We start from the raw sequence: 72,089 nt of genomic DNA, 5'->3' as shown, positions 1-72,089 counted from the left end.
ATTTATCAAAACTCTCCCTCCACTCGCCTCCTTGAATTTTAGATAATGTAAGTAGCTGGGGGTGGGGGGGAGTGAGGGAGGTGGGGAGAGGGAAGGAGTAAGGGGGAGTGAGGGAAGTGGGGAGAGGGAGAATTGAGGGAGGTGGTGTTGGAAAGAGAGAGAGGGAATTGAGAGAGGTGAGGATGGGGAGGAGTAGGAGGGAGTGAGGGAGGTAGATGGGGAGGAGTTGTAGGGAGTGAGGGAGGTGGGGATTGGGAAGGAGTAAGGGAGAGTGAGGGAGGTGGGGAGAGAAGGAGAGCGATGGGGGAGTTGTGTTGTTCCTCCATACACAGCGGAAGGAAAAGATGGAGGGAGAGAGGGAAGGAGAGAAAGAGGGGCGGAGAGGGGGAAGGAGAAGTTAGGAAGCGTGTGTTTATAAGAAGAGAGAGGAAAATAATGAAAGGCAAAGAGGAGCAGTGTGTGTGTGTGTGTGCGAGAGAGAGAGAGAGAGAGAGAGAGAGAGAGAGAATGGTGGTATCAATGAAACAGGAAGGAATTTAAAGTTTATGTATGAGAGTCAAGAGAAGAGAGAGTTCTGTATGGGATGAAAGGATGTAGGGTAATGGGGAGGAAAGAAAGGGGAAAGTATGGTGTATGAGAGGGAGGGAAAGAGGAAGTTGATGTATGGTAGGGAGAAAAAGAGGAAAGTATGGTGTAATGGAGGGAAGGGAGGGGTGTATGGAAGGGAGGGAAGGAGGAAAGTATGGTGAAATGGAGGGGAGGGAGGGAGGAAAGTATGGTGAAATGGAGGGGAGGGAGGGAGGAAAGTATGGTGAAATGGAAAAAAGGAAGGGAAGGAGGAAAGTATGGTGTAATGGAGGGGAGGGAGGGAGGAAAGTATGGTGTAATGGAAAAAAGGAAGGGGAGGAGGAAAGTATGGTGTAATGGAGGGAAGGAGGAAAGTATGGTGTAGTGTAGTGGAGGGGAGGGAGGGAAGGAGGAAAGTATGGAGTAGTGGAGGGAAGGAGGAAAGTATGGTGTAGTGAAGGGAAGGAGGAAAGTATGGTGTAGTGGAGGGAAGGAGGAAAGTATGGTGTAGTGGAGGGAAGGAGGAAAGTATGGTGTAGTGGAGGGAAGGAGGAAAGTATTGTGTAGTGGATGGAAGGAGGAAAGTATGGTGTAGTGGAGGGAAGGAGGAAAGTATGGTGTAGTGGAGGGAAGGAGGAAAGTATGGTGTAGTGAAGGGAAGGAGGAAAGTATGGTGTAGTGAAGGGAAGGAGGAAAGTATGGTGTAGTGGAGGGAAGGAGGAAAGTATGGTGTAGTGGAGGGAAGGAGGAAAGTATGGTGTAGTGGAGGGAAGGAGGAAAGTATGGTGTAGTGGAGGGAAGGAGGAAAGTATGGTGTAGTGGAGGGAAGGAGGAAAGTATGGTGTAGTGGAGGGAAGGAGGAAAGTATGGTGTAATAATGGAGGAAGGGAAAGAGGAATTTGGGGAACAGTATTGGGGTCCTGTGAGAAGACCGTGGGAGGGAAGGGGTCTGTAGGGAGGAGGGGACGGGAGGGGGGGAGAGGAAGGAAGGGGAGGAGGGAGTAGAGGGCAAGAAGAAGAGGGAGGGGAGGTAGGAGAAAGAAAATGGTAAGAGAGAAGGAGGGGGCACGCTAAGAATCCGAGGTTAGGGAAAGCCACGCTCACAGGATATTAAGTCTCTTCAGTGCGATGATCGACACTTTATTTAATCTTGCTATCTCCAGGCGTCTTTAATCAGCTTTGGACTGGCTTTTCAAACTGAAGGGGGGTTAGATGCAGCCTTCATTAACCCTTCCAGTCCCTTGGCACTCCCCTAATCTCAATGAAATCGTCTGGGAAGAGAAAGAGTAAAGATAGAGAAATAAGGAGTTAATCTGAATACATCTTTAACTTCACAGCTTCAACGGAGGCCTTTGTTAAACTGAATATAATCGTTTGACGGAAGAAGAATTCATTTTAAAACGTATTGAGGGGGAGGATGGAGATTAGGTTTAGGCTTTTTCTTTTTTTCACTTTTTTTACTAAGCCTTTTTTTTTTTTACGAAGCTGTATTAAATCGTGTGAAAATAAGGAGACGAGCAAATAAGTCGTCATCGTAGAGAGAGAGAGAGAGCTATATAACTAGGTAGAAAGAGAAACAAACAGTCTCCGGTGGCATATCAAAGAAGAATGGGACTAATAATAAGTAAATGAGATATATGGCAGAGTCAGACTAATAGGGGAAGTAAAGAGTGGAGGGTATGAGAGAGGGAGAGAGAGAGAGAGAGAGAGAGCGGATGAATGGAAATGAGAGAAATCAGTGGAATGCAAGAGAATACGAAAAGGAGTTGAGAAAAGGAACTGGAGAGAGAGAGAGAGAGAGGAGAGGGGGGGGGGCTACGTGTTGCCAGGGGGCCTAAGCCGTGACTGGTAGGCCTAAGTTAGTCTAAAATAATGTTGCTCCTTCACTGTCGATGGCAATGGCAGGTTACTAGGGGGGAGTGGGGGCTTGTGGGGGGAGTGGGGACTTGTAGGGGGAATCAGGGCTTGTGGGGGAAGTGGGGGCCTGTAGGGGGAGTGGAGGCTTGTAGGGGGAGTGGGAGCTTATAGGAGCGTGGGGACTTGTAGGAAGAATTAAAGGATTTTGAGCAAAGTGTATGGGGTTAGAAGGAGAGGGGAATTAGGGGAATGGGTTAGTGTGGAGGGAAGTGGGGATAGGAGGGGGATGGGAGGGGGTACTGGTGGATTAGATGGGTTTGGGGGGAAGGGGAGAGGGGTGGTATTGGAGAGGGGATTGGGGGAGGGTTGGGGAAGGGGGCGTGGAGGGCCAGTGAGTACAGTGTGGGACAAAGGAAAGCAAACAGCAACACATACGGTATTGATCCTTGCCAGCCTGTGTGTGTGTGTGTGTGTGTGTGTGTGTGTGTGTGTGTGTGTGTGTGTGTGTGTGTGTGTGTGTGTGTGTAATAGCTCTGTTATTTGTTCTACCAGTTGATGTGTTTTGAGTGAGGTACCGTGTTCCAATATTCCTCTGTCTGAAGCCGACAGAAAAAAAAAAAAAAAAAAAAAAAAAACGAGAGAGAGCCTCGTAATGTCAGTATTTTAATACTACAGTGCTCGTATATTTTGATAATTTACTATATGCTTCTACACATGCATTTATTATAAAGTAGTTGTTCCATGTATTAAAGGCAGCAAATATACTCTAATTGGAAGTGGAATAATTAACACGTCAGTAGTAGTAATTATAGTAGCAGTAGTATTCATCTGGAACGTGAACTCAGTGGTCTGCAGGCCTAAATTGATCTACTGTTCACCATCCACTTTTTGGAGGATAAGGGAGTATTGAGGGACGCTGGTATAGGCAGTTGAGCGAAATGGTTATAGCGGAGCCACCACGTGAAGGCGTCCCAGTCCAGCATGCTAGTAATTGAAGGAGACGTGTACGAAAACTGAGTGGAGTACAGTACGGGCCACGTTAATAACATCACTGTCCCGTGCAGTGAATGTTTTGGAACCTGTCCCCTACATGGTATCATTTTAGCAGGAACGTATTGGTAGTCTACATGTGGGCACTTGAACCGGTCATGGTTTTGGCTTGTACGTATTGGAAGTGTATGTTTTGGAACCTGACCCGCACAGTACATGGTATCATTTTGACAGGAACGTATGGGAACTGGTATCGTTTTGGCAGGAAGGTATTGGTTGTGTATATACGTGCGGGAACTTTTACCATAAATGGTTGGAACTTACCGGAGTTGCGGCACGCAGGAAGTGATTGTGTTGAAGGTTATTATTAATCTCCGAGACACTGCCGGATTCTTCAGTGGATCTATATCTATCTATATACCTAGGCTGCTTCCCCCAAGGAAAGGGAGGTAGCCGAGACAGGACGACTCACTCTCCATTTACTCATCCATTCAAACACATTTATTCGCATCTTAGCCCCAACGGGGAGAACGGACAGATCCTCACTGCATCACAACGCACAAGGGTCAACTGCGCAATGCAATCAGTGACATCCACAGCAGGGCCCGACAGCAGAACTGGTTTACCCCTGCCACATCATAACAGACCCATCCCCTTACCCGCACCTGACCTGACTAGCTGATCAGACCAAAAGCGGGAGAATATCCCCTCAGGGCTGCGTCATCACTTATTCATTCACAATTTCTCTCCATTTATTTCTGTCACGCACAGCCACTCTTCCTTGCTCAACAGACATCCCTCTCGCATCCAGCGCTCTCTTCACACTGTCCATCCATCCTATTCGTGGTCTTCCTCTCAGTCTTACCTCTCACATCAGATCTAGTTATCTTTTTCACCAATCGCTCATTATCCATTCTCTCCATATGCCCAAACCATTGCAACACCCTCTGCTCAACTCTACCAGCCATCTCCCGAACAACTCCAGTTCTCCTTCGCACTTCATCATTTCGCACTCGATCCATACGCGTCACTCCACACACATACTCCTCAGACATCTCATCTCCATTACATTCAAACTTTTCCTCTCTGCTACACCCATATTCCATGTTTCAGCCCCATATAATGCAGTCGGTATTTTCCACAACACCCTCATACAGCCTTCTCTTTACATCCATTCTAAGCGAACGACATTTAAACACTTTTTCATTCCTCCCAGCACCTTTCCTACTTCATTTATTCTAAACTTCACTTCTGCATCTATTCTTCCATCCACAGCAACATGTGACCCTAGATATTTAAAACAATCTACCTCCTCAAGCAACTCACCATTCAAAACTATATTCATCCCCCTACCATCTATCAACCTCGTACACTTCATCACTTTACTCTTATTCTCATTTACTTTCAATTTCCTCCTTTCACACACCCTTCCAAACTCCTCTACCAACTGTCTCAATCTCTCCTCTGAATCAGTCACCAGTGCAGTATCATCTGCAAACAGCAGCTGCTTCAGATTCCACTCTCCTCCATCAACATTTACCAGACTCAGACCTCCACCTAAAACTCTTGCATTCACCTCCCTTACAACACCATCCATGTAAATATTAAACAACCAAGGCGACATCACACATCCCTGTCGCAGCCCCACTCTCACGGGAAACCAATCACTCACAGCATTTCCCACTCTTACACACGCTCTACTATTTACATAAAACTTTTCACCCTTTTTAGTAACCTACCATCAAGTCCATACAATCTTAAAACAGTCCACAAAGCCTCCCTATCAATTCTGTCATACGCTTTCTCTCTAAATCCATAAATGCCCAAAACACATCCTTGCCTTTCGCTAAATACTTTTCACACACTTGTCTCACAGCAAACACCTGATCAACGCATCCCCTCCCTCTCCTAAAGCCACACTGCTCATCACTAATCACTCCCTCTGTACCCTCTCTAACTCTCATAATTAACACTCTACCATACACTTTACCTACAACACTCAACAGACTTATACCCCTAAAGCTAGTACATTCATACTTATCACCCTTGCCTTTATACAACGGGACCACACAAGCACTTGCCCAGTCAACTGGCACCATACCTTTCTCAAAGCACACATTCAATAATCTTACTAACCAGTCAACAATATTCACTCCACCACCCTTCAGGCATTCCACAGCACACCCATCCATACCTGCAGCTTTCCCTGTTTTCATCTCCTTTACTGCCTTCTCCACTTCCTCCTTCGTGATCAAAGAATCATTCAACTCTCCCAACACATTTATTCCTTGCACCCTTCTATCTGCCACAATCTCAGCCACCCTTTCCTCCTCTACATTTAACAATCTTTCAAAATACTCTGCCCATCTCTTCCTTACTGCATCCATCTCAATTAACATCCTTCCATCCTCTGCTTTTACTCGTTCTTCCTTCCCAGACTCTCCCTTTCGCACCCTTTTCACCTCCTTCCAAAACATTTTCTTATTCTGTTGAAAATTCTCTGTCAGCCGCCTACCCCACCTCTCATCTGCTGCCACTTTAGCATCACGCACAGCCCTTCTCGCTCTATTCCTCTTTCTCCTTATACCTTTCACATGACATCTCATCCTTCCTCTGCAGCCACACTTCATATGCACGTCTCTTCTCAGCCACAGCCATACTTACTTCCTCGCACCACCATTCACTTCCTTTTCTTACACCACCACCCACATGTCTCACACCACACACCTCTTCTGCATGCCCCACCACAGCACTCTTAAACAACTGCCATTCCTCCTCCACGCTGCCATTTTCCCGATCTTTCACTGCGTTCCACTCATCTCTCAATTTCTCCTGATACTCTATCTTTTTTCTCTCTTTTATCCAACTCACTCACTTTCAAAACCTCCCTGCCACACCTAACCCTCCTAGCTCTCACCCATCTCTTACCTACTCTTAACTTTCCCTCCACCAGGTAGTGGTCAGACATACCTCCACCCTCCCCTCTCAGAACTCTCACATCCAACAATCTTCCTATTACATTCCTAGACACAACCACATAGTCCATCAAGGCTCTATCAACAACCCTTCCACCCTCCTGTCTCACCCATGTATACTTATAAATATCTTTCTTCTCAAACAGCGTATTCCCAATCACCATCTCTCGCTCAACACACATCGCTATCATTCGTTCCCCATTTTCATTTCTTCCAGGCACACCATGCATACCAACTACGCCTTCAACTGCTACATTTCCCACTCTAGCATTCAGATCTCCCATCATTACCACATTCACATTCGCTCCAAAACTCTGCAGACACTCATCAACATCATTCCAGAAAGACTCCCTCTCTTGTTCATCCCTTTCACTACCAGGCCCATATGCACTCACAAACACCCACAACTCACGTTCAAATTTCGCTTTCACCCACATCAGTCTCGATGACACCTCCTTCTATTCAATCACACACTGCTGTACTTCCGGACTCACTAACAAGGCCACACCTTCTCTTGCCCTTCCTCTATCAACACCTGACAATCTTCCATTCACACTTCCAAACATAGATTCCCCCTTCCCTTTCATCTTCGTTTCACTCAAAGCTAACACATCCAACTTTCTTCTCACAAACATTCTCCCAATCTCCTCCCTTTTAGCCTCAATTGTACTACATCCACGCACATTCATAGACCCAATCTTCAGGGTACGGGGATAACACCAATTTATTAGCTACAGAAGAGGATGGGGGAAACTATACTCCTTTTCCTTTAACTTTTCCTAAAATTAATATCACCCTGTTGTGAATGCAGAGTAATAGCAATCGATGAGCACTTAAGTATGGTCGTCCTCCTGAAGAAGTTCCATAGAGAGGACGTAGAGCCTTAGCATTGTCTTTTTCTGCCACTGAACAGGGTGAAATAAGCTGCAACAGGACGAAAACCTAGACCAAGATAAGGCGAAAGGAGTATAGCGATAACATTGGTGAGACAATGGTTAGCGCTTGAGTGGTAGATTACGAGTCATCAGGAAGAGGAGGAGGGGAAAATTTGGCCGCTGGAGAGGAGACGAGTTAGGGTTAGGCAGAAGGGAGAAGAATGGGGCAATTAGTGAATGGGGGAGTGATCAGATGAATTGTGGTGCAGGAGAAGAGAAGAGGAATGAGTGAGAGTAAGTGCATGAGTGGAGTGGGTGAGTAAATGAGGAGAGAGAAAGAGAGAGAGTGTGTGTGTGTGTGAGAGAGAGAGAGAGAGAGAGAGAGAGAGAGAGGAGGGGGGGATTTGAAAAGAAATAATTAGGATGTTGTGGAGCTCTTGTGAGAATGGGAGGAAAAGGAAATGTCAGAGTGCGACTGGAGGACGAGGAGACTGGGAGGACTGAGAATAAGGGCAAGAGAGGTGGCGGAAGAGGAGAGGAGGAGGAGGAGGAGGAGGAGGAGGACTGAGAACAAGTGGGCAAGAGAGAGAGAAGGAGGTTGGATCTAAGCTAATGGTAAGGGGAGCCGTTTTCGAGAGAGAGAGAGAGAGAGAGAGAGAGAGAGAGAGAGAGAGATGACGGGAGGGGAAAATGTAGGAGCACGAGGAGAAGGAAAGGAAAGCTGTAAGTCGGAGACAAAGAGTGGGATGGAACAAAGAAGAGCAGGTAAAGGGGAAAGAGGATGGAAACGGGAAAAGAGGAGAGGAAGAAGGGAGACAAGGAGGAGACGGAAGGGGAGAATGTGGTTGGTAGAGAAATTGAGGGAGGAAAGAGAGAATCACATGGAGTTACAAACAAGGGTAAGTAGCACCATAAAAAATCTTAAGATCCATACCAAGGAGGTACCATGAAAGAACTTGCTAGGTACAGTCAGGGCTGGATTTAGGCATAAGCTAAACAAGTTCCAGTTTTGGCCCTCAGTCTGAAGGGGCCTCTTTTTTTTTTTTTTTTAAATTATAATTTACACATAAACAATGATTTAACCTAATTAACGCACTCAGCAAAGATTTGTTGCTCATCTTGGCGCCATTCTGGTCAAGTTCAATTGTTGCACAGCCTTATCGTTAGCAATAAAACGGCCTCTACAGCTTCCCATAGCTTTGGGCTTCATCATGTTTACATCCGGCCCTGGGTACAGTCGATCAAAAAACTGTCTTGCAAGAGGGATCTGGTGACATCAGAAATGACCAGTGTAGTTTTTTTTTTTTTTTTTTTTTCCTCCCAGATCCATGAAGGGGTTTTACATTTTATATTCTTTTTTATGTCGTCCGCAAAGTAAGCAGTTAAGCTGAATATTCCCACATCTGTAACATTTATGTAGATGATGAATAATGATGGACTAACTAAACCCTGGGGCACTCCACCTCTACGTGATATCCAGTCAGGCTTTCCCATGGACAAGCACTCCGGTACTCGTCAGGCAGCCATTTCTGTACCGTATACATCCAGTTGTTCTCCACACACTTCCCACTCCACGAGTTTTGCCATCGAGAGAGAGAGAAGAGGGAGAATAAGGGGATATAGGGAGAGAGAAGGAAGGGAAAAGTTGAAAGTGGGAAGGAATAGGGAAAGGGATAAAGAGTGGAAATTGACTGGTAGCAGGAGGAAGGAAGAGAGAGAGAGAGAGAAGTAGGGGAAGAGGATGTCAAGTGGAGAGCAAGAGAGGAGCAAAGAAGGGAGAGGGGTAGAGGTGGAGGAGAAAGAGGATAGCTGTGAGAGAGAAAGAGGAAAGGGAAGGAGAGGGAGGAGAGATGGAGGAGGAGGGAGAGGGAGGAGAGATGGAGGGGGGCAATAGGGAGGATCAGCTGGGGCCTTTAAGCTCCGTGGCACGCTTCCTTCCCCCACCCCCCTCCCTACCTCCCTCCCCATTCCCTACCTCTCCCTCCCCCTTCTCCATTTCCCTCTCTCTCTCTCTCTCTCTCTCTCTCTCTCTCTCTCTCTCTCTCTCCCTCCCTCCCTCCCTCCCTCCCTCCCTCCCTCCCTCCCTCCCTCCCTCTCTCTCTCTCTCTCTCTCTCCCTCCCTCCCTCCCTCCCTCCTATTCCCCCCCCCCCTTCCCCCTGCCATTTCCCTCCCCGGCACTCTTTTTGGTGTCCTTTATCTGCACTATCTACAGCTCCATCACTGCCAGCCCCCGCATTCCGCCCTTGCCACTGTTCTTTACTAGTTTAACCTGTTTTCTCCTTTCTTTCAGCCATCTTTACTCACTTTCTATTTCCTCTTTTTTTTTCATCCCTCTTTTACTCACTTTCCTATTTCCTCTTTTCTCTCATCCCTTTTTTACTAACTGTTTATTTTCTCTTTTCTTTTATCCAACTTTTCAGCTAATTTGCCTTCTTCCCCAGTTTCTTTCATCCCTCTTTTACGCCATTTGATCTCAGTTCTCCTACCCTCTTTCTCCTCTCCTTTTCACCTCCTAATTCATTTTATTTAAGTTCATTTTCTCTCCTTCCTCTTGTCTTTCATCCTCTTTGTACACCTGTCGATATCAGTTCCTCTGCACTCTTTCCCCCATTCCCTCATTCACCTTTTATTTTATCTCAGTTCTTTTATAGTCTTCCGCCCACTTTCTTTTTCTCTTATTCCTTTTTTACTCATTTTTAAAACTCACTCCATTTTTTCTTTCCATTCTTTCTAACCCTTGCACTCTTTTTCCCTTTCGTATGTTTTCTCTCCCCCTTCCTGCTGTTTTCACGATTGTTTCTTCTTCATTGTCTCCTTTTTCACTATTTTCCACTCCTTTATCCTTCTTCAACGTTTCCTGCATTCACCACGTTCCATTTTCTTCATTCATCCAATCCATTTTCTCTTCCTTTTCTCTTCCACGCTCCATTTATCGTACACACTTTTTTATTCTTTTTATAGCCTCATTCTCTCCCTTAGCCATTGTTCTGCCATTCTTCACCTTTTTTCGCTTTCCACTTTTATTTCTTATCATCCTGACCATTTCTTTTTTTTATCTCTCAGTTCACCGCCGTTTATTAGTTTTATTTTTATTTTCTTGTCTACATTCAGTTCTAAGATTATTTTATTCTCATGGATCTGTCAGTTCAGTGTGATTTCTGTTTTGTTTTTTTTCATTTTCTCTTTTTTTGTCATTTATAGGACTCATTTGTAGGACTCATTCACTTGTAATATTTATCCTATTCTGATGTTTGTTTTCTACCTTCCCTTGTCTCATCCTCCTTTCTGTCGTCTTCCAGTGTCATCGTCTATTCTATCGTCCTCCTTTCTATCGTCGTCCAACCTATCGTCTACCTTTCTATCGTCTTCCAGTCTATCGTCTTCCTTTCTATCGTCTTCCAATCTATCGTCTTCCTTTCTATCGTCTTCCAATCTTTTGTCTTCCTTTCTGTCGTCTTCCTTTCTATCGTCTTTCTATCGTCTTCCAATCTGTCGTCTTCCTTTCTGTCTTCCTTTCTATGGTTTTCCATTCTGTCTTCTTCCTTTCTATTTCCTTCCATTCTGTCGTCTTCCTTTCTATCGTCTTCCTTCCTGTCGTCTTCCTTTCTATCATCTCCCTTCCTATCGTCTGCTCATTTCTCTAATCCTTCGCTCACCGCATCCCTTCCTCCTCTAATGATTTCCTTCCGCGGAATAAAAACTGTCTTCCGTCAGCCTTAATAAAATACCCAAACACAGCCATAACACTAAGGGGGACACCCACATACAGTTTTTAGCCCTGGAAGTGCCAAGGATTTACCCCTAAGCTGAATAAACGTGCCTGTCGTTAGAGCCAATAAAATAGTTAACTGTCTCCATAACAATAAAGGGATTTTGTTCACCCACACAAGTCCCTCTCATGTTTTTGTTCATCTCACCCCATACAAGTTTTTCTCGTGTTTTTTTTTCTTTGCTTAATTCTCAGTGGATTTGTTCTCCCTCACCTTTTTCTTCTGCCCCCTCCCTCTCCGTTTATCTTTTATTTTTTTGCTTAATTCTCTGTACTGGTCTTATTTGTTTTTTATCGACCTCACATTTACTTAACCCGCTGCGTATTTCTTATTTCGAGTTGCATTCTTCTCCTCTCCATTTTTCTGTCTCTGTCGTTCCTCCCTTCTTTCCCCTCTTTCCTTCCTTTTTGCCTCGATTTCCTCCCTTCCTTTCTCCCTCATTCCTGCCTCTGTTTCCCTGTCTTCCCTCCCACACTTTCCCTTTCGTTCCTGTCTTTCTGCCCCCTCTTTCCTCCCTCTTCCCCCCCTCTTTTCTCCCTTTCTTTCCATGGTTCCCCCTTATCATTTCCTCTCCTAAGTTCGTTTCTCCTCTGCCCTCCCATTCTTTCTTGTCTGTCATCTTCCCCATCTTTGTTCCCTTTAACTCGCTCTCATCTTTTGTTCGGTGATCTTCCATCCTCTCTTTCTCCCCAATTCCTTCTCTGTCAACCGCAAACCCTTCCTCCCCTCCCCTCCCCTCCCCTCCATCGCTCTGTGTCCTTACCCTGACCCCCTCCCTTCCCTTCCCTTCCCCTCCCTTCCCTTAGTTCAGTAGCATCTCCCCTCCTCCCCACGTATCCTCGTTCTGTATCCATGCCCATCCATTCCTCTCTCCTCTTGTCATTCTTCCGTCCCCTTTCCCTGTGCTCTCTCTCTCTCTCTCTCTCTCTCTCTCTCTCTCTCTCTTCCGCTTCGTTTCATTTCCCATCCTCTCTCGCATTCCCTTCGTCACGTCAATGGCTCCCTCTCCCCTCCTTCTCTCTCCCTTCCCTCCTTCTCTCCCCATTTCCTCCCCCTTCCCCCCCTCCTTCCTCTTCCTCAGTCTCTGCTTCCTTCCCTCCCCTTTCTTTCTTTCTTTCTTTCTATTTTTTTTTTTTTTCATTCCCATTCCGCTCCCACACTCCTGTTAGTGCCAACCTCTCCTCCCTTCCCCGTCCTCCTCCTTTCTTCTTCTCTAATTCTCCCTTTTCTTTCTGTCTTTCTCTTCCAGTCCCCTTCCTTCCTTCCTCCCTCTTCCTCCTGTTCTGCCCTTTCACCTTTCTCCCTTCCTTTTTCCCTTCCATTCTTCCTCCACTCCTCTCCCATTCGCTCGTCTGTTCCTCCTTTTCCGTTCCCTTCCCCTCCCCCCTTGCTCCCTCTTCTTTTCTTTTCTCCTCCCTTCCCCATCCTCCCTCCTCTCCCCTTTCCTCCCTCCTCCTACTCTTCCCCTTCCTCCCTCCTCCTCCCCCTAGCCCCCCGTCCCCCGCATATCACTTACTCTTGTCCCCTCTGGCCGCCTTCCCTCCCACGCTGTAACCTCTTTGTTTAAATCCCAGTTATTTGATCAGAACTTTAGCAGCCAGGGTCACTTCGCCCACTTTGTATGCACACCCCTACTACTCTGGGGGGACTCAAATGTGAGAGCTTTCCTTTTTTTTAATTTATTATTTTTTTAGGTATACAACTCTTAAAGCTTGTATGTGTATGTTTTTCCCCCTTTTTGTAATAGCTGTAGCACTTAAAAGCTTCTGTGTTTGTTTTCCCTTTTGTAATGTTGTTCTGTGTTTGGATGAGATTTACGTGGATCTGAATATTAACTTTATTTTTTTTAGTGTTTTTTGAAGTATGCAGCATTTAAAGTTCGCGTGTTTCTAATGTTGTCTGTGTTTGGATGAGATTTACGTGAATTAAAATGTTGACTTTATTTATTTATTTTTTTAAGTATACAGCATATAATATCTGTGTTTTTCCCATCTAATATTGTCTGTGTTTGGATGAGATTTACGTGAATTTAAATGTTAACTTTATTTTTAAGTATACGGCATTTAAAGCCTGTGTGTTTTTCCCTTCTAATATTGCTGTGTCGTTGGATTAGGTTTACGTCAGTTTAATTACTCATTTTTAATTACGGACGAGGTGGAATATTTACGTAGATGATTACATGTAGGTATGGAATGTGTGTTATTTTTACCCTACAGTTTATCCCGGTGTACGTTTGTCTGTGGAGGCCATATGTATTCATTTATGCATGTATGTATGTATGTATGCCTCTCTCTCTCTTTTTTTTTTCTAGGAATGTAGATGTAGGGAACAGAATAGATGAATGTAGGAGTGTGTGTGATGGATGTCTATACATATGCATGAGGGATTATGTCGGACAGGATGTGTGTGTGTGTGTGTGTGTGTGTGTGTGTGTGTGTGTGTGTGTGTGTGTGTGTGTGTGAATAGAGGGAGTGTGATTTGGCATTAGAATGACTTTTATGACAAATATATGGGAGGGCGATGGCGTGGATGCATGTCTTGGTGTATGTATATAATTATGTATGTATCTTTGTATGTGTACTTATATATGTATATATATGTATGTACGTATGTTTGAGACTAAAGATTTCGTTATTATACGCATATATATATTTTAACTGCATGTCTGTCTAAATGAAAGTAGGAAATTACGTATAAACTGTACAGTAGGTCGGAGGCAGTCACAGTAACAAATTGGGACCGGGGTAACAAAACTTATCATGAGTGTATGCAAATGCAGGAAATGGACAGTGCAAGGGTAGAGTGTGAAAAATTAACTCCATTACTGCGATGATGGATTTTTGTAGCTTATTATTGTTACCGGACGATTGTATTCAGAGTAGGAAGGATCTCTGACTGTGGATGCGTTTTCAATATAATTAAGACTATGTTACACCTCAAGTAGCAATATTAAGGGAAGAAACGTTAGGCTCTTTACGTAATACATCTTAAACCTAAGGACTTCCGTCCGATGACTTATTCTTTATTTTGTTCTTGCTGTCTTCAAAGAATTTTATTTAGCTTAGTATTTATTTGCTTTGGGCCGTGTAAATCAGTTTTATCATCCTTTATTTCTCACTCTATGGATGCTCTCTCAGTCTTAGTAAAATCCAGAGGAAGAGAGAAGAGCACACAAAATACATAATCGGACTGAAGAAGTTGAGTTGCATATAATGATTATACTTTTAGATTTACCCTTTATAGCTAACAAAACCCTTACCATCAAACTGGAGTGAATATTAAAGTGAAATTGTGATCAAATGAATTTATCCATGGTAGCAGTTGATTGTTATAGCTCTTTGTTTATCACTGGTTTTAGGGCCTTGAAGAACGACCCCAGATTGTTACGTCTATTCCATGACCTCCTACAACTTAATCTCTCTTCCTTTGATAAATACGTTTTCCTGCTGGTTTGATACACACACACACACACACACACACACACACACACACACACACACACACACACACACACACACACACACACGTATCAAATGATGCTGCAAAAACCGACAGTGACGTTTGAGGGAGGAAAAGATACCGATATGTTAAGCTATGTGAGAAGTTACTGTGGCACGTCTATCCCTTGACCACCTCCAACATAGTCTAACTTCCTTTATGTGTTGCTGCAGGTTTAGTCACACTCACCCGACGTATCATATTATGCTGCAAAAAACGAAAATGATGTTTGGGCGGGGAAGGGAAGCGGGAACCCAGTTTGTCACGTCCATTCCTGACCTCCACCAATGTAATTTCCTTTGCGGTAGGTTTGGTCACACCCCACTTATCGATTGTGCTGGAATAAGTGATATTTGAGAAAGGAAGAAAAAGTATCAGTTTATATTAGAGAAGCGGAAAGCCATTTTGCCACTTCCATTACCTGAGCACCTCCAACGTAGTCTCTTTCTCAGGATATATTGCAGCAGGTGTCGTCATATTCACACTGTGTGTCAAATCATCCTGAAATAAGCTATTTTTTAGAAAGAAAGAACAAAAATACCAGTGGATATTACAGAAGTGGGAATCCAGTTTGCCACGTCCATTCCTTGACCTCCTCTGTATATATAAAGACACACACACACACACACACACACACACACACACACACACACACACACACACACACACACACACACACACACACACACACACACACACACACACACACACACACACACACACACACACACACACACACACTTGCTTACCCTACGTATCAAAAATTATACTGCAATAATTGGTTTTGAGAGGGTAAAAAAGGCACCAGTTTACAGTCAAGAAGCGGAGAAGCCAGCTGGTCGCGTCCGTTTCTGACCTTCCCCCAGTGAAATCTCGCTTCCATTCTTAGTATATATATTCCAGCAGGTTTGGCCACACTCGCCCCACGTATCAGATTATGTTGCAATTAGTGATCTGTGGGAAAGGAAGATCGAAGGACCAGTTTATATTAGAGAATCGGGTAGCCAGATTGTCACGTCCATTCCCTGACCTTCACCAGTATAATCTCTCTCCCTTTCTTATAATACTGCAGCAGGTTTGTGCACACACACCCCACGTATCAAATAATGCTACAAAAACCTAAAGTGACGTGATCCCCAGCAAGCTGACCTGGGGATCTCTTACCACTCTGAAACTGAGCCCTTGTACCCGGATAAGTTTACCGTTGCTACCTCCTCCTCTATTTCTTTCACCGTTCATTCGCCTCTTCCCTTGTTTTATCCATCCTTTATCTACTTCTCTGTTTGTGCCATGCATCCTACCTCCGCTCCTGTCTGCATTATCCAGCCTTCCTTCTCTTTATTCCGTATTTGTTTTTCATTCATCCATCCTCCCTCTTTATGCTGTCCATCTTTAACTCCAAGTCCTCCCTTTTTACCTTCTTTCCCTCCATCTTTTCCCTCATCTTTGACCGCACGCCTTCCATGTTTCCCTTCCAACTTTATTTTTCCCAATAGTTCCCTGCCTTGTTTTCATTTTTCATTAGCGTCTGTCTCTTCATAGCCTGTTAGTTGTTCCTTATCGTTTGTCTCTGCATCTTTTCTTAGTTCATTGTTTCTCCACCTGTTACGAGCTTATAATATGTGCACAGTGGGTACGGGACTTGAGACACTGAACACTTAGATTGCTAAACAGTTACTATATCAAAAATTAGTAAAAGAAATATCAATAAAAGTACCATGTTTAATTGAGAATATATTTGCATCCGTGCCAGCAAAACAGAAAAGTCCATTTTGCAAACGAGTACACAACCATTTATTATTTAGTACTGGTTAGTATAAGAGAAGTTGCAAAACTGACATACATACAGACAGTATATATATATATATATATATATATATATATATATATATATATATATATATATATATATATATATATATATATTACGTTTCTTAAATTGATTGATAAGAGTGAGACTGAAGCGTACTTATACATAACTTGCACACAAAAGGCAAAGGAGGGATTATACGAGATTCTCATAATTCACTAAACAAATGTTAACATCAAGGAGTTACTGCAGAGAAGTGAAGTCTTGTCTCTGTACCTGCTTATATACAGTTGGTGACGTGACCCAGCAAAACCCAGCATAAGTATTAATTCCCTCCATACGGTGACGTCTCATGAAATTTATTCTTGTTTTCTCTAGACAATTTTTGAGCATAGGGATGAAGAATAAGTTTAACCCCTGAAGTTCGAAATGTCTGTCGTTAAGTGAACTAAAACGACTTGAGATTAGAAGCATAAAATATCAAGTAGAACAACCAAGATGTTTGCTGCCGGACCCTCTAGGAAAGGGGAAACGCAGCCTATATTAACCAGAAAGCCAACATATGTGAATAAATTAAACATTGATGAAACAGTGCAAGAATATGTACACGCGTTTCATGGGGCTATTCAATCCTGAAAGCCCCCCTCCCCCCAGAAAAAAAGTAGGTAAATAAATGAAGTAAAAGGCCCTCCAAAGAACCCCAAACGAAGGAATCTCTGGGGATCATGTAGGGCATTATATAAAGGTTCCTGTGACTGCTGTAGTGGTTGTAGAGGGGCAAGGAAGGGCTAGTTTCAAAGCGGATCCTCAGTATGTCAGTGTCAGTAACGTTCCTAAGCCAGCCGCTGGGAGGGTCCGACAAATCATCACAGAACTGAAGGTGTTAACTTGCGCAGTACAGTATCAGTAGACCAGTAGCCTTCCACACCACTCCCACGTTGGTACAGCGTGAGTGAATAAAGTATGGCACGCACATGTAACACACCCTGCATTCCACTAGCCCACTTATCATTGTAGGTATTCTTAACACACCGTTCTTTCTACCGTCCTTCTTTCTTTCTCTGCTTGTTTACTACGTCTTTCAGTCTGCTGCCTCTCCTTCCTTTTAGGCATTCTTACTGCGCCCTCCATTTATGCCTGCTTAGTGCACCCTTCATTCTACCATTCGGCCTTCCTTCTGTGGCTTCTCTTTCATGTGTTCATTTTCTTCCTCCTGCTCGGCAGTGTAGTGTTTATTGTCATATTCGTGTATTGTACTCAACATTCCATTTATCCCAGGACTGTGTAATGTTACCATAGCTTCAGAAAATTGTTCGCTTAAAAAAATATTCGCTCTCTTCATCCCTCCTTGCCATCCTACTTGGTGTGTGTGTGTGTGTGTGAGAGAGAGAGAGAGAGAGGGAGGGGGGTAGGGGGCTAGGAACACAGCAGCCGGTTTGATCTGGCTCAGTTCTTCCCTTGTACACATTTTCGAAGGTTAACTTCTTCACTACCTTGACGTCATTCATAGTTTAACTCTTGCCACACCAAACGTTTTAGTTTTATATTAGGGCGTTTATCTGTTTGGTAGATGGGGGCGCATACCATCCACTCACTCGATTAAACCATGATAAAAAAGAAAAAAAAATCTACACTGGGTGGTAACATATAACGAAATGACACTTGGTAGTTGGATGGGTTAAGGCTTTCTACCCGGATTGAGCTTGTACGGGTTTGTATCCAAGCATGGTTGAAGTGTCTTGCCAACATGATGCCACTCAGGGGAAAGGGAGGCTGGTCACCCTTGCCATGAATGTCGGATGTGAGTGGCCTTGACCCGGGCTCCTACGCTCCTGATGGGGCAAAAAAAGGACTGATTTATGGATAGATGGATGGATGGATGGATCTCGTCGTCTTTTGTTTAATATTACAGCGAGGGAAGGCATTCTCCAGTAAGCCCTTCACTTCGATGGCGCCATTTCTGACTTTGTTCCTGCTACCTTCCACTTTTTCCCACAATCATGAAAGGACATTTAGTGGTGACAGGGTTAAGGTTTCATGTTGAGATGGATTATAGTAAAAGAGTATTTTGTTCTTTCATGAATCGAAATATTGCTTGGGAGTGTGTGATATTCCAGTTGAAGTGTTTAATGACTGCTTAACTCAGTGACCGTGACACCTCCCGTATGGTAAATAGAAAACCTGGTGTTTGTACGAATGAAATATTGTGTACGTGAATGTCCGGCAGTGAGAGGGTTTCGGACGATTGTTTTTAATCCCCTCACTTCGATGATGGTATACGTTTTGTCGTATTCTTGCTGTTTCTAAGCAATTTTATTCAGCCTACGTGAAACTCCCCCCCCCCCCCCCCCCCCCCCAGCCTATCCCACCGTCTCCATCCCATTTCATCCCACCTCATCCCACCACACTGTCCCACCTCCCCTGCCTACCACCTCATCACACCTGTGCCAGCGGTGTCCTGTGGCTTGTGTGGTTGCCGTGTTGCCTTTCCCGGCGTGGCTGTGACCCAGCGTGATGCGCTGGGCCCCTGGTTAATAGGCTTGCAGGCAGGCAGGCGGGGCTGTGTAGTGTTGCTAGTATGGTCATGGATACACTCACCGCCTGGGGATTTATTCACGGATTCTGTATATCAGATTTTTTTTTAATGCAAGAAAGAAGGAACCAAAGGCCAGGGGCCTGCAAATTGTTCCCTCCAAGAGAAATAAAATAAAAATAAAAAACAAGATAAATGAGAGGCGTATTCAAGATCCGTTAATTTTGAGATGCCTGGACACACTGCGTTTGAAAGACTGGAGATCATAGGCCGTCGGAGAAACAGACAGAGGGAGACAGTTCCAGAGTTGACCTGCTGCATACATGAAGGACTGGGAGTAGCTGTTAACTCTTGCATTAGAGAGTTGAACAGAAAAGGGATGAGTTTGCTGTTAGACGGGTCTTACGCGCACGCCGTAGTGGTTGAGGGATGCAAGCAGACCGTTCAAAGCAGAGGAGCAGTGACCATTGAAGTAGCGATAGAAAAGTGATAAAGATGCAGCAGTGCGACGAAGAGACAGGTTGAAGGGAGCCGGTAAGAAGAGGAGAGTTAATGAAACGAAAAGCATTTGACTCCTCCCTGTTGTGAAGAGCTGTGTGCAGGGAGCCTCCCCACACATGAGGGTTGTACTCTACACAGGGGCGAATAAAAACCCGTGTATATGTCAACAGCTGTGCAGGGGTAAAGAAGGTACGGAGTTAGCTTAGCACACTCAATCTCATGGAAGCAGATTTTACAAGAGAGGTAATATGTTTTTTCCAAGATAAATCCCGAGAGAATGAAACCCCAAGTATGTTTAAAGATGATGCAGGATTGAACTCAATACTGTTAAGAATTAGAGGATAATCCCTTGGAAGATTTTATCGAGTTGATAGATGTAAGAACTGTGTTTTTGTTGCATAAAAAACAACAAGGTTATTTTTACCCCAAGCAGAGATATGAACCAAGTCAGACATTAGGTGTGCCCTTGTTTGCTGAAGTAACTGCTGGGATGGACTCTGCGGGAAGCCAATGGAAAGGTGAAGGGTGGAGTCATCAGCGTATGAGTGGATAGGGTTGGATGTATAGCTTAGAAAGTCATTGATGAATAAAAGGAAGAGAGTTGGTGATAGGACAGAGCCCTGAGAACTCCCACTCTTGATAGCTCTAGGAGAAGGACGGTGGTCGTGTACAACAGCAGCTGTAGAACGACCCGAAAGGAAGCTAGAGATGAAGGTACAGATAGAAGGATAGAAACCGTAAGAGGGCAGTTTGGAAGTTAAATATTTATGCCAAACTCGATCGAAAGCCTTTGAGATGTGAAGTGCAATGGTTAAGCTTACACCAAATGGAACGCGTCAGTTGCATAGTTGCGCCAAAGATGACTTGAACATAAACAAGTTATCTAAATCATTTTAAACCATGCGACGTTATTCCTTAAAATTTTAGAAATATTCTGATGGCGCTTTGTCGTAATATATCTGGGTGTGGGTGTGGGTGTGGGTGTGTGAATAATAGTGGTGTTAATGGTAGTGGTGGTATCGACGTTGGTGGTGGTAGGAAGGTTGCGCACGTTGGTTGTCACGTGCTTGTACTGTAAACGTACCCAACCGGTCCCCCCTCCCCCCTGACCCTCCGTAGACCCAACCGCGGGAAAAACTGGTGATGACTACCCCAATATCACACTCTTTGGACCCATTCACTGCCCAGCCAACTCACCATACATCCATCGCCTCTTTCACTCACTGAGCACTCTCTCTCATCACCTCACTTTTCACACACTGACTCATTCATCGCTCACCACCACACTTGCACACCACTCACTTTCATCACTCACCACCTTAGTCACTCTCGCCACTCACTCTTTCCACTCTGTCCTTTGGCCCCATCAGTCTCCTGCCCATCCTTTTTCCTTTCATGTGACTTATTCTTCCTTTTCTTACTTTTTGTCCCCTCCCTCTTCTCTTAGTTCCTTCTTATTCCGTCCTTCATTTTACCCATCCTCCCTCCTTTCATCTCCCCAAAGTTCTTCCACATTTGCCTTACCCTCCCTACTTCCTGTTCTTCCGTTCTTCGTTTTATTTTCTCTTCCTTCCTTCCTTCCAACCACGACATCAGTATACTGTATTTCCCTCTTCCCATTCTTCCTCTCCTCGCTCACCTCACTGTTCTTCCTTCCTTCCTTCCTTCCTTCCCTCCCTCCCTCCCTCCATCCATCCATCCATCCATCCATCCATCCATCCATCCATCCATCCATCTATCCATCCTTCCTTCCTTCCTTCCTTCACCTTACTAATTTTTCTTCACATCTCGAGTTTAGTGAGATGACAGAAGAGGCTGGACAGAGAAGGGCCTGCGGGGAGAAAGGAAAGACGGTGTTAAGAGCACAGGTGTATAGGATAAACTAATTACATTTTTCATTAACTTGTTTGACCTTCATTGTACCCTTCGTCCCTGCTTTCTCCCCTCGCCTCACTGCGGTCTGCTATTTGTTCCTTCCTCCCCACTCTCCCCTTTACCTCCCTGCTTCCTCCTCCCCTCACCCCACTGGCTCCACTACATATTCCTTCCTCCCCACTCTCACCTTTAGCGCCACACTACTCACACTACTGTATTATTCACAATTTCACACACTGACATATCCACCTACTACGCTCACACACTCCACCGCTACATGACCCACATTTATCAGGGCAATTACACTCATTCCCACACACACACACACACACACACACACACACACACACACACACACACACACACACACACACACACACACACACACACACACACACACACACACACAGGCAGAGACAGAGACTGAACTAAATAATGGGAAGAAATGACAGCAGAAAAAATAGAAAAGTAAAAGGAACTTCAAGCATGAGAGAGAGAGAGAGAGAGAGAGAGAGAGAGAGAGAGAGAGAGAGAGAGAGAGAGAGAGAGAGAGAGAGAGAGAGAGCAAAATACTGGAAAGAAGCGCCAAAACAGAAAAGTACAAGATATGGAAAGAGGAGAGAGGGGGGGGGGGACAAATGCCAGAAAGAAATGACAGCAGACAAAATAGAAATATACAAGAAATGGTAGGAGAGAGAGAGAGAGAGAGAGAGAGAGAGAGAGAGAGAGAGAGAGCATGGCCTGAGTGAGTCACCTGGGTACACGTGTAGATTAGCGGTGTTGTTAGGCAGTGTGCTGAGGCGGTGATAAGACCTACCAGTAAGCTTATGTCGGGACACTCTTAGCGTGACCTTACATGGAGGGTTACTGCACGCTGGGAGGACAGGAAGGCTGGGGGACGGAAGGCAGGAAGAATGGATGATGAAGGCTGGAAGGAAGGGTAGTTAATGGAAGGAAGGAAGGTTGCTGGAAGATGTTAAGGATGGTTGACGGAAGAAAGGAAGGAAGGTTGATGGAATGTAGCAAGGGTGGTTCATGGAAAGTGGCAAGGATGGTTGATGGAAGTTAATATGGTTGACAGACAGTAGGATGGTGGACGGAGGGTAGGAAGGATGGTTGATGGTAGACAGGAAAGATTGTTAGAAAGGGAAGGTATTGTTAAAGGCAGAAGGATGGTTGGAAGGCAAGAATGAATATGAAGAGTCAGCAGGAAGGATAGATGGATGATAGATGAAATAATTAAAAAAAAAATGATTGTAGAGAGAGGATAGTTAGTAGAAAGATATGAAAAGAGAAAATATTGTTATAAAAAGAAATACGGGTGTGTAGAGGAGTGTGTGTGGAATTATTTTACAGATTGGTTGAAAACAGAAAGTAAATAAGAGAGAAAGCATGAAGGAGGAAGGAATATTGGAAGAAAGAATATTATTTGGTGGAGGGAGGGGTAAGAGAAAATGGGATTATTGGAGGTAAAACAGTCGGTCGGAAGTAGGAAGAAAGGTTAGCCTAGAAAAGATGGGGTGAAGCACGAAAGGTAAGTCAAGGTGTGAATGAATGAAAAAGAGGTGATGTAAGAATTGATGGTAACATGGGAAGCGAGAGAGTAAAGTAAGTGTAATAGATGTAGTAGATGGAGAGAGAGAGAGAGAGAGAGAGAGAGAGAGAGAGAGAGAGAGAGAGAGAGAGAGAGAGAGATAGTGAACTTTGACAAGCGGGAAGGAGATAAGCGGAGGGGGGAAAGGATTAAGAGGTAGATAAGGAGGAAGAAAAGAACAACGAAAAGAGCATTGAACGAGTTAGGTGGTAGAGAATAATCAAGAGAGAGAGAAAAAGAGAGTAAAGGAGGGTTCCGAATATTGCTGGGAGAGGAATTAGGAAGGAGAGGGAAGATTGAAGAATGAATAACGTAAATATAAAGTAAAGAATGGAAGGAAGGTGAATTAAAGGGATATAAGGTACTAGGACAGAGGGAATGCAACGTAAAGAGGGAAATGTACAAACAGAAATCTATATGTTAACCTTCTCGACGCGCTTACACACTTGATTGGCTAAACCAGACTATAATATTAAGGGCAAATTCTGATAGTTCAAGAGTAAATGTAGACAGTTTTGAACCTCTGACTACTAGAACTTCCCTTAGCAGATCCAACTCGTCTTATGGTAGCCTTGGCAGGTAAATTTCCGATGTCCATAAAAGTCAGAAGTGTTAAAAAGTCAGATTAAATGAAGTGTTAAGAGGAAGATAAAGTTGCGTGGACTTGACCGAGGTTGAGTGAGTTGAGGTGTCGTCGTTGTGTTGTCTGGCCCCCTCTGATGGTGACACAGATACTGCTCTCTTTATCGTGACTAATATTTTTCCCGCTAAGCACAGTTTCCGGGAACATTGTGAAGTCAGGGATTGCGCCATTTTTCTCACATTCTATATCCGGGTTCGCCTTTATGTTTCTCTTCAGTTCATCGGAAAAAGTTTCGATCGATCATATTAGTATTTGCTTTGTGTTCACGGATGTTTTGAAGTCTTGGTTGAGGTTGAAAAGTGTAATGATCCGACTGGGTACAGTTTAAAGCGTTTATGATGCTTTGTTTGCTTGACGAATTGGAGTTAAAATGTCATAGGTGTTTAGTTAATGGAGTCGTAAATTTGGTAATGTGACGTTGGCTTTGTATTTCATTGTGTGTGTGTGTGTGTGTGTGTGTGTGACAGCCTGCAAGTGTAGTAATTGGTGTTTTTATTGTTGAACAATTTGTTTCCATATTTTGTGTTGTTATTAAAAGTGAGATGAGGGGGGAGAGGGAAAGGCGGAGACCGAAGATGAGGTGGAGGGATGAGTGGAGAGGTGTATGAATGAGGGTGGTGTGTATCGGAAGGAGGGCAGCGTGATGACGAAGGACAGGATAACATAGAGGTGAAGTATTTGCGGCCACCTCCTTCTGAATTAAGGCGTCTGACTAAAGATAAAGAGATAGATAGATTGATAGATGGGATACATAGGTAGGTAGGCAGGTAGACTGATAGATAGTTTGGTATATACTGTAGAGGGATCGGTAGGTAGTTTTTGTTGTTAATGGTAAGTTTGTCCATAATTGCGCACGGTTGGAATGTAAACAGAGATGACTTCATGGCACGAACACCTGTGTCACCCCTCCCTTGCAGGTGTGTTCACCTCGCCTGTGCCAGCTGCGTCGTGATTTGATGTGTGTGTGTGTGTGTGTGTGTGTGTGTGTGTGTGTGTGTGTGTGTGTGTGTGTGTGTCGGGGTAGGAGGGTGGGGGAGAGGGAGGAAGAGCTGGATTGATTTCAGAGCCATTGTATCAGGCCAGTCAGTTTGCTTGTCTGTTACTGAGTTGACATATGTAGTACAATAAGTTTGAATGTGTTTAGACTGTCTCGAATATATAGATTTATAGGTATGGACGTAGCTATGTATATATGTATGTAATAGCTTGTGTGTGTGTGTGTGTGTGTGTGAGAGAGAGAGAGAGAGAGAGAGAGAGTATGACTTGGAAACAGTTAGTGAATTGGCTGCGTGTATGATTTTCGTGTGAAAGTGTTGTATTCTTTCCTGCTGGGCATGTGAAATGAGAATGGAGAGGAAGGGTGGATGAGTGTCGACAAAGGAACACAGGAAGTAAGGTGATAGAATAGCAATGAAAGGGGTCAGGACAGGGATGAAGGTGAAAGCAATATAAGGGAGAAACTGTAGGCAAGATAGGATGATGCTTACTTATATAGAGCGTAGGAGAAAACTATGAGTGAAGGGAAAGGAGAGGTGGTTTGGAGAGCGAGGAGAGGGACGCGGAGGTGAAAAGAAGAATAAAATGGGTCAGGAATGAGGAGAGGAAGGCTGAAAGGATCGGAAAGGGAGAAAGGTGAAGGGTGTGAGAAGGGGAGGAAGGGCTGGCGGGGTGAGAAGTATGGGGAGGAAGTACTTGAAAAATGAATATGGAGAAGCAGAGAGAGAGAGAGGGGTTTGTAGATGAGGGGTGGGAGCAGTGTTTTCCAAGACCACACACATCTATCCTACTGATGCAGGCCACCCTTAGAATCACCCTTAATTTACTCCTTCCGTCATCGCATGTCTTGTATAATATATTCTGGTTACCTCCTGACGATTTTATTTTGCTTAAGGAAGATGCCTGATGGAGGAAACTATCTCCACTTTCAGCCAGAGGTCGTCTTCTGTTCTGTATTTTATTCAGGCTTCTACAAAATGGTTTTATTCAGCATAGTAAGGTTCTCTCCTACTGGAAGGGTTAGAAACTGTCTCCCTTATTAGTAGCGTCCTTTAATATTTGATACCGAAGAACCTATGTTTATAAATGAAGTAAAATTTAAGGTTGGTGTAGCAGAGAGAGTGGGAGTGCAATGTTCGGGAAGGAGAGACATGAAGAGGCGGAGAGAGGAGGGAGAGATGTAAAGGGAGAGAAATGTGGAGATGGGAAGGAGTTGTGAGAGAGGTGTGGAGAAGGTGGGGGGAGGGGATAGAGAGATGTGGAGAGGAGAAGGAGGGGAAAGAGAGGGGTGGATATTGGGAAAGGTGTGGAGAGAGAGAGAGAGAGAGAGAGAGAGCGAAGGGGGGGGGGAGAGAGAGGAAGAGGAGTGTGAGAGGCTCTTCTGCTGGTGAAGTGCTCCCCTCCAGGCCAGGGTACATTCTCACATTCACTCACTTTTACTCACTTATTCCAACTTACACACTTTCTTTCTCATACTGACACTCACTCACTCATATCAACTGTTCCTCTCACGCTTTCTTATTCATAATGGTACTCAGTCTCTCACACTATCTTACAGTAACTTTTCTTCCATTTCCCCACTCACTTACAAGTACTGTCTATCTGTCTATTGCCAGACGTCTTAATCTCGTAACGGGTGGCCACAAACAGATCGCCTTCATGTCGCCTTGTCCCTCGCCATTTCATTGCCCTGCTTCCAGTTCACACACCCCTCTCTCATATACGTCTCCACTCCATCCCTCCATCTCATCCTCTGCCTCCCCCTCCACCTCACTCACATACACTCTCCTCGTTAGTCTGTCACTCTCCATCCTCTCCACATGGTCAAACCACCTCAGTGTGTTTCTTCTAACGCTTCCTATCACGTTCACATCCACATCACGTCCACATCCACACCACAACGCTCCTTCACAAGTACTCACTGCCATATTTACTCACACTATTTCATCCGCACCAACGATTTCACACAAACTCTCCTTCTCACACTCCATCATTCACACCAACACACATTCACACTTCCTCATTCAGTCACTCACACAAACGTTCACTCTCGCACCTCCCACTCACTGTCACACTTCCCCACTCACTCGCATTAACCCTCCCACTCTCTCTCTTACCTCTATCACTCCTTGTTAGTGTAATAAGGTGACATTGTGTTTCTCTGGCCTATTCATCCCATAAGCCTAACAGCACAAAACACACGCCTCCATTACCACAGCAGTTCTTTCCCTCCGACTCTCAGCACCGTATCCTAGTTTTTATTTTTTATTTTATTATGCATAGAAGAAGGAACCAAAGGCCAGGTGACATAGGAGGCTTAGTAACACCATTTCCATAGCGATTTATTGTGTATATTACCCCTTAACATTGCCAGGTACTTTATGGTATATATGTAATCTATGTTAGTATTATAAAGCTAAGTAGTACTACGGATAATACGTAGGTGTAAAATTCAAAATAAATCGCCAAGAGAAAGTTGCTAAAAGCCCCCCTAAGCCCACGAGAAAATCACCCTCAGGGCCGTATTCTAGGAGGCATTGGAGAATTCGAAGCACTTCCTCTCTAGCGATTCATTTTTGCATATTACACCTTAATGGTATACAAAAGAATACTATAGGAAGTGAGTCATCGGGTGGAAGTGATCTTAAAGGCGTCCTCGCGCGAAGGTGTGGCAGTGAACTTGAGGATCAGCCAGTCAGTAGCCAGACTCCCCAAGCCAACCACTCCAGGCTTAAGCGCTTCTCTGCCATAATGTAATGGGTTATCCTGGCTTCCTTCAGACGGTTTTCTTCAGCTCAGGGTACATGTTTGGAAAGAAAGGGGGTTGATGAGGGCTGTATCCGATCCTCTCTCTCTCTCTCTCTCTCTCTCTCTCTCTCTCTCTCTCTCCCCCCCCCCAGTTTAAAAATTCTGTCCAAAATCCGAATATAATTGATGGTGGCACAAATAGAATAAACACGTCGTGAGGGTGAAGAGGTTGACAGCTATTCTACAGTGACGCCTTCTTCAGTATATTCTTCGTACTTCTAGATTATAATCTTCGACTTAGAGGAGACAGTGTAAACTGATAGCCGTATTCTTAAAAATAATCCCTTCCCTAAACTTTCCCTTCCCGTCGAAGGAGTTTTGATTTCCTTCGGTATCCAAACAGATTCCCTTGGAAGGGAAGGGAAAATGTTCAGGTTGGTAGCCCTGTTAAGCAAAAATGGCCCATCCTGCTGATATTTGTCATGGTGGAGCGTTAGATTCATAAACTAATTCATCAAAACACGCATATCTCGCGCTGGACAATGAAAGCACAACACAGTTGAGATGTGGGAGGTCGCCACCACATCCATACTGTTGGTTTGTATTCATCCATAAATGTCATTCTTCGGTGTTCACTCCTCAAGACAGCACGTTGATAATAAATTTAATTCGAGGATTATTGTTATCTTTAAAGTTGTTATTTGTAAGTGTAAGAATCACTTGTTAACGTCTGTCTCATATACTCTCATGGCGGCGCTCGCTTGTTTTTTTCCGGCAGTAAGACGAGCGGAGCCACTCGTGTGACCTGTATGACAGATTTTCCTTTTCCGGGCAAATGAACAAGCAGAATGTTTCTTGAACAAAACTGTCGTGTGACTCTGACCATAATGTATAAGATTTGTCAGTGTCACATCATATAAGACTGGATGAATATCGGAGGTAGTACGTCGTCTGCTCTGTTTATGTCTGGCTAAACATCTCATCTGACATAGGTAGCAATTTTAAAGAGATACAAATAGCACTTAAAAATCAGTATATCGCTTTAAATCGTATTAACAAAATTGTACAGTACCTTTCATCGACATTTTGAATACATTTAAGACAATAAACTACAAAAGAACGTACAAAAATTGCGAAGGGATTTTTGAAGAGACGAGTCAAGTGATTGCGTCAAGTTCCAATAATTTCCGCTGCTCGAAGGGAAGACCTTGCCCTTCAAACACCTAGGATTTTTTTTTTTTTTTAATACCAGTTCAGAGGAGGATGTCCTTCCCATGCATCTAAAAGGGAAGGAAAATTTTAAAAACACGGGCGTAACGCTCCTATTCTCGTCGGGTAAGGAGGCTCCCAAACACCTCTTCATTAGCGATTTATTTTCTGGATCCTGCTAGTTGATACAATTTTTTTTACCTCTCTTATGCAGAGTATGGTGATACTGGAATGATTTAAGGAACCCAGAAGAGGATGGTAACGAATAACAAGCAGAGTAAACCGCTTAGGGAGAGGTGTTGGGGAGCTTAACCAGTGAGAATGCGGATTTCTTTCACCATTCGGGCGTTTTGCAAGCATAAATAAAATCGAGAATAAGGTATTAAACTGCGTCATCGAGTGGAAGGGGTTAATACTGACTCGGGTTTTGATATGCAGGAGATATAAGGGACCGTATTAGGAAACTCCCAAACACATCTTCCTAAGCGATTTAGTTTGTTTATTACCCATTGCCGTCCCCATGTGTGTTACTTAAATTATTCTAATATTATCATAGTGTGCATTAATAACGTACAAAACGATATTAGCCAGCCGTATCCAAAAATAAATCTGTAAGGAAGAGGTGTTAGGGAGCTTCCTTAACGACAAGAATACGAACCAAGCTGTAAAATCTTCCTCCTTGTTCTGCTCTGACTTATTAAATAAATCTGAAGTTACGAGGCGAGAATTACAGCAGGTTATATATATATATATTTTTTTTCTGCAGGAAGATGAAGGAAAGGCGTGAAATACCCCCATGTTTAGTTCTTCCTATAAAAACATATCTTAGTTACGACGGAAATTTGATCGTAAGTGTCTTTGAGAGATTTGGCCGGAAGTGTGTTGGTGTATCCCGATCCAGAATGAAAGACGTTTTTAACAGTTGCGTTTGCTGTTCGGGTCGTGCAGTATTTCTTAACACCTCATCCTAAGCGATTTCATTTTTCACATTATCCTTCACCTCAGTACTCTCAATGTGCGTTTTTATTATGCTAATCCCTTAATTCAGGTGACGTTATTTTTTTATCTTTTTTATTTTTACGTGCTACCTTTAGGCTTTTATTCAGGTTGCGAGAAGCTTTCCGTACTGAATGGGTTAGCTTTACTCTTCGTTGAGGTCACTGGCTGGTTTTATTGATTTATTTACGTATTTTATTTTACCTGTGATTTGAGTTTCATGAAATAAAGTGGGATTAGTTGAGTCATTCTTCAAGATGTGACTTAAGGAGTGTATTCTTGCTGATTAAGAAGTATCCCTAGCACTTCTTCCTTACCGGTTTATTTCTGCGTATGCCACGATAATTATTCTCTTGTTTGTTATTCACGCACGCTATGTAGATGTTGAAGGGACACACACACACACACACACACACACACACACACACACACACACACACACACACACACACACACACACACACACACACACACACACACACACACACACACACACACACACACACACACACACACACACACACAAACAAAGGGTTAATGGAGACTGAATGAAACCCCTTCCCTACAAGGGGATCAGTTGGGTGCAGCACGGTGTTCACGATGTACATGTTCTAGTGTACATATGTTCAGCCTGACTCACCCTCCACCACACACGCTGCTCTGTACAGTTAGAAAAACATTACAAGTGCTCACTCAATCAGCTACACCTAACGCGATCTTGATGAACACCCTCCCTCTCACCCACACCCACACTTAGCGTAACATTTATCTTCGAAACACACCCTCTTTCATGGCACTACACACGCGAACCTCAAAATATTTCACACAGTTTTCCTCCCCGACACACTCCCTGACCTCTCCCCTTCACCCTTACCTTCACGTTTATCTCATCCCGTATTCTGGGTTCATCTTGCATCTCTTCTGTCACTGCTCCTGTACCTCATTCCCCTGCCTCTTATCGGTGACCCCTTCGGTTCGGTGGCGCATGGTAATTTATCTTATCTCCAGACTTTTTTCTTTAGCCTTGGAGAAATTTTTTGGCACTGGAGAGGTGAGATAAACACTTCATTTACCCCTTCACCATAGTACGTCTCTCTAATACAAAACAGAATCGTCTGGAGGTAGCAAGAATAAATGCAGCTCTTGGGATTCAAGGATTTAGTCTCTTCTGTATGAGGTCTTCCCTTAGCGGAGTAATATCGTGTGGCGGTAAAGAGTGAATCCATTTAACCCATTCAGTACAATGCCACTTTTTTTTTTATATCACATCAGTAAGCAATATTTATTAGTTTAATTCATTTTTAGTATATTATTAACCACCACCTGTCATTTTTTTTTCTTTTTTTAAGGGGAGGCCTCGTGTTACGGAGCTTAGAAAGTGAGTTTTTTCTAATCCAATCACGAAAAGAGTCACTTTTAAGTTGAATGAAATCGTCTGTAGGTAGCCGAAATGAACAAGGAAATTAATGGTATTCAGGGTTAATGTGTGTGTGTGTGTGTGTGTGTGTGTGTGTTATTCCCTTGCACGCAATGATACACGTAACCCACAACATCCCTCACTCACCTTCGTTTACCTGGCCTCTTCTCTCCTTATTTGGTGTTACGTCGTCCACAATCCTCTTCCTGTCAGTATTCTCCACTCCTTCCTCATTGTTATTTCACTTCTTTGTCTTCCTTGTCTTCTGTTCTTTTTAGTTCCGCTTTCCTTCCATATTCTTCCTTTCTCCCCCGCTTTCATCTGATATTTTTCCTTCTCCTAATCCTTAACATCCTACCCTAGCACTGCCTTCCTCTCCCCTTAACATATTACCTCTTTATTTACTTCATCTTTACTTTGCCGCCCTCCTCGCTCTTACATTACCCTCTCCTCACCTCCCTTGCGACCCCTCATCACCTCTTCCCCTCTCTTACGACTCTTCATTTCACTCCCATTTCTTACCTTATGACCTCTAACCTTCCCCTCTCTTCCCCCACCCTCTCCACTCCTCCCGTACGGTCCCTTACCCTCCTTCAATCTCCCTTAATTACTCCGTTCCTCCCTGACGTCCCCTCATCCTCTCTTCCCTTACACAGGCTCTCCTTACGTTCCTCTCCCTTACCTGCAGTATCACCCTTCACCGTCATCCTCCTCTCCCTTACCCATTACTTCTCAACCTCCCTTTACCTTACCTTACTATCATGTTCTCCCCTTTCTCACCCAAGCGACTATTCCTTGTCTTAGCATCTTCACCCTCATCATTTCAACTGTCACCCTTCGCCTTCCGTTGCCTTTCTTCTTCCATCCTTTAACTTCTCTACCTGACTGTCTCTTCCCTCCTTTTCCTCTACTTGTTTACCATCCTATTCCCTCTATTCCATCCCTGCCTTTGCCACCGTCTGATATAACCACCTTTCGCATTGTTCCAACCCCCCCCCCACCCCTTTTTTTTCACTCCTGTCCGCTATCATAAATTCCTTTCCCTCTACCATCCCGTAATTAACCTAACTACTTCACTATCCCCTCCCTTCATCCTCCTTTGCCTTACTATGTCTTCCCCCATCGTCCCAAAATTTACCCTCTCTCACTCCCTCCCTCGCCATGCATCCCCTTCCTTACCCATGCATCCCTCCTCTCCCCACCATACCGATCTTTTCCCTACCCTACCCTGCCCTCCCTGTTGTGATCCTCTCCTCACCACCATACTTTTCGTTCCCTTCTCATACCCCGTCGTCTCCTTCCTCCTTTCCCCTCCCTCCCTATCGTACTTTCCTCACCTCTCCCTTCCCGTCCCCTCCCCACCATACCTTACCTTCGCCATCCCTCTCCTCCTCACCATACCTTTCATTCCCCCATCCTTCCCTCTGTACATTCTGTTCCCATCTTCCCTTTCACCCCCCTCTCTCTCCCCTTGATCATCCCCTCCTTTTCCCTCTCCACTATACCCCTCGCTCCCATTACCCTGCGATGCCCTCCCCATCACCTCCCGTGCCCCTTCCCTGATTCAGCCCGGGCCTCTTCCCATCACGCCACTTCAGAACAGGTTCTAGCTAGGAATCCACACACCTTTCCTTCTCCCTCCTTTCACCACACCCTCTCTCCCTCCTTATCTTTCATCGCACTCTGTCTTTTCTCCCTTGTTCCCTCCGTCTTTCCGCCTCCCTCCATCCATTCATTCTCCCTCCCCACCTTCTTCCCCCCCACCTTTTTTCTTTCTCATTTTACATCTTTTTGCCTTTCCCTCGTTTTTCTAACTTCCTCTCGTCATTTCCTCTTCCCTCCATTTTTTTCTTTCACATATTTCATGTTCCTTTTCCTTCTACTCATTCTTCCTTTGCTTGTTTCATTTTCCTGTTCCTTCATCCTTTAAGTCCATTATTTCCTTCCTCCTTGCTTTTCCCCTCGTCATTTCCCTTTCCTCCTTTCTGTCTGTCATCCCCCCATCTGTGTGTGTGTGTGTGTGTGTGTGTGTGTGTATATATATATATATATATATATATATATATATATATATATATATATATATATATATATATATATATATATATATATATATATATATATACATATATATCCCAGTCCATCTGTGCCTTTGTCTCTTACCTCTCTCTCCGTCTTCTCGCCATAACCACACACTTTGCCGACAACCCTATGTTTCACCACTCCCAACTTTATTTTACAGCTCAGTTCATTTCTCCATAAAGTTAACCCAACGCTTCTGCCTTGGCTCTTTCAAGTGTAAAACTATATCTCTAATTCTGCTGCTGTGTTCCTTTCCTGATATCTCTCCCTATCTCTAACTCGGCTTCTGTCAGTCTCTCTCTCTCTCTCTCTCTCTCTCCGCCGATAACCCAGTCTCTCACCCACTCTCCCACCTCTATTTTACAACCCAGTTCTTCTCTCCATAAAGTTAGTTTTACGCTCCTCCTTTGTCCCTTTACAGAAATTTTCAAGATGGCGACCGTTGTTGGGTTCGAACTGTGGGTCGTATATTTGTGTGGCTTTGGGGGATTTCGCAACACATCTTTCTTAGCGACTTATTCTCCTTGGTACACGTCAGTATCCATTTTAGTGTTAACAGTGTAAAATACGTCAATGCCAGAAATATAGTAACATACAAGATAATGTTATGGTATTATATGCAAAATAAATCGCATAGGAAGAGGTGCTAGGATGTCTGCTAGCTGGGATATAAGGCCCTGTGGCTCCTCCAGTATCGTTAGGACCAATTTAGATGCTAACTCCAGCAGCTCCATGAAAAGTTATCGCCCTTAAAGCTTTTGGGGCGATCAAGGGAAAAAAAGAGTAAAAAAAAAAAAAGGAAAAAAGAAATCTGGACGGAAGCCAAGATGGTGGTTGGATTATGGCTTATCAGAGGCAGTCAAGGGAATGTGGTTATAAATTGGCCTAAGTTTAACTCTTTATATCTCAGGATTTATTTTCTTATAATTTCAGTCTTTCCACTCTCTGTCGTCCCTTCCCTCTCTCACCCTGTCTTCCTTACCTCCCTCTCTCACCCTGTCTTCCCTTCCTCCCTCTCTCACCCTGTCTTCCCTACCTCCCTCTCTCACCTTGTCTTCCCTACCTCCCTTTCTCACCCTGCCTTCCCTACCTCCCTTTCTCACCCTGCCTTCCCTACCTCCCTCTCTCACCTTGTCTTCCCTACCTCCCTCTCTCACCTTGTCTTCCCTACCTCCCTTTCTCACCCTGCCTTCCCTACCTCCCTGTCTCACCTTGTCTTCCCTACCTCCCTTTCTCACCTTGTCTTCCCTACCTCCCTTTCTCACCCTGCCTTCCCTACCTCCGTCTCTCACCTTGTCTTCCCTACCTCCCTTTCTCACCCTGCCTTCCCTACCTCCCTCTCTCACCTTGTCTTCCCTACCTCCCTTTCTCACCTTGTCTTCCCTACCTCTCTTTCTCACCCTGCCTTCCCTACCTCCCTCTCTCACCTTGTCTTCCCTACCTCCCTTTCTCACCCTGCCTTCCCTACCTCCCTCTCTCACCTTGTCTTCCCTACCTCCCTTTCTCACCCTGCCTTCCCTATCTCCCTTTCTCACCATGTCTTTTCTTCCCTCTCTCACCCTGTCTTACCTTCCTCCCTCTCTCTCACCCTGCCTTCCTTTCCTCCCTCTCTCACCCTGTCTTCCCTACCTTCCTCTCTCAACCTGTCTTCCCTACCTCTCTCTCTCACCCTGTCTTCCGTTGCTATTGCCTTCACCAACTCCGTCAAAGTGAGAGATTTTCCTAAGCTAAGTAACATTCTTTGGTGACAGCCAGAACAAAATGAGGAAATACGTAATCGTGGTGAAGGGGTCAAGTCGCGTAAAAGATTCCTTATACAGTCAGATATAAAAGTTGGCTCTCCTCCCCCGCCTCTCTCTCATCGCTGGGTTCATGGTTGCTTAAATGAGAGGTAGTTGGCAGAGGTTTGTATTATCACCCACATATGGAGGATTATATGCACCTGTGTCCGCTGAGGCACATACGAGCGTCTATGAACCCAGAGGTGAAATAGGGGCGAATGGACTTTATATTTGTTTGTGCCTAGCGTTGCCTTCACTCATATAGCCACCTAACACTTTACAGTCAGACTATTGTATAATATTTAAGTCTCGTGATAAGAACAAACAAAACTGCCTCTGATAATCGTTAACTCTTTAGGAAGTTTGTTTTATTGTGAAAGAAGAAAAAAAGACAGAAAAAATGGTTAGGATCTTTTATACCAACAGGCCAAGGTCTTTACGGAGTGTGTGCAGAATCGAGGGAAATCCAAAAATATCCGTGTTTTTTTTTTTTTTTTTTTTTTTTTTTTTTTTTTTTTTCACTCGTACCCTGGCGCTGGACGGGGATTGCGTGTGTTACTGACTGGCATGGTGTACCAGCAAGATTTCTGTATATCTCTATCCATCTGTCTGTCTGTGTGTCAGTCTCTATCTGTCTGTACATGTATGTATGTATTTACAGGACTTATTTATCTCTGTCTTTATGCATTTATGTATGTATGTATGTATGTACACTATGTATGTATGTATGTATATATGTCTATCTGTCTGTCTATCGGTCAGTCGATCAGTCGGTAGGTTAATCTTTTTTTTTTTTCCATTTCATGCATACTGTATTCGTGTGTGTGTATATATATATATATATATATATATATATATATATATATATATATATATATATATATATATATATATATCTCCAGCCTTCTTTCCTTCCATTCTCTACTGTTTTCCTTTCCTTCATTCTTTCCTTTTCCTTCTGCCTACGGGTAACTTTACACTCCCTCTTCGGTCTTTCTTTCCTTCATTCCTTCCTCTTCCTTCTGCCTGTGGGTGACTCTACACTGAGTGACAAGCCAAATGGTTTCCTGTACATCAGGAAACCATTTACTACGCTGGGTGGTAACCATATAACCAAATTTTGGCGCCTGGTGGTTTAGTGGGTAATTATTGCGCTCCAGTCGGATTGAGCCGGTGAAGGTTTATATCCAAGGGATGGTTGGGGTTGATTGCTCATGTAATGCCACTCAGGGATGAGTGAGGCTGGTCACTCTCATCTTAAATGTCAGGACCAACTTGCCTAGCCCCGGGTTCCTACGCTTCTCTGTGGGGCGACATAGGATTGGATGATGGTCAGTCAATCAATCATTTCCTGTGGCATCCCACGGGATGCATAGGGCCTCAATGAACTCTCTCCACCAATATTTGTCTCTTGCCATCTCCTTCAGGTCCCACCAACACTCCTCTCCTGCTTCTTTTTTCATTGTCCTCAACCAGGTTTCCCTCGGCCTACCTCTACCTCTTCTTCCTCTAGCAGTCCACTCTGGCACATCCTGTATTAAACCACCACCTTTTCTGTATGTGTGCCCCAGCCACTTCCAGCGAGACAGTCTCACATATTCATTAACTGGTTGCACTCTCGTAATATCCCTTACTCTTGCATTTGTAACTCTGTCTTGCTACTTTACCCCAAGAATCATTCTCAGTATTTTATTCTCAAATCCTAATACTTTCTGATCTGTTGCAATTGTACTGTACCATGACTCATGCCCATAAATTAAAATTGTTCTAACCATGGACTTGTAAATTTTCACTTTAGTATGTACCGAAAGCATATTATTATTCCAAACAGATTTCAACATTCCAACAGCTCGCCAAGGCTGTCTAATCCTCTCCTCAATTTCATTGTTTAATGATGCATTAGATGATACAATCGTTCCCAGATATTTAAAGTTTTCTGCATTCTTCACCACATTATTCCCAATTACACAATCGATTTGGTTCTCCACGTTCATATTAATAATTTCAGTCTTTCCACAATTTATTACCAATCCCACTTTTTCTCCTTCCTCCACCAGACAATCTAGCACCCTCTGCATCTCTTAAATACTTCCGCATGATGATATATATATATACATATATATATATATATATATATATATATATATATATATATATATATATATATATATATCCATCAGGTTGTCTGTCGATGTACAGTATGTATCGGCCATCTTTATTACCGTCCATATTTGTCTCGGTGTATAGCCACCGTCTTCAACCCAGCAAGAGGGGGTAGTGGCCACGAATAAGTCCCCTCCTTGTCGCCCAGTCCTCCGGCATCGAGTTGTCCTCCCTCCAACTCACATCACACTTACTCATACACTTGTTCACCCCGTCCCTCCACCCCATCCTCGGTGTCCCTCTCCCTACCCGAGTATTTATCGGATTAAGGGCCGTATTTTCATTAGCAGTCAGTTTTGCATATTACATTGTATTCTCTAGATTTTGACTGAGGCAGACCACGTCGATGTTAACTCTGTCAGGCTCGACTGACTCACTGGGCCTTGTTTAGAAGAAAATAAGAGTTACCCTGACCACGAGAGGGTTAATTCATGAAGGTATTCCCTCCCTCTCTCTGTGACTCATTCTTAGGATGATAAAATCGTATGGCGCTACCTGGATTAAAACATGGGACAGAATTAAAATGATATGAATGAGGTAAAGGAATATTAAAATGTAGTATGCAAAATAAGTCGCTTATGAATAGGTGCATTGAAGCCCCTTACACCAACGAGATTACGGCGCTTAGTTCCCATCACTTAACTGCGATGCTAATCTCATCAGATCGAGGTAACTGGAACTGCTGCACACCAACATTCACTTGCGCTCTCTCTCTCTCTCTCTCTCTCTCTCTCTCTCTCTCTCTCTCTCTCTCTCTCTCTCTCTCTCTCTCCTATGTCTTCTCCACCTCCCTTTCTCACCCTGCCTGCCGTAACTCCCTCACACCCTATCTTCCCTGCCTCCCTCTCTCACCCAGTCTTCCGTGCCTCCCTCTCTTAGCCTGTCTTCCCTACCTCCCCCTCTCACCCTCTCTTTTCTACCTCCCCCTCTCACCCTGTCTTTTCTACCTCCCCCCTCACCCCTTCTTCCCTGCATCTCCCTCTCACCCTGTCTTCCTTATCTCTCTAACTCTCATCCTGTCTTCCTTATCTCTCTAACTCTCATCCTGTCTTCCGCACATTCCTCTCTCACCCTCTCTTCCCTACCTCCCTCTATTACCTCGTCTTCCCTACTTCCCTCTCTCACCCTGCCATCTCTGCCTCCCTCCTTATCCCTGTCTTCCTTATCTCCCTCTCACCTTGCCCACCCTACCTGCTTCTCACCCTATCTTCTCCCTCATTTTGCCTTCCCCAGCTCCCTTTTTCACATTCTCCTCCCTACTCCACTCTCACCCTGTATTCCAAAGCTCCCTATTTCACCTGTCCTTCGTACCTCCCCCTCACCCTAAAATCTCTGCGCCCCTCTCTCACCCTGTCCTCTCATCCCACACTCACCCTGCCTTCCCCCCCTCTCTCTTTCTCTGTATTCCCTACCTCGTTCTCTCGTCGTGTCCTCCCTGCTCCCTCTCATCCTGTTCTCCCTGCCTCCCTCTCACACTGTCCTCCCTGCCTCCCTCTCACACTGTCCTGCCTGCCGCCCTCTCACCCTGTCCTCTCTAAGCCTCTTTCGCCAAGCCCTCCCTGCCTCACGTTCACTTGGTTTTCCCCACATCCATCTCTCACCCAGTCTTCCCTATTCCCGCTCATTCTTCTCTCCCCGCCCCTGAGATGGAGAAGTAAACCATACGAGGAACGTTTAGAAGCCCTGAATCTCTTTACCCAGACTAAACGAAGGATACCAGGAGATTTAATTCAAGTATTCAGAATGTTCAAAGGACATGATAACATGGCTATCGATAATTTACAGTTGATCACTGTAAATATACTAGAGGCAGTAGGCGTAAAATAATTGGCAAACGATTCCAGTCGCATGAAGCTAAGTATTTCTTCTTTAATACAGTTGTAAATATATGGAACGAATTGCCCTCCGGTTTAATAAATTGTAATACAGTACCGTACTAATCTTTAAAGGTCGCTTGGATAAGTATCTGTCGTCTAACCCCCAGCTTAATATGTTTACGCCTGAATAAAACACTTGTGTGTGTGTGTGTATATATATATATATATATATATATATATATATATATATATATATATATATATATATCAGCCGTTGAGGTCCACTGCAGGACCGTCCTAACCCTAGCGAAGCAGGGACGATACAGCCAATATATCTCTACCCAGTGGCTTAGGCTGTCTGGTAGAGACTGTATGTAGGGTGAGAAGTGCTTGTGAGTGTGATTGTTGTGTTGTAGTGGCTTTGAATGTGTGTGTAGTCTGTGAACAAAGTGTAATCGGCCCGCCTTAAGCCGATTGGGTGCAAGAATACTAGTATGCGACACTGGTTCAACCACAGCACCCCTTGTGTCTGCCAAAGTAGCAAGTGGCTTGGTAAACGCTTCTCAAAGTTTTTTACAACTGGCGGGAGGCGAACCCGCACTCACCCGCGTGCGAAACGCACACTCTACCACTGTACCACACAGGCTCATATATATATATATATATATATATATATATATATATATATATATATATATATTCAAAGCCAGGATCAATTTATTAAATGCCATTATAGTACGAGTATAAGCACAGACTAGGATATGCACAGATAGCCCTGAGTTAATGGTCATTACTCTTACTTTCAACCTGTGATAGGCTGTGGATCACTGAGGGGTCCCTGTTAAATGACCACCATCGGGATTTTTTTTTTTTTTTTTTTTTTTTTTATGTACCAGAAGTCACTGCTTCAGGAGGTACCTTGTGTGCTTGTCCCACATGGTAAAGTTCCTTGTGTCAGTGGAGTGAACGGAGCTGGGGCCTGATTGACTCCTGCCTACCTTAAAAGCGCCAGGCAAGGCTGCCGCCCCACCCCTGGGCATCCACACTGTGCAATTTCCACGTTGTGTCTACAGACGCCCTGTTAACCCAACGCTCCCGTACATAATGTCATGTTCAGGTTATTCAAACTGGTCGCATATAGATAAATTTCTATAGAATGTACAGTAGCTTTTCCTTTTCAGTCTTTCCTATGAAATTTCCATGTCAGTTTCTCCATGCTGCATGGTGGTTTTTCTCACTTTATCCTGCCAGTTTTCACTGGAGGGTTTGGAGTCGGGGGGAGCCTTCTTGCTTTACTATCCTTATCCCTCAGCATGTAAAATTAGATCTCACAGTCATAGTCTGCTCTGTAACAAACAGCCTCGAAAGGACCATAAGGTCTGTTGCTGTTTACTTTCGCTTGTACTTATATGTAACCCTGTCTAGCAGCCTCCCTTTCGCCTTCTCTTCCCATTCGTCGCTTACCCTGCCCTCTCTACATCCCTCTTTCCCCATATCACCCTCCATTACCTTACCGTCTCTCATCCTATCACACACTTCTCCTAGCTCCCACTCACCACCTCTTATCCACCGACCTCTTTTCTTCCCATCTACCCTCCTCCTGTCACCCACTTCACTCTCCCTTCTACCTCTCTCTCCCTTGCATTATCCCCCTCTTCATTTTGTATAGCCTTCCTCCTCCTCCATGGGTATCTCAGTTTTTCCTCTCATTTATTCTTCCATTGCGCTACTTCACCACAGTCCTCTTTGTACCAAGCCATTTTTAGGGGCTTAGCCTCCTTTCTCTCTCTCTCTCTCTCTCTCTCTCTCTCTCATATATATATATATATATATATATATATATATATATATATATATATGTGTGTGTGTGTGTGTGTGTGTGTGTGTGTGTGTGTGTGTGTGTGTGTGTGTAGATAGATAAATAGGCAGACAGATAAGGCCTTTGGCCTCTGGCTTCACCAGATCTCAGTAAGTGACAGGATAAACCGAAATTGCAAAAAGAAGCATTTTTCTGAGTAATTACGAAATTTCCTGTTTACAGGTCTATAAGGGACTGCCACGTATATATATATATATATATATATATATATATATATATATATATATATATATATATATAAATTTACAGCTAGAGGGGAAATTTTTATGGTGTCTGGAATTTTCTTTGGCATAAGCACATCCCAAAGGTTCCTTAACAACGTCTGCTTTTGAAGTTTGTTGATATCTCTGACCGGCTTTTTGTGATGCACACCGCACAAAGTTTTTGTTGCAGAGATGTAGACAGGCTGTAGAACTTGTGAATATACCGATATATAGATAGATAGATAGATAGATACACGAGAATATTGTACATATTCCGTATATACTTCTATCCTCCTCCACGCTCTCTGCGTTCACGACCACTTATGTCTCATTCACACCCTCCACCCTCTCCACACCATCCTTCTCCTCTGTTTCCCTCCCTCCCTCCCTTCTCTTCCTCCTCTTCCCCGTCCTCTCTCATTTGCTTACCTACCTGCTTCTTGTACCTCACGACCTCTCAGTTTCTTCCGCCTCATATTTTTTATCCTCCTCTCATTCCTACCTCCTTCCCTGTCTCTCTCCTTCTTTCCCCTTCATTCTTACCTTTCTCTGTTACCTCTCCCTCCCTTTTTCCTCCCTTTCCTCATCTTCCTCTCCCTCCCTTGTTTCCTATCTTCCTCTCGCTCACTTTTTCTTGTGTTTCTCCCTTATCCTCTCGCTCCCTTTTTCCTACCTTCCTCCCTTATCCTCCACCCATTTTCCTCCCTTACCCATTTTCTTCCCTTCTCCTACCTTCCTCCATTTCTCCTACCTTCCTCCCTCTATTTCTCCCTCTACCCCCCCTCTCTTCCTCTTCCTCCTTTTTTACTACCTTCCTGTCTCTACCTCTCCTTTCCTTCTTCCCACGTTCCTCATCCTCTTCTTCCTCTCCCCCTTTTTTTTTTTTTTTTTTTTCCGTTCCGGTTATCTCTCCCTCACATTTTCCTTCCCCCCTCCAGTCACTTCCTCCCCTCCCTTTTTTCTCCTATCCTTCCACACTCCCATTCCTTTTTTCTACCTTCCTCCCCCTTCCTATTTCCTCCCTTCCTTTTTCCTCCCTTCCTTCCTCCCACATCGCCTCCCTCTCATTTTCCCTCATTCCTCCCTGCTCCTCTCCCTTCCTTCTTCCTCCCTTCCTCCCTCTCTTGCTCCAAATTGCCTTGTGGAACTTCCTCTGTCAATTTAAGCTCTTTTTCCTCATCCCTTTTCCTGACTCACCCTTTTCACTCAGCTCTTCTCTCTCTCTCTCTCTCTCTCTCTCTCTCTCTCTCTCTCTCTCTCTCTCACACACACACACACACACACACACACACACACACACACACACACACACACACACACACACACACACACACACACACACACACACACACACACACACACACACACACACACACACACACACACACACACACACACACACACACACACACCTTTACCCTGTGTCACCGTCTCTGCCTGCCAAATTCCTTTCTCTTTCTTCCACTTCTTTCCTTTTCCTCCTCCGTATTATCCTCTCGCATTCACTTCTCCCTCCTCCTCAATACATTCCCTCACACTCTCACCTCCTGTCTTTGCATGCTGTCACTCACTCACCCTCTCTCACACTCTCCCTCTTCCTCATTATTCACCTCTTCTTATCACATTCCTCTCCTCTCATACTCTCTCACTCGCTCTCTCCACCACACTCGTTGTCTTGTTGTGCTATCCTTGTCTTTGACCACTAGAATTCAGTAGTTATCTTCGCCATTACCTTCCGTATGATAAAACAGCCTCGAAAGGACCAGTAGGCATGTTACAGATTGGTTTCCCTTGTTCGTCCTCACTCTCCACCTCTTTCTTTACACACTCCTATCACTCGCTCTCTTCCCTTCTACACACACACACACTCTTCTCTTTGTTCCTGTCTCCCACACATTTCGCTCTCCTACTGTCTCCACCTTCTCTGTAAACACTCTTGCTCCTTCCCGCACAATATTCTCCTCCTTTTTCTACACACACTGTCGTTCTCTCCTACACACAGTTTCTCTCCTTCCATCGCCACACACACACACACACACACACACACACACACACACACACACACACACACACACACACACACACTCTCTCTCTCTCTCTCTCTCTCTCTCTCTCTCTCTCTCTCTCTCTCTCCTTCCCTATTGAAAGCCGACATGTCAATTTCGCTCGCTCGACATTCCCTCCTCCTCTTTTCTTCCTCCCTCTTCCTCCCTTTTTTCCTCCTCTTCCATTTTTACACCGGCGTCCTTATCGCGGTAGCCAAATTGGTACCACATGACGGTATCACATTAAGGTACAAAATGAGCGTTGATTTACCTGTCCCCCCACCTGACTGGATGACTGACTGATTTGTGTTATCTACTGATCTAATGAGTTGGTTCTTGAGTTACTGACTGGATGATGGACTGATCTATGTTACCTACTGATCTGCTGAGTGTTTTCTTGGGTTACTGACTGGATGGGTTGAGTAGAGTTACAACATATAACTTTTGGGTTCTTCCAGCCATCTCACTATCTGTTCAAGTGATTTAATTTTCACCATCACTCGTCGTCATCCTGACCCTCTCTCCCACCTAAGAATAAGGCGTGGTTACTGTGACTCCAGGCTCATCTTGACTTGAACCTGGTGGATTGTAGGCTGACGTTTCGGGGATATGGAGGGAGTTGAGGGACGTTTAGCGCAATTATGTCGGTGCCACCACATGAAGGCGTCCGTTGAGGTGAAGAAAAAGCAGGAAAAGTGAATGAGAAAGTACAGTACTGGGAGAACTATCAAGAGCCTGATGAGTGAAATGGGCCACACAGTCGTTCACACATCATTTAAGCCCCAGGAATCATGGCTCCCATCTCATAATCTAATTAATGTTTTAACTTCCTCAGTACGATGACATCTTTATTATACTCATGATACAGCCACCCGATTTTATTTAGCATGGAGTGACATGTGGAGGTGTTTGGTATGTAGGAGTACTACTAGGCCTTGGCAACAGGCTGTGAAGCCAATGCGCAGAGTTGGACACACACACACACACACACACACACACACACACACACACACACACACACACACACACTGGTGAAAGATTTAGTGACACCATATCTGACGTTTCCAGTTCGAAAAACCTCGCCTGATATTGATACAACTTTCTGACGGTAGTAAGAGAGCAGTAACAAGATACCGTATGTGTCTTCGTATTGGAATGATTAAGACTCACAAATTTTGTTGCTGGTGTGTGATGCACCGCCAAGTGATTTTATTTGTACTAAAGCCAGATGATTTTATCTGAGGTACCATCAGACGATTTAATTCATGTATGAGCAACTGATACCAGTCAGAGTAATAAACGGCCACGCCAGTCGGAGCGTGTGAGTTTTCTCTCAGTTACCGGACCGTGGTCTGAGTAAGCCACTTTCGATATGTCGTAACATCCTTTCTAGTATAGCGATTTGTTTCTCCACATTGTACCTCAGTATCCTCTTGTATGTTATCGATGCAGACTACATCGATAATAAAACGATATAAACAGCATGCCACAGAATATTGAGGTACAATATGGAAAATAAATCGCCAGGGAAGAGTTGGTACAAATCCCTCCTATATCATTTACAGTACGGCAAACTGTACGAGTCAGTCAGCATGAACAGCGAGCCACCGAACCGTAGAGCCTTGCCTCTCACCGCCCCTCACCAGATAACACACACCTCTCAACCCTTCACAATCGTCTACCTCGATTAACCTCCATTCCATCGTCTTCATCTCTCTTCCACATACTTCTTTCATCATCTCCTCACCTCCCTCTACCTACTCCTCGCCTCTCCCCTCCCTTCCCCTCCTCTCCTCTCCTAGTCTTAGGGCCGTAGAGCTGGGAGAGAGCCTGTCGTACTGCTCATCTTTATATTTGTGTGACGAAGTTGTGAGATTTTCTGTTAGTATTCTTGCTAGTTTTTACACAGTATTGGGTGTTCTGCTTACCATTACATCCCATTTATTATTATTATTATTATTATTATTATTATTATTATATTATTATTATTATTATATTATTATTATTATAATTGTTGTTGATTTTTTTTTTACTGGGGGAAGCCATCAAAAGATAATTGTGTTCCATACCCCTTCATCAACTAATGCCTCACTTACAATACTAATCTGGCTACATGCGGATATTATTCAGCTAAGGTAAATTCCTGTTACTCGCTGTTTTAGCTGGACCGTCTCGTTGACACCGTAAAGGCTGTGTATCTGTGTAACTGTTCGCCTTCCGTCAAACTTCTACAGCTTTCTCCTTCCGTCAAACTTCTACAGCTTTCTCCTTCCTCCCCACCTCTTTCTCTTCCTCCCGCCTCTCTCCCCTCTTCCCTCACCTCTCCCCTTTCTCTCCCTTCCACCTCTTCCCCTTCTTCCCTCACCTCCACCTGTCTAGCGTGGCCTCCTGTTCTATCTACACATCTTTCCATTTTTGTCACCCCTTTCCCGCCTTTCCTGTCATCACCTGCCCTCTCCCTCTTCTGTATCTCTCTCCAGTCCTTCACAGCTTTCTCCTCTCCTCTCTTCAGCATCTCATCAGTCCTTCACATTTCTTTCCTCTCCCCTCTTCTTCTTCGTTAACCTCTACAACGCTGGGACGTTTTACTTATTCTCTCCGACAAGAAGAGTATGTTTTCCCCCCTGTTTGTTTGTTTGTATGTTTGTCCGTTAGCAGAGTTACTTGAAAACTAAGAGAGCTTTGGATCAAAGTTGGTGGGTAGGTAGCCCATGTCCCAGAGAGTGATCAGTTAAGTTTGGGGGCCGATCTGAATCGCATCACTGATTCTGGATCCGGAAAACACCTTGCGAATCCCCAATCACTGATGAGAAACCCTAACCAGTTATGAAGAGTAGTTTGGAAATTACGTTGCCCTGGTCGGAGAAATGCGCTCCACTTAGTACCTCTCTGGTTCAGAATGAATCGTTTGGCGGCAAGCAGCAGAAAAAAATTACAACTCTCTCTCTCTCTCTCTCTCTCTCTCTCTCTCTCACACACACACACACACACACACACACACACACACACACACACACACACACACACACACACACACACACACACACACACACACACACACACACAATTCTTCTTTATATAATTATTAGCATCAGCCTCGTTTCCTCTCCCGTTGCTTTCTTCTGCATCATTGTGGCACCGAGGGTATTGAGACGAGACCACTTAGAGAACCACTGGCAAGGTACGGCACACGGGGAGGGCAAACCACACGGCGTCGCTTCATACACTTCATACACTTCATAAATCCTTTCCCACCCCTCGTAAACCATCCGAAAAAACTCTGATTCGCAAACCATATAACTCTGCCCCATGTATGTCGACGCCTTCCATAAACCCCGCATTGGTCATCAGGGACGGTAAATAAAACGCACACTTGCAGATGATGGGTATATTGCCAACAGTTTCGGTGAACACTGCCACCATCTTCCCACCCGTCATTAACTTCACGCCGCCTCATTATCCTCGTACACCGCTTCATTGACCTCACACCGCTTCATTCATTAACCTCATACACGCTTCACCATCCTCATAAACCGCTTGTGAGCCTGAAGGGACTATTGCCTCGCCATTAATTTTTAACTGTTTTGAGGAAAATTGAGAATTTGGACACGAATATGTTTTGAAGTAGCCAGTCTTCTTGTTACGTTCATGCTTACATTGCCACTTATAGAAGGGAACACGTTTAGTTTGCGTGTGTGTGTGTGTGTGTGTGTGTTAGAGAGAGAGAGAGAGAGAGAGAGAGAGAGACTATGTCCACTCTTCAGTTTGCCACACGTCCATTGCCTTGCCTTCAACATCAGATCCAAATCTTGCATCATCTCTCAGGTTTCTCGGTGCCCTCCTCTTGCCATCTTTCTAGGAAGGAACATCATTGTTGTTTTGCTCTTGTAATAAAACGGCAAAAACGACCTCTAATTGGATAAGTATGCTGACCCAATTCTTTACTTGTTTGGCTGTACATTGTAGTTGGTTTTGTGTAGGTGCCCCCTTATTTGCTTGTGAGTTTACAGCTCGCTGGAGAAGGGTTGCTCACCACATACAGCTCTGATGCAGGGTGGAGCAAAGGCTTTTCGGTTCATTAACTTCCTGCCTCTTGCTGGCTCTCTCCAGTCTCTCAGTCTCTTTTCCGCGGGTTGCATCACCTCCTCTTCCCTATCCCACTAACACTGGACACTATTCAGAACTCTGCTGGCATGTACTCCCTTTTTTCCATCATTTTTGACGAGCAGGGATTTCCCTTAACTCAGTGCCACGATACCAGTGAAAGGGGGAAGCCGGACAAACATCACCGCTGTGCATACACTCCGTACTGGAAGAGTTTATCGGCATTCTCAGTTTGTCATATACACAGCTGCACAACACCTGATCAGTCTTCCTCTGTATGTCTCCCCTTTCAGTCTTTCAAGCATAATGTATTCAGACATTGAAAGGATCTTAATTTTAACTTTATTTTGTATGACTTTCCTGGCAATTTTTGCATGTTCGAAACGCAGTTTATCAAAGGAGATATTGCGATTCAATTCGTGTTGATTGTAATTTCAGGCATTGAAAGGATCATAATTTTAACTTTATTTTGTATGACTTTCCTGGCAATTTTTGCATGTTCGAAACGCAGTTTATCAAAGGAGATATTGCGATTCAATTCGTGTTGATCGTAATTTCAGCACGGTTTCATAAGCCCACCACCATGCCATACACAGTACCATCCTTGCTCTGACAGATGTACCGTCCTGCACGAGTTTCTCCAATCTTAAGAACTGCTGTGTGTTAGCGGTACCTAAATGATGGCATAAGGTTTACGCAGTATCTTCATCTGTTGGCACGCTATGAAAATTTGAAGTACGGGGCCTTAAGTATTGAAGGGAATGTTAATGTTATATTGCTTAACTCTAACTTGACCCAGACTTTCATCCTTTTGCAGCATGTTTCACGTAGATGAATGGCAGAAAAAGACTGTACTCTGGATAAATATTCTTTCCATAGCATTTTTTCATGGCAAGCATCACATTCTGGTGCCAATGCATTCTTACAAGTCAACATTCATGATGGAGAGGTGGCAATTTTAGGCCAGGTTAGTGTAAAAAGAGTGTAGTAACTTATGTGTGGAATCTGGTACCTAAGAATACATGCCCGTTGTTATCAGTTCCAGTGGCGTAGCGCCCGAAAGTAAGAAGAGTGCAGTCTCATTCACTCACATGTAGTCTCTCAGCTGCCGTATGTAATAATAGTCTGCATCAGAACAGTTTTAAGCCATCCACAAGCAATCCCCGCTGATTTACAGTTTACCCCAATCGCCTAACTTCATGCCTGCCATAGGTTAGTTACAGCGAATCATTCCACCATAAACAACTTCATTCTAAGATAAGCATCTCTCACCCACCAGGATGTTCAGACCTCTTGAATTCAATTTTTTTTTTTTTTTTTTTTTTTTTTTTTTTTTTCATAATATCCTTCTACCTTTTCGTGGCCTTCCCTTCCCAATCATAGTTTTACTCGAGATTCGTGCACTTTTTTTTTTTTCTTTAAAATCATTCTCTTATCACCGAATCTCTTCATTTGGCCATACCACTGTAACACACCCTGGCCTATCTTCACTTATACTGCATGTAATTCCACAATTTTCTCTTGCAATGTCGTTTCTCACCCTGTCAGTCTCACCCCACATACAGGCCATAGCTACTTAATTTCCCACACTTCCATGTTTTTATTTTTATTTTGTCCCTAGCATTCAGAGCCCACGCATTCTCGTCCATGCAAACTGTCGGCAGCACAATACCTTCATACATACCCATCTTCTCTTGACAAGACGTGATTTTTCCTCCATTCATTTTTCAGCGCTCTCAGTACTTTTGTCCCCCCTTGTATCCTGATCTCTTGGCTTACTGCAGGTCCGTGAGTTCTGTCTAGTGCCATGTCCACCCACTGATAGACTTACCTGAACACTTCACTTTCTCCAGATCTTCAACATTCAGACCTCTTCTCGTTTTTCACTGCACACCTTCATTGTGTAGGCTCATGTATTGTACACTTACATCTCTTCACTGCCAGTACTCCACACATCCACCATTCTACACCCTTACACCACCCCCACATACCCACCATTCTGACATCTCACATCACCCCACACACCCACCATTCTGCACTCTCACATCACCCCACACACCCACCATTCTGCACCTTCACATCACCCCACACACCCGTCATTCTACACGCTGTTGTTTGTACTAGCAGTCTGGCACCGTACACGTTGCCATATTTCTTGTCTCTCACTTGGCGGCTTATATGTTGACCTAGTAGCAGCGGGAAAGAATATAAATTTGGTTACTATCGCGGGTGTGGAAGGAGTAACTATAGCGTATGTACTCTAACCAGATAAAGAACCTTAACCCCTTTCAGCTCGGAGTGGTCAGTGTAGGGTTAATCTGAATAGTAACAAAGGAGACTTGTTCTTATTTTGTAACGAATTCTCATCAGATATCATGCAACCACGACGTTTTCAAGTTTGAGGGTGGCCTAGTTCTGTCAGTTTACCCTTTGGCACTGAAACTGATTATCCGCTTCTATCCAAAGACTTACTTTCTATATTTATTCTTGACACCTCCAGGCGATTTTAGTACAAAAAGGAATTATTAGTACTAATGGAGTTAATAAATATTCGGTTGAGGTTAGGAGAGCTTAGTCGTTTTTATGTTGCTACTCCCAGACGATTTTATGCAGCTTTAGGAGGCAATTGTCGGACTGGAGAGGTTAAACACAAATTTCATCCATCCTTTCGGTGCAAGAGATCTTTCCAGAGTAAAATATAATCGTGTGAGGGTAACAGGAACAAACTAAAAGAATGCATCACCTGGTTCAAGGGGTAGTGGCTGTGTTGTAGCAAAGTATTATAGTTCTTGTGCTTGTTTTTGTTTTGTTGTTGCTGTAGTTGTTGTGGTCCTCAGGCTCATCTGGACGTGAACTCGATGGATTGCAGGCTTGAGTTGTCGTATCTCCTATAATCCATCACTTTTCGGAGGATGGAGGGGAGATGAGGGGAGTGTGTATAACCGGGTCAGGTGTTGTGTGGTCGGGTATATCAGAGACAGTAGCACTGCCATCACGACATAGTATGCCGGCTCATTCGCCTTCACTGACAATATACCTTAACCCCTTTACCACGGCCACACTAGCTTCTTCCTGCTACTGTCACGTGAGTTTAATAAGCTTCGTAATGATGCATGACAGAGAGGCGATTATCCTTTGTCCAACCCCTTTATTTCAGAAAGTCTCTTCCGAGTTAAATAAAAAAGTCTTATAAAGCAAGAATAAATTACAAATACGTCATCGTGTTGAAGGGGAGTAACTTTATGACTGGTGCATCTTTCGTTCTCTGGCTGGCCAGCTCAAGCTTATTTTGCCTAATTTGCATTTACAGATTTTTCTGCGCAATTTATATACGAGTGGACTTGTGTACGAGCATTTCTCAGACAATATAGTGGTTTACTTTTACTTAAGAATTTTGTGCATTTGGCTTTTCCCGAGAGCACAGGTGGCCATCGGTTTCTCCTGTCTACACCTTTGCAACAGAGGCTTGTTTCCATTCGTGTTGGTGTGTTTGTCAGCCGGCTTAATAGAAAGTGTGATAGTATGATCATGATAAAATTTTACATAACTGTACTCTTTGACCTAACGATGAAGGTATGTAACTTGGCAGATTTACGCTGAACTAGAAAGCCATTTATACTCCAATAAACAAGGAAACAAGAGTCTTAGAGGCATGAGCTCTTGTGGATGCTCATGTAGTTTACTTTCGAATTGTTCAGAACTTTACAGCATCCCACTCAGCATACCTGCAGCTCACTGTCAGCTTTTGTGAAAGTACAGCATATCTAACCCTTTGGCTGAGGTTGGTGCATGTAGCTACGTAGTTATTTAAGTTAACACTTGGAAATTTTGTCCAAGTGATGGGAGAAATCTCCAAACATACGAATCTTTATTTTTGATTTCTTTTGTTCTCATATTTCCGGGAAGAGCAATCATTTGCGGGCTGTCAGCCTGTGTGTGTGTGTGTGTGTGTGTGTGTGTGTGTGTGTGTGTGTGTGTGTGTGTGTGTTACAAAAAATATGAGGCTTCAAAAACTATTGTAAGTTAGCCATTCTCCTCCACTGGTACACATTGGAATTAAATGTCGGCTAACACAAACGATTTTATTCTCCTGAGAGAAATCCTGCCGCGAAAAGCAACCGCTCATAATATGGTAAACGATATAATGGAGAATAGAAGGCATGTCAGTTGCCGCCTCACAAGCACTGGTAATGTCCAACTCAGAGAAAGTTAAGGCGACGATACTTTTTTTTTTTTTTTTTTTTTTTTTTTTTTTTTTTTTAATAGAGTAGTATTCATGCACGTTATATAAAGCACAAACGCACGTCTTGTGAGTGTAGTTCACACTCAAGCCGCAAGTCAATAGCGTCATGACCTGAGGAGCATTCATAACACTTTTTGAGCTTAAAGTTGCATTAATTTCAAGTAATACTGCCAAACACTTCAAAACAAAAATAAAGCGAATACGAGAATACTAAGGGATGTCAGACATTAAACCACATCTGTGTATTGTAAGAAATTTTCAAGCTCTTTTATGAATACGGTGCCAGGTTGAGTATGATGTGGAGGAAGTGTAAGCACGGGGTAGTTGTAGTAATTATAGGCTTGTGTGTACCTCAGGCCTAGTTCATCTCCTCCAAGCACTGCAGTTAGTAGTTGAACACGAAAAGTACAAGGTGACCAGGAAGAGGGAAATGATTGAGGAAGTGAGTGGAGTGAGTGAGTGTGTGTGTGGTTCATGAAGAGCGTGCATACGTGCCGCACCTCACACGCGTGCTCCGAACTAATAGATACTGTTACGTGCACCCTGCATTCAGCTTTCACTTGTACTCGGTAAAGCTCAGAGGCTGATGCAGTTTTTTGCGGTGGTGTGTTTCGCTGGAGTAATTTGGCAGTGGTTGCGTCACTCGACCCACATTCTAGGTAATCAGGCCAGTCTCTCATGTCGACACGCCCACAGCACGTCAGAAATTTACCCTTCGCGACGGCACACAGGCATGATGGGCAAGACTGCAGATGTGTGTCTGTTCGTGTGTTTGCAGTGGCCGTGCAGGTGTGTCGTGTGTGTGCGTGTGTGCATATGTGTGTGTAAAATCAGGTCGGGGTATACTTAGATGATCTGTCGGTGTAGCCTGCCACTTGGTCTCAACTCCCGCCAAGAGAACACAGCCTCACCGCTGATCCTGATTCTGGGCTTGACTGACGCACTGCCTGGCTGGTCTGTCTGTTCCCTGTCTTGCCTAGCCCCGCGTCCAGTCTAGCTCGTGTCGGACTTAACGAATCTTGCCTCGCGCGGCGCCTCTTAGTAGTGTCGGATGTTTTAAACAAGTGTTCCAATCATGTGTAAGTGGATCTCTGGACGTGACCTGTGTAGTGTGTGTGGGCAGCCCCCTCCTCCCCCACCCGCCACCCTCCCTGTCCACTTTGATCTCTACCAGGAGGAATGGGCGGCCCTTAAACCCTATCTACCCATGCCCTCTGACGCCCTTCTTCTCCCTCACCTCCCTGACTGTGAGGCTGTAAAAGGTGGGCAGAGCAAGAATGGGCGGGCTGGCGAGGACGTGGGTAGGGTGAAGTTTTGGCTGGGAGAGGAGGAAATCAGGCTTACCCACCTGCAATCGAAAAGGGTGGAGAGAGGGCGAGCAGGCGAGGAAGTGGGCGGGGTGGAGTGTGGGCTGGGAGAGGAGGTAACCACGCCTACCCACCCAAAGCCGGAAGGAGTGGAGGGATGCTCGTCCATCCCGCCCTCCCCCCTCACACAGGAGGCAACCTTCCTGGTCGAAGAAGGTAAGTCTTGGCCCAGGCCCTAAGTCTTTCCTCAAGCCCTAAGTCTTTCCTCTGTCGCATCAGCTGTGCTGCATGCGAGGGGATTTTACTTAAGCTCTTTATTAGGCCTCCCTTCTCTGCCGGAGCTTAGAGTTAAGCTTCTTTATTACACCATGAGTACACGTAACTTCCTCTTCCTTTTATCTAATGTTACAGCGGGATTACACTCACCACTCGTTCTCTCCTTCGCCCTCCCTTTTTATTACATCTCCTCTTACAATTTTCCTTCTCTTTAATCCTCCGCTCCTCCCAGGTAATGTTTTTTATTTGTCAACCACATTCGTAAAGAATAAAACAAGTACTGTATACAGGAAGGCAGGAGGAAATGCCAGTAGCCCCTTTGACTGTGTGTGTGTGTGTGTGTGTGTGTGTGTGTGTGTGTGTGTGTGTGTGTGTGTGTGTGTGTGTGTGTTATGTTATACCACCATGTGTTGTGTTGTCAGGGCCCTGTACAGTATTCTCCATGCAAACAGGCATTTATTCAGGGCTGATTGTATTGGGTTTCATCGGGTTTCATCTAAACAAAACCCGTAACATGAAGCTAGTGAGGGAAGGTTACCCAAGTTGATATGTCGAGTTATTTAAAATTATTATTATTTACTACGCTGAATATTATTATTTACTACACTGGGTGGTAACCATTTACCAGATTATGGCGCCTGGTGGTTTAGTGGGTAATTAATCGCACCAGTCGGATTGAGCCGGTGCAGATTAATATCCAAGGAGTGGTTTGGGGTTTATTGCTCACTTAATGTCCCTCAGGGATGAGTGAGGCTGGTCACTCTCATCTTAAATGGCAGCACCAACATGCCTAACCCCGGGCTTCTACGCTACTCATGGAGAAACACTGGATTAGATGAATGAATGAATGATTATTATTGTTTTTATTATTATTATTATTATTTTTTTTTTTTTGAGGAGGGGAGAGAGAGCCCTTTTTATCTGAGTGTTGTGCTTTAAATTTAATAAATTGACATTTATTTTGCTGAAGGTAAGATCCCCTCTCTCTCTCTCTCTCTCTCTCTCTCTCTCTATGTATGTATATATATATCCATCCATCCATCGATCCATCCACCATCCAGTCCTACGTTGCCCTAATAGGAACGTAGGAGCCCGGGGCTAGGCAAGTCCTGATACTTAAGATGAAAGTGACCAGCCTCACTCATCCCTGAGTGGCATTACGCGAGCAGTAAACTCTAACCACCGCTTGGATATAAACCTTCACCTGCTCAATCCGATTGTAGCGCCGTAATTACCCATTAAACCACCAGGTGCCAAAATTTGTTTATATGGTTACCACTCAGCGTAGTAAATGGTTTCCTGGTGTACGGGAAACCATTTGGCTTGTCACTCTGTGTAGAGTCACCCACAGGTTGAAGGAAGAGGAAAGAATGAAGGAAAGAGAGAAGAGGGAGTGTAAAGTCGCTCGTAGGCAGAAGGACGAGAAAAGAATGAAGGAAAGAAAGACAGAAGAGGATGGAAGGAAAGAAGGATGGAGGAGAGGGAAGGGCAGACACCGTAGAGCAACACTACATCGAGTGAGTGGATGGTGAGCGCCCTCACCTACCAATATATATATATGTGTGTGTGTGTGTGTGTGTGTGTGTAACTAGTTTATAATGACTATTATCACTTCAAATATATTACTGTGATTTAAACATGATTGTCCCCTTGGCTTAAATATGTATTATGATTTCATTTTGAATACAAACTTCGTAATTTTTACACTCACGCTCGTGGAGCGAGAGTGGCTGTAATGTTTTCAAGTTTGTGTGTGTGTGTGTGTGTGTGTGTGTGTGTGTGTGTGTGTGTGTGTGTGTGTGCGTGCGTGCGTGCGTGCGTGAACATAATAGCTTAAACAGAGTAAATATGAATTAGATCAAACTTTGGGTCATGAGGCTCGCCCAAGAGGTTGACCAGTTGTTCTGAAAACAGAAGGTCGAAGGTCAAAGTCAAATTGCCAGGTCAACTTGAACAGTTTTTATCCGATATACTGACAACTTAGTGCAAGGGTTCAGGTTCAAACAAAGATTACGAGACTTAGTTTTGAGAGCATTCTGTCGAAGGTCTAGGTCATAGGGAAATGTCAGAGGTCAAAGTCGCCGGACTAAGTTTGATCAAATAGTTTTGATCTTATTTTAGTTAAACTGTGTGGAAGTGTTAAGGGTTAGGCAAGATTTAAGTGATTCAGTTTTAAGAGTATTATGTTGAAGGTCAAGGTCACAGGACAAAGTTAAATATTTGGTTGTTAGATCAGTTGGTGGGCACGGGTGTTGCACTCTAGTACTTCTTGTTTTCAGTGATTTAATTACCTCCGCTAACGAAGTTGGAGGGGGTTATGTATTTACCTATGTCTGTCTGTCCAGACGATATCTCCAAAAGTTCTCAATGAATTTCAATGAAATTTTGTGGAAGGGGAGGCCATGGGCCAAGAAAGAATTTATTAAATTTTGAGAAAGATCTGGATCCCTTTTAATGGCAGTGGCATTGGCGAAGGTATGCGCTCATTGAGTGCATTCTAGTCATGACTTTTACCTGTCGGTCGCAAAGCAAGGGCATGGGCCAAGAAAGAATTGATTAAATTTTGGGGAAGATCCGGATCCCTTTAAATATATATATATATATATATATATATATATATATATATATATATATATATATATATATATGTATATATATATATATATATATATATATATATATATATATATATATATATATATATATATATATATATATATATATATATATATATATATATATATATATATATATATATATATATATATATATGAAATGGAGGGAGGGGTGAGGAGGTGAAGAAAAATGTGGCTAGTTAGACAGGAGTGAAAGGGATGGACTAAGTTCCTGAGCAATACTTGAGGACCTGGATGTAAAATAAGGTGTTGCTTATGTTGTAGGAGAAGCTTGGGTCTTTGTAAAAGCAGATTGTCTGCCATAATCACCCTAGTGCAGCTTTAGGTATAAAATCCTAGCCTTCTTTTTCTATGCTTAGGATTGTGGTGGGGCAGGGCGGGAGAGTACAATGTTAGCCCCTTCAACTCGATGATTCATGTTGCTCCATTCAGTGCATCTTACATCCAGTCTGAGTCTTTTTAGATCCATTCTAGTTACTAGGCTACCCCAGACGATTTTGTAAAAACTGGAGGGCCAATAAATTTCTGAGTGGAATGGGTTAAAAAGAGTCCCCATTAACCCCTTAACCTGATTCCCTCCTAAAGATGAATATAATCGTTTACATGGAGCGATAATGTAATAGTCGTATAAATCAGACTGACGGGGTTAAGTTGTGCACAGCAGGTCGTACAGCAGTGGTAGTGTGAGGATTTAAATTTTTTTTTCCACGCAGAGCATGAACAAGAAACCACGTGTTGCTGTCATGTAACTTGGGTCTTGAGACAGGGATAACAGGGACAGCGTTCATTTCCGTCTGATTTATAAATGTGCTGTTCAGTGTATTTCGTTAGTGTCCTCGTCACTACTATGACTGATTCTCTTCTTGCCACAGCAGAACGATTTATTAATTTTACGAGGGAGCTTTTGTAGTGAAGGAGTTAATGAATGCCGTGTGTAAGCCCTCCATCACGAAAAATCTCCGAAGCTGATAAACCTTCGACTGTAGCATAATGTTCCAGGGCTGTGAAAGGGTTGTTATTGTCACTCAAGGAGGATATCAGTCAGTCATACAAACGAGGGAGAGTGTTGTGTGCCGAGTTTATGATAAGGATGAACTATCATGGTAATGATAAAAGTGAAATTGACAATAGGGTTTTCATCATCCTGTAATGCCCATTAGATTATTCCGTGTAGGGAGGGACTGGTATTATGACTAGATTTTTTTTTATTTTTATGGAAGGTTTATTTTGTGTGTGTGTGTGTGTGTGTGTGTGTGTGTGTGTGTGTGTGTGTGTGTGTGATGACCTCTGCTATATCGCCTAGTCACCGTGGGATAATTTTTAGGAAACCAGGTTGTGTGATTCCCAGGCCGCTGGCCCTCCTCACAAATATACATACATACATCTGCACATATACCCACACCTATATACATGCATGTATTGTATTGGCATATATGCTTGTACAGTAGAAGATGTTTTTCTTCTACGATTAATATCCATCCATCCATCATCCAATCTTACGTTGCCCCATAAGGAGCGTAGGAGCCCGGGGCTAGGCAAGTTTTGGTCCTGACATTTAAGATGAGAGTGACCAGCCTCAATTATCCCTGAGTGGCATTACGTTAGCAATAAACCCCAACCATCCCCTGGATATAAACCTTCACCGGCTCAATCCGATTGGAGTGCCGTAATTACCCACTAAAACCACCAGGTGCCAAAATTTGGTTATATGGTTACCACCCAGCGTAGTAAATGGTTTCCTGGTTTACAGGAAACCATTTGGCTTGTCACTCAGTGCAAAGTCACCCACAAGCAGAAGTAAGAGGAAAGAATGAAGGAAAGAAAGACAGAAGAGGGAGTGTAAAGTTACCCGTAGGCAGAAGGACGAGGAAAGAATGAGGGAAAGAAAAACAAAAGAGGATGGAAGGAAAGAAGGATGGAGGAGAGGGAAGGGCAGACACCGGAGGGCACCACTACATCGAGTGAATGGATGGCGAGCACCCCCACCTAGCACTATACCAAACAGATTCTCTTATACACGTATAGGCCTGTACGGTACTTCTTATGTCGAGCTGTTTCCTATAGTTGTACAGTCCATTGGAATACTGTTGTGGTGGTTGTGATCCCCCAAGCACATCTGGATATGAACGTTTGCACTGCAGGCTGAAGTTACCCTTTTCTTGCAATCCGCATTTCTCCTTTCAGGGGATGGAGAAGGAGTTGAGGAATATTTGTTTAACCTGGCAATTGAGCCGCCAGGTTATGTCGTTGCCATGACGTGAAGGCGTCCCTCTCTGCCACCAGTATACACTGACATATTGATACACATTAATAATTCATTGTTGCCCCTCTAGCACGCCAGTGTCAAAAATGTTTTGTTTTGTTTTGTTTTTCGTATTTCAAAGCCTGTGTTCAGGGTTGCAGTCCTTTAAGAGGAAAAATCAATAGTCATTTCTGTTGGGATTATAATTGTTTGGAAATTTTAATCCTTTGGGAAACAGAATATACTGACATCACTTTCGCATGAATTCTGATCAGATTCCTTTATCATTAGTAATACGGATAGCTGTTAGTAGACTATCTTAGAAAACACTGACAGCCTACAATTTCTTACCAAAAATGGCTTTTACACATCTAGGAAATAGGTTTTCAGCTCATTATACGGATACATCCCTACAATTCCTATGTATTGGCATGTGTTTTGATGCCAATATACAAGCGTACTAACAGTTACAGTCATATTAAAGGGTATCACTACATATGTACATACTTTCCTATGCATACACGCGTTTGTATGCATATTTGCACGCATGCATGTGCACAAACATATACAGACATGAGCGCCCACTCCTGGTTCAGGCCCCAATCATACACATGCTGAAATTATTTCTGTTCAAAAGTCACGTACACAAATACATGTCACTGACCTGCTACACACACACACACACACACACACACACACACACACACACACACACACACACACACACACACACACACACACACACACACACACACACACACACACACACACACACACACACACACACACACACACACACACACACACACAAAGTCATTACGGTGTTCGTATATTGGTGTATATTGTTGTGCTGTAGTTTGGATGCCGGTGGGCGTGTTGGTAGCGAAGTTAACGATGATGATAATGAGTGTGGTGGTGGTTGATGGTAGTGGTAGAGATTATATTTATAGGAGTAAGTGATATTAGGGGCGATGATAGCGGTTATGTTAGTTGATAGTGGTGATGATAGTGGTTAGAGAAGTGGATGATTCTTTGGTACAGGGACTGGTGATAAATGAGTGAAGTGTGGCTTTTGGTAATATTAGTGGTTACAGTTGGTTGATGATAGTGCTGGTAATGGATGTTGCAATCGCTGGTAATAGTTGTGATTGTAGTAGTTGGAGTGGTAGTTATAGTAGTCATGGCAATAGAATGAAAGATAATGATGAGGATGGTGATGCTGGTTAATGGTAGTGATGATGTTAATGCTTGTTGTAGTGGTTGATAATTGTGGTGATTATGAGCGAGCGAGGGAAGCGATGTTTACGTTCAGCTGAGAAATGAGCGGCCCGACACGACACGACCGCGATGGTTTTCAGAGGCTAATAACTTTTCTACTATGTGAGACAGAAGAGATTCTTTCAGCAGGTAGTAGATACCTTCAATAAATTTTGTGTTTAGTTATGTATTTACTCATGAGACCAAAGAAACCATTTGTAATCCCAGCTTTCCAAGGGAATATACCGAGGGCTTCAGTTTACGTGCTCCACTATGAAATCGAATTTTAAAAGATTTCCTGTTGTAACACTGTTTTCTTGCATGAATTCTTACAATGAAGTATCAGATATTACGATCATAATTTTACATGAACGTTTTTTCAGTGTTTAAGGTGCAAAATCAGTAAGGTTACTCGTCCCATTTCTGGGTTTTATCATTCGAACAGTAGCCAAGCGTTTACTGACTTGTTTCGTTGACACAGCAGGTCGGGAGCAGAGAACTGAACATTGTGCGTGTGATAAAGGCTACGGCGCCTCGCTATATGTGCATCCAGAGAGAAACCGTGAAAAAGTTAATATTTTAGTTCAGTTATTCTGTTATTGTTTAACTACCTCACCAGAAATGTTGAAAGTTTACATCAAGAAGAAATTATGATGATAGGCGTATGTACAAACACTCTCTCGCTCGCCACACGTTCACAAAGCGCATTTTACTCGTGGTAGAAGTTGCTGGCAATTAGGAGGAATGGTGTTGGTGTTAGTACAGCTGCCATTGCCTCACCACACACACACACACACACACACACACACACACACACACACACACACACACACACACACACACACACACACACACACACACACACACACACACACACAGCACCGAATCATCCAACCCTCCTGCTCAGTGTGTGTGTGTGTGTGTGTGTGTGTGTGTGTGTGTGTGAGAGAGAGAGAGAGAGAGAGAGAGAGAGATTGTGTGTGCGCGCGCGCGTTTACATGTACATAGTGTGTGTGTGTGTGTGTGTGTGTGTGTGTGTGAGAGAGAGAGAGAGAGAGAGAGAGAGAGAGAGAGAGAGAATTGTGTATGTGTGCGCGCGAGTTTACATGTACGTAGTGTGTGTGTGTGTGTGTGTGTGTATTTACATGTACTCGTGTGTGTACGCAGTTGATTACACACGCGCGATAAAGCCTTTTTGTGTGTGTTTGCTCATCCATGTGAACACTTTTAACGATAACTGTGTGCCTCTACAAAGCTGATGGCTACACAGACATACACGGCTGGATTTTGTAATGCTGGGTCATAAAAGAGATAGCATGTTGGTTTATGTCTGTCCGTCTGTGTGTACGGTTTTATAATGCATATGTATACGGTATTCTTATGTCGAATTATATGAGTGAACATGGTGTGTTGTGGGTAATATTTTCAGTGGCCGTGGAGTTTCCGTAACACCTCGTCCCTAGCGATTTATTCTGCAGATTTCACATTATCCTCTTGAATGTTGATGCAAACTGTGTCGATATTAAAGAGATATAAATACAAGCAGGAGAATATTATGGTGTGATGTGTAAAATAAGTCTCTAAGGAAAAGGTGTTAAGACGTCTATATCCCTTCCAATACGGCCCTTTATTTAATCGTATGTAAACGTTATTCCCCGTAAAATATTCCTTTTTATATCTTATTTTTATTGGCACGAAGAACAAGAGACATGATGAGATTCTGAACCCTTCAATTCTTGCCCTTCCTGAGTAGATAAATAAATAGATAGATAGATAAATAAAATAGACTTAGTTACGACAGGGAATTGATCGTAAAGTTTCTCTCTCGAAAGTAAACATAGAGTTGTAAAAGGCCATTGGAAAATATCTTATTATATCTTCCTTAGCGATTTATTTTGCTTGTTATACCTGTGTCTATTTGTATGTTACTGAGAAGGTATACAGAGCACACACACACACACACACACACACACACACACACACACACACACACACACACACACACACACACACTACAACCGGAGATGAGGGATTTTTTTTTTTTTTTTTTTCATAATCCGAAACATGGTGGTGACAGGTGGCATATGTGGGCCAGGGTGAGTTTAGGTTATCAGGGCCGTTGGTGGTGATGAGCCTTGTGCGATGATGGTGGTGGTGGTAGTGGTTGGTGTGGTGGTGGTGGTGGTGGTGGTGGTAGTGGTTGGTGTGGTGGTGGTGGTGGTGGTGGTGGTGATAGCTGCTGTAGTGGGGATGGTGGTGGTTGTGGTGGTGGTGATAGTTGGTGTGATGGTAGTGATGATAGTTGGTGTGTTGGTGGTGGTGGTGATGATAGTTGGTGTGGTGGTGGTGGTAGTTGGTGTGGTGGTACTGGTGGTGATGATAGTTGGTGGTGGTGGTGGTGGTGGTGGTGGTAATATTTGGTATGGTAGCTGCGGTGGCGATAGTTGGTGTGGTGGCGGTGGTGGTGATAGTTGGTGTGGTGGTGGTGGTGGTGGTGGTGATAATGATGAGGTTTGTGATGTAGTGGCGATGGTGATAATGGTTGTTTTGGTTGTGGTAGTTGTAGTTGTTATGGTTATGTTAGTAGTAGTTGATTTGGTTGTGGTGATGATAGTGGTAATTGATGTGATTATAGCAGTGATGATGATAATATTTGATGTGTTTATAGCGGTGGTGTTGATAATTGTGGTTATGGTGATCTGATGGTGTATTTATGGTGATAGTGGTGTGGCTGTGGCAGTAGTTGGCGTGGGTTGTTGCTGGTGTGGTAGTGTTAATAGTCAGCATCGTTGTGGTGGTGAGTGTTGGTGTGGTAGTGAGAAGTATGGATGTGATGAGTATGGTGATGACAGGTTATGAGCAGTGGTGATGGTGTGGTAATGGTGACTTGTATTTTATTCCTTCTGCCGCCAGATAAATTAATCAACTTAGGGATGATCTCGTAGTGAAGAGGTTGTGGTGAGGGTATGGTGAATCATGGTGGTGATGGAAGTTGAGAGGTGGTGGCGTGTAGTTATGGTTATGGTGATGATAATGGTAGTAAGGTATCGGGAGAAGTGGTTGTTATGGTGACGATAATAGTAAATTGTTGCTGGTAGTGATAAAATGAATTGTGTTTGAGTGTATTAATGGTCGATCCATCCATCCATCTAGATATCTAACTTGACACTGTTTCATCTTCCCTCTCATCCACCCTTCCATCACTTCATCTGATCCAGCTACCCATCGTTTATCCATTCATCTACTCATCCAACCACCCGTCTCTTCATCCAACCAGCCAACCATACACTCATCCTCTCATCCAACATCCCTTTCATTCATCCACTCGTCCAACCACCCATCTATCCGCCACCCTTCCATCAACTCATGCATCTACTCATCCTTCCGTCCTTCCACCCTTCCATCCACCCATCCAGCCACCCATTCGCTTATCCCGCCAGCCAGCCTTCCTGCCTACCTCACACCTGCCAAATTGGAGGTTGTCTGGTAGGGGCGGGAAGACGATAAAGTGCCACAATTACTCCATTAACCCCATTAGTCCACAGTGCCAACACCCTGTCCCTACACTCGCTCCCATTCCCCTTCCCGCTCCCTCTCCCTCTCCCTCCTCCCTCCTGCTAGCCCACTTCCTCCCACATCCTCTCGCACAGTGAATTATTTTATGTTACCCTTCCCCCAGCCTTTCTTTATTCCTTCTCTCCTAGTTTTAACACCCTCCCCTCCCCTCCCCTCCCCTCCCCTACCCTACCCACTATACCCTGCCTTATCCCTTCTCCATGTCCCAACAGCCTGCTTGCTCTCTTATGCCATTTTCTCATTTTGCTTTCCTTTCTTCGTCTGTAACCCTTTCAGTGTGATGGCGCCTTTGTTGAATTGTTGCCACCGTCAGACAGTACTCGGTTTAAGAAAGGCCTCGTAGTGAAGGGGTTAAAATCAGCCTTCCTCCCCATTATTTGTTTTTATCTTTTTCTCTGTTCTTTAATCTCATCTCTGTTATAAGGTATTATCCTAACTCTCTCATTTCTATTCATTCCCTCATCGTCACCGCCCCTTCCCTCCTCGTCTCTTTCTCTCTCCTCCCCTTCGTCTTTCTCCCTTGTCTTTCCCTAACGTTCTCTCCTTCCCTTCCCCCATTTTCTCCCCTCTCGTCTCCTTTCACCCTCCAGCGTCTCCTCTCCTTCCCCTCATTTTGTCTTCTTCCTCCTAGTTTCCTCTCCTCCTCCCTCGTCTCCTCTCCTCCTCCCTAGTCTCCTCTCCTCCTTCCTTGTCTCCTCTCCTCCTTCCTTGTCTCCTCTCCTCCTTCCTAGTCTCCTCTCCTCCTCCCTAGTCTCCTCTCCTCCTCCCTGGTCTCCTCTCCTCCTTCCTCGTCTCCTCTCCTCCTTCCTCGTCTCCTGCTCTCCTTCCTTGTCTCCTCTCCTCCTCCCTAGTCTCCTCTCCTCCTCCCTAGTCTCCTCTCCTCCTTCCTTGTCTCCTCTCCTCTCCTCCTTCCTCGTCTCCTCTCCTCCTTCCTCGTCTCCCCTCCTCCCCCATCTCCCTTCTTTCTCCCTTCGTCACCCCCCTTCCTTCCTCGTCTCTCCTCCGTCTCTTCCCTCGTAGTTGCTACTGCTGTCATATTTTCATCTTGGACCTTTGTTTTTTGTATTCATCCCATTTTCTTTCTCTTCCAGATCAGAGCTTTTCCTCCCATGCCAGCGTTACATTATTTAGTTTCTCTCCTTTCCTTTTTCGGACTTAATTTTTCGTATCTTTTATCTTATTTCCCTATTCTGACTTCATTCTTTTTTATCTTCTCCATCTGTTTCTCTTCCTCATCCGTATATTCTCAAACCCGACTTCGTTCTCTCAACAGTCATACTTCTCCTTTATACCTTTTTACTTCTTATATAAATTTTAGAATTTTCCCTTCTCATTCCACCCTGTTCACCTCCCTTAATCACCACTATACTGTATACTCACTTCGCCACCTGTACCCCTATACTTGGTTTCATTTATTACAGCCTTAGTTTATCTTCTTCCTTATTCTCCTCATGCCCTTACTTTTTGCTTGTACCTCAGTCTGACTTCTTATCTGTTCCCTCTGTGTTCCTTCTCTTTCTCTTTCTCGTACTTCATTTTACCTTCCCTTCTCTTATGTTTTCTCTTTCTCGCCATTTTACCACCCTCTCTCTGCACTCTCCCTCGCTCCCTTTTCTCCCTCTCCCCTCTGCTTCCTCCCTGACTTAACTGGGTCAAATGGGGATATAATTCTGGCATCTTCCTCTCTCCCTTTCTCCTCTTCTTGCACACTCACCGCTTTTCTATTTTCTGCCCATAAACTTCCCCTCCCATTCACGCCACCGCCTTTACTCTCTCGCCCTCCACTCTACCCGTCCTTCCTCCCTCCCTCCACTCTACCCATCCCTACTCTGTCTCTCCTCACTCTGTACCCTCCCTACTCTGTCTCTCCCCATTACGTACCCTTCCCACTCTGTACCCTCCCCTTTATTTTTTCTCCCTCGTCTCTGTCCTCCCTTACTCTCGCTACCTGCACTTTACCCATCTTTACTCTCCCTCCGCTTTATCCGCCCTTACTTTCTCCCCCTCCACTTTACCAGTTCTTACTCTCTCTCCCTTCACTCTACCCATCCTCAGTCTCTCCTCCTTCACTCTACCCTCCCTTATTTTCTCTCCTCTCACTTCTGCATCTCATCATTTTGCTCCACCTCTCTCTCTCTCTCTCTCTCTCTCTCTCTCTCTCTCTCTCTCTCTCTCTCTCATATCAGACTTTCTGTGCCGTCACACATCATGTCTTCTGTCTCACCCATCCGTCTCTCTCCTAGTTCTTCTTACACATCCTCTCTGATCCTCTCCTTACACATCCTGTTTCATCCTCTTCTTACACATCTTGTCTGAACCTCTTACACATTCCTGTCTGATCCTCTTCTTACACATCCTTTCTCATCCTCTTCTTACACATTCCTCTCTCATTACACATTCCTGTCTCATCCTCTCATTACACATGCCTGTCTCATCCTCTCATTACACATTCCTGTCTCATCCTCTCATTACACATTCCTGTCTCATCCTCTCATTACACATTCCCGTCCCATCCTTTCATTACACATTCCTCTCATCCTTTCATTACACATTCCCGTCTCATACTCTCATTACACATTCCTGCCTCATCCTCTCCTTACATATTCCTGCCGTATCCTCTTATTGCACATTCCTGTCTCATCCTCTCATTACACATTCCTGTCTCATCCTCTCATGACACATTCCTGTTTCATACTCTCATTACACATTCCAGTCTCATCCTCTCATCCTTTCATTACACATTCCTTTCCAGTCCTCTCATTACACGTTTCTTTCCAATCCTCTCTTTACACATTCCTAGCTAATCTCACACTCACCCACGAATCCCAGTCCTTATATTACCAAAAGTCCCATATACCTGCCTTCTAGATGTAGGGGGCCTGGGCTAGGCTATTTAATCCAGTACATGATAAGGGTAGATAACTAACCTTTTTATTTGGATGGAAATATATGATGAAAAAAAAATCGTCTCTTTGGGGTCGAACCTATTTAAGGCCATCACTGACTGGGGCGTTTTGACCACTAGACCACCGGGCTAAATCGCTAAGGAAAAAGTGCTAAGAAGCCTCCAAAGCCCATGAGAATTTGACATAAGGTTATCTTTGAGACGAGGCAGAATTTTAAAACTATTTACCTTGCCTTAGTCTGTTTATGGTTTCAATCCATTTCTTTTTAAATTGTTCGTTGCGTTCAACCCATGTGTGTGTGTGTGTGTGTGTGTGTGTGTGTGTGTGTGTGTGTGTGTGTGTGTGTGTGTGTGTGTGTGACGATTTCTTCCTTTCAACCCATTTTTATCAAATCATTCATTCCTTCAACACAATTTTGTCACATCACTCCTTCATCCTATTTTTGGTCAAACCATTCCTTGCTTTCAACCGAGTTTTTGTTTAACAATTCCTTTCTTTCAAGCAGTTTTTTTTTTTTTTTTTTCTAGCCATTCCCTGCTTCCAGGTCTTTTTTTTTTTTTTTTTTTTACAATAATCATAAGCTTTTTTAAGTCTTGTGTAAGCCTTCCATTCTCTCAACCTGTTTTTTTCGTCTAACCATTCCTTGATTTTTACTCATTTTTTTTTTTTTTTTTTAATCAAACCATTCCATGACTTCAGCTCATTTTTTGTCAGACAGTCTTTGCTTTCAATTAATTTCTTTGTGTAAGCTTTCCTTGCATGTGCCTGGCGTGTGGTGGTTTGCAATGCCAGTACACGTGTCCAGCTCGTGCCTCCTGTGATGTACCAAGGACGGTGACGTAACCTTTGTGCCACACATTACGTTGCCGCCCTCCATAGCAACACCGCACCTCCTACCCATAACGCAAACTCCGTCGCTTCTGATTTCTTTCCATGGACTTATAAAATTAGTCAGGTGCAATGGAGGCTAACCACACTGATGACAATGATCTGTAGCTAAGTAGTCGTCGGTGTTAATTGCCGCGCTCATGACGCTGATTACTAAATTCCCGAGAAACAGGAGAGGCAACGGGACTTGTGTAGCTGACCATACCAAAACACACCCACGTCAGGGTACATACACAGGAGCGGGCTTGAGCACACGCAGATAAACTACAGGACATTAATATACACACCACGAGGTCGAATATATACACGATGAGTTCAGTAGATGTTCAGTAGATGCTTGTTGTTATTTATGTATACTGTGTATGAACGTTTGAAAGGCACTCTGTAAATATTTGGAATGAGGAAGTAGGTTAATTGTTATGTATCAGAGTGTTGTGTTACTCCAGCCGATTTTGTGGTCAACTTATTGGCACGTGTTACATAACCTAGATGTTGGGTTGCAGTACGAAACCTGATCTGCATACTAACACTGGAGATTTGTCCCGGCCAGGATTTGCGGGAGAGCTTAAACCAAGGCAGATAAGGAAATTGTTGGACTGTAAACAGGCAGGGGAGAGTAGTCCGCGGATGGTGTAATTAATGACGAGGGATGAGCAGTCGGTGTGTGTGTGTGTGTGTGTGTGTGTGTGTGTGTGTGTGTGTGTGTGTGTGTGTGTGTGTGTGTGAGAGAGAGCGGGGGGGGAGTAACGTGGCCAGGGCGTCAAGGCTGCACCACCACAAGGCCCCCTCTGTTGCCGCCACTGGCCTCTTAGTCCCAGTCATATCAACAATATCATATGCTCCATGTAACCAAGGCAGCGTGATAAGTATAAACAAAGTAACAGTTTCTCTATAAAAACGTAACGTATTGCCTTAAAAAAAAAAATTGCAACGTCTTCGGTGTAAACTAGATAACGTGTTGCATATAAAGAATGTAACGCCATAAGAATAGGCAGGTTGGCTTGTTAGATATAGACATTATAACTTGTTTAAAATCAATAGTATAACACTGTAATATAAACTGTCCTTTGTAGTTTAAACAAAGTAATTTATTCTATATAAACAGTATATCGTGTTAGACAGAAATACTATAACGCGTTAGGTATGTAACGTATTGCATAGGACCAATATAACGACTTAAATATAAACAGCGTAGCATGTTCTGTGTTATTCAGCAGAGTTGAGGGACAGATAACGCTGGCTTTATGGGGAAGGGGAGTCCAAGCAGGAAGGATGGTAGGAAGAAGGGAGAGGGGACTAAGATGTGTGTTTACAAAAAAGAAAGTCCAGAGAAAAAAGTTGTTAGTAAGGGCAGAAAGACTCTATTCAGATAAGGAAAAGGCAAAGGAAAGAAAAGCGAGTAGCTAGTGAGGGAGGAAGAGAAGGTTGTATAGTGGAGATAGGTACGGTATATTTAGAGAGAAGGACCGTAGAAAAGGGGTTATAAGGGCGATGGGGAGAGGGAGAGGAGGTGTACAAGGGGTCATCCCTGGGGGTAGAGAGTGGATAAAAAGGGGACAAGGGAGAGAAGAGGAAGGGTGAGGAAGAACGGGTAAGTTAGTGGAGAGGAGAGAGACTTTAGAGCAGGATTGATGAGCGGGGAGTTGGGAGGGAAAACAAGATAGGTGTTAGAGATCATCACAAAGAGTAGAGATCAGAGAAATAGGGAACAAGAGAGAGAAAAGGAGTAGTGAGAGAAAAAGAGGATAGGTCTCTAGAGAGAGGTACGGTATATTTAGAGAGGGACCGTAGGGAAGGGGTGATGGGGGGGGTGAGGGGAGCGAGAGGAGTAGGCGTTAGAGAAGGGGGTCATCTGGGAGGGTAGAGAGGTGGATGATACTTTGTTTTCTCTCGACCTTGTGACAACCAGTTTGACGAAGCCATTTTATTTGTTTACAGCAGCCAGTCTGACGCAGCAGCCTCCAGTTACTTCCTGTTTATAGCTTCCACTAGGACTTTAATTTGTATAGTCGTCAGCCTCCCCTGTGCATACCCTCACTAACGCTGATCACGGTCTTCGTATTATTATTTTTTCCTTATGCAGCCTCTCAGCACCATGTCACAGTACTCATCCCTATACCAGAAAACCATAGTCCGTCACTCGTATCTCTACTACTTAGAAGTTATATATGATCCACTCCTTGCATTTTATTGCATGTTAATTGCCGACCAAGTGCTGATAAGTGTAGAATATTGTTATATGATCGCCGCACAAAGATTCGTGCTGGAGATATTGTCTTCCAAGTCATCTGTTTGTGAACCGTAATCCCAAGTAATGCATTTTGACACCGTTATATAATTGGATATTTCTTTGGAAGTAGTTATAAAACTTTGGTAGTATAAGACACTTTGGTAGTGGATGCCAAATAAATGAATATCCATAATGTTGATGGATTTCTGTATAGGCGCTAATTATATGTGCAATACATTCTATATTCGTGGTGACCCAGTTATGAGCAGGTGCTGCCATCTATGCCAAGCCCCGGCAACTTGATTTTTGGCACGGGTCTCCTTCTTAGATGGCCGAGCAGGCGTGCAAAGAAAAAAGTTGTTTATATTCATCACTTAACAGACGTTGGTCTCTTACTTTGCCTCACAAACGAGCTAATAATATCCTGGGCACTGAGTCTGAGGCGTGCTAGTTCGAACCAGTAACAGGACAGTCACCAGTATTAGCCATTCAGTCGCAGGATAGCACCGTCATAAATAGTTGTACTTACCCTTTAGCGCTATTTCACAGAAGATGCGTGTGTTGCTTTTCTTATTTTATGTCGGTGCATTAACGTCACTCCAGCGGACTATATCCTTGAGCTTACAGGTGATTCCGTTGTTCTTCATGCATGTCACAGGTAATATTTCCTCTTCACAGACCACCACCAACACCATCATCACACAACTCTTGTCAAGATGCCTACAAAGTCTTTTACACACATCTGTACCTCCACTGTTTCTACATAACAATATCCTGTACTAGTCATTGTTAGGTGACTCATTCTGGTTGCCATATCCGAAAATACTTTGATTGCCTATAAATCGCTTTTATATCTGGAGGGTATTGCACTGTAAACATAATAATAGTTTAACATATTTCTTCTTAACAACAGGACAGCATAAAGTAGAAGTGAGGCGGTGATCCTAGTTTTTACCTTCAGAAGGGCCTTGGGAAATAATAGGTCGGGGCTTTGCATATAAAGAGGAGAAGGTGGTGACCCTGTGAATAAAGGAAGAAATGAAGTTGGGTATCAGTTAAGTATTATTCATTTCTTTACCTCTCCTATTTAAAGATACACATTAAAGTCACCCCTACATTTTTTTTTTTTACTAACGACATCATGCCATCTTGAATAATGAGCTTTAGCAAGATATTAACATTAGATGATAATGCTAGTCATGAGGCAGTAATAAGGAAAGAATGTAGAGCCATAGCATTGTATCATCGTGCCATTGAGTTACGGGAAATGTACTGCAAAGGGACGAAAATCTGCGTCAGGTTAAGGTGAAAGAACTAGAATTCATTTACACCAATCCATCACAAGGTATCCCAAGTATACGAATAGTACGGTCGGTTTTAGTGCCGGTTTTTGAATGGCATTAGAGGTTTCGTAGCACCTGTTTCTTAGCGATTTGTTTTTGCATATCATACTTGAACATTGTCTTGTATGTTAGTTATATCGTTTTAATATCGAAGAAGTTTATATTAGCAGCATACAGGAGGACGCAGAGGTGAAATGTGCTGAAGAAATCGGTGAAGAGGACGTGCTAGGTAATCTCCAAAGCCACTTACAAATACCCAAAGCCACTTACACATCTCCTCAACAGCAAATATATATATATATATATATATATATATATATATATATATATATATATATATATATATATATTGTGCACTTTCTACATCCACGTAGAAAATGAACCTTAGTGGCCAAGCGGTGGCGCAAAAGTGAACTCTTGGACCTTCCATTTGGGCTTTTTGAAATGTTGTGTCCAGTCGAATAAATGAGTAAATGAGTGAATAAATGAAACTGACAATAAATGAAAAAATAAATGAAACTGGCAAATGAATAAAAGAATGAAACTGATAATAAATGAAAAAAAAAAATGAAACAACGTAAGTGAATAAATAAATGAATAAATAAAGCTGACAAAATAAATGACAACTGACAGAACCATGCATTGGAGTTATCAGTGTAGTGCGGCATAATATCAGCCAGATGATATTCCCACTGATAATACCGTCCACCTTTTCGTATTATGTGCTGGTTACGGACGCCTTCCCGCGGTGACACAGACATACCCAGACGGATCCGATGCCTGGCTGTAAACAACGTCCCTCAATTCCCTCTTCATCAAAAGAGAATGGTGTAGGGCGAGAGAAGGACAGTTTTAGCCTGCAGTCCACCGAGTTCACGTTCAGATAAGTTCGAGTAATTCTAGAGCCACAGCAAGAACTCGCACCTCCACAACCACAACCAGTACAGTGCATTATCCATCTTTGTTTATCCTCACTAACTTTGTCCTTGTTTCACATAGGTCATTGTTGGAAGAAAGCACTACTACGGCTCTACATCAGTTTCCACACCACTCCTTCAAGATTAGCGTCATATTGTACTGTTAATCGTTTCTTACAACTGAGCACTAAAGATAGAAAAACACAATTCTAGGGCCTCATATCCTTTCCACAGCATTTCTCCATGACTAACATCTTATTCTAGTGTTGATCTACTGTTAGCATTCAAGGTGGAGAGATGGCTGTTTTCGACCAGGTTAAGGTAAAAGTAGTATAGTCACGAGTTACATTATTTCTTGGTTAACATGATTATGCCAACTGTACTCTTTTCACTCTAACTTGACTAAAATTGCCACCTCTCCACCTTGAGTGCAGAGTTGTAGCAGTTGATGAACACTAGAATATGATTTTAGTCATAAAGAAGTGCAACGGAAAGGATGTAGAATCGTATATTGACTTTTTCAGCCACTAAGCTACGTGAAATAAACAGCAAAAGAATGAAAATCTGGGCCAAGCTAGAGAGAAGGTAGTGTTGGTAGTGGTGGGAGTCGTGGATATTGGCTCTTGAGATGGAGGCGATTGTAATTGTGGTTGTAATAGAGGAGACAACAATGATTATTGTCGTATGGATTGTCCTAATGGTTATTGTATTGGTGATTTTGTGGTGGTACAGGATATGGTACCGTTTGATTCTAAGTTTGGTGTGGTACAGGAAATATTAGTTTGATTGTGACTAAGTATGTACCGTAGTGATAAAAGAGACAGTACTGTTTGATTGTGATACAGTCTTTGATAATTTGGTATTGTACTAGCAAGTTTAGCACTATTTCATTGTGACTGTGATTGTTTGTTGAGATAAGGAGATGGTACTGTTTGACTTGTTGTGATAAGGAGATAGTGCTGTTTGATTGTCGTGAAGATGGTGGTTGGAATGAAACTTTCAGAGGTGTATGGATGGTAGCCATAGTTACTGAGACGTAGCTAAACTGCAGTAACTTGGATGATTACTTAATGACATAGTTGGTGATGCTGAGTGTGATAATAGTGCAAGTTTAATTATTGCTGTGAATCGAAATTACTGATGTTGTGGCAATGGATGATGATGTTGCTGTTGTTAATATTGTTGTTGCTTAACCCGAGGCATCCCATCGATGTATGGGTACGTTGCAACATTTTGTCACAGCTAGTCCCATCGACATACTGGTATGTTGCGCAATTGCAAGGTTCATAATTTGCACAATTTTCAATTTTCGCATGTGATTTTTCGTATGTATACATGG

Source organism: Coenobita brevimanus, chromosome 66 (assembly GCF_032717465.1).
Source record: "Coenobita brevimanus isolate Jiangsu-jjx chromosome 66, ASM3271746v2, whole genome shotgun sequence".
Lineage (NCBI taxonomy): Eukaryota > Metazoa > Arthropoda > Malacostraca > Decapoda > Coenobitidae > Coenobita > Coenobita brevimanus.
This window is presented reverse-complemented; position numbering follows the sequence as displayed.